The sequence below is a fragment of the Mytilus trossulus genome, chromosome 11 (genome assembly GCF_036588685.1).
Source record: "Mytilus trossulus isolate FHL-02 chromosome 11, PNRI_Mtr1.1.1.hap1, whole genome shotgun sequence".
NCBI lineage: Eukaryota > Metazoa > Mollusca > Bivalvia > Mytilida > Mytilidae > Mytilus > Mytilus trossulus.
Window position 1 is genome coordinate 41,210,338 of NC_086383.1, and position 72,089 is coordinate 41,282,426.

Here is a 72,089-nt window from a genome sequence, read left to right on the forward strand (position 1 = left end):
TACCCGGCTTATATAGTGTGCACCACATTTTTATTTTATTTCTTCATAGACAGATTAAACTGCAGTTATCTAAGACTATTAAAGTTGACTACACGTTAGATCTTTCTTGTTAGAAAGTTAACCTGCATATATATTCAGAATTGGTAAACATTCTATTCTACAAGCAAAAGTAAGGGCATAACCAGAGAGTAAAGATTTCACATAAATAACACTATAAGAACGCATGCAGAAGAGAACGAATCTCATTTCTTTTATGTTTGTAAACTTAACATAAATCTTTAAAATATATATTAACAAAAACTTTAATTTGATACGTTATAAACATATATTGGAAGAAAAAACGCCATGGGAGTTGACATTAGAATAAACTTGAGAATTTAATAATTCTGCCGATATATTCTATACACTTCTTAGAACTCAAAATCGTTCCCTTCAGAAACACAAAGTATTTTTTAACTTAAAACAGCACAAAATACACATTCGAAATTAAAATTTCTTTCATTGAAAGTCATAGCCCACAGTTTTCATAAATAAGGAGTGTAATAATATACATATTTATAGATTGTCTTTGTACAGAAAGACAAAGAGAGATATACCCTGTTTATGTTTGTTTGTTTATCTAAGCCACAGGATATTAACATCTGTTTGTCAACAAATATCGTTACAATCCCTAATTTATTGATCAATGATAACAATGACGCAATATAAACAAAATTCAAACCGTCCAATGAAAGTAATTTAAAATATGAATTAAATATGATAAATCAAAATATCATAAATTGACAAAGTCCACTCTAAATACAGATTTCAAAATTTTTGTAAAACAAAAATAAGGAGAATGGTTGCACGTGCCCATGTTTCGTGCATGAAAAACATTATATAACCTCCTTGTTCTAACTTAACATGCGGTATTGGAGCTTTGTTAACTATTTCTACGCCACATTCAATCAATCTTTAATTGATTCACTTCTATAATTTACATAATCTAAGAAGAATGTGGATACATTTAGCGGATCGAGATGACCTCAGGACCAAAGACGTATAACGATCGTCTAATTTAAGTCCTTGAAAGGACATAACATACGAGATAGATATATCAATTTATTACCACAATTTAGCTAGAGATGGGTTACGCTCGAATAAGACGTGTTCAAAGTACTCTGGCAATAGGAAAAGAATATCAACATTGGAAGTGATACAACTCAAGGATAAACCATTTGATTGACTGATTCGAGCAACGCAAACTTATTCTTGTACAGGTTCAAAAGATGATACTGCAACATATTTTTTTAGCATAAGATGTGCAGTCAAACAGACCTAGGAAAGTCCAATTGCACGAGTTCGCTATCTATCTATATTATACATTTATGTTCATATCGGATTATATGACAGTCGGAAATCTTCGAAAGTCAAATCGGTGAACACAAATTTGACAATCGGTGAACACAAATTTGACAGCTGATTCAAATATTAAAGAAAATTTCATTCAGATAGGTTTTGTTACAAATGCAAAACGCATCATGAATGAAGATTTAAATTAAGATGCATACTTATATAACCTCTTTTGACGTTTAGCGTCATTCCAAGTTACACATATATTCCGGTAGCATATACGACATATACTGCTCAACAGTTCTAAGAGGCGAAAGAAAAAGTCTGCATTTTGTATTCCAGTAAAATAATATAATTTGGACCAATTTAACATCCCAAATCCTAAACCTTAGATTCAACTATAATAGTGCATTTCGTATTTATTTTAAATCGCTTTAAAAAGATGTATAATACAGCACATCATTTTGTGTAACCTTAGACTATTTATTACCTAACATACTGAGAATTTAGTCCCATATTAACTTGTAATATCTAATATCGGTAGTCCTAGCCGTGACTTAGCATAAACGATGTATTTGTGGAATCCGTTCTGCCGTAATAAGAAACTACTCAACTTTTACCCACACCTTGGAAATACACAAATTGGCCCTGTAACAGGATCTAACAAACTTCTAATATATACATGGGGGTCATGATATGGGGTCCCTCATTTTAGTTTTTAATTCTTTATCTATATTTAGACAATAGTTTTTCATTTCTTGATATTTCAGTAACCGCCGTTTATTTTTTGGTCTCTTTGGTCTGTTCTTTATTTTGTTTTTCATTGATTCTGTATAATTTGAGACCTTGGGTATTCTCTATTCGGTGAATCCCGGACCCTCTTACAGTAACAATATTTATAAAGTTTGTAGAGTAAAGAAATTGTTATCACGGTCCACAAAGTTCAATTCTTGGAAAGGACTACATGTAACTCTATTATTAACATATCTTTATGTGACAACGTAAAAAAACCAACATCAGATAAAAAATAGTTATATGAATCACGTAGAAATATTCTCAGGGCACGATGCGTGTAATAGTATGAGAGAAATCGCATTAAATTGCTATTAAAAAAAAATATATAGATGGAAAATATAAACGAAACCTTTCAGTCACGCATTTAAATTTTGAACAGGTTATAGGCAAACTCGTGTACCGCAAAATAGTCGAAGGAATTCACAGATACACGTGCAGACTTGTTTTGTAATGTTTCTAATTGGATTCAACAATATGTGAATTTATAAAGCCACAGAAAGATTTGGGAATTTAAAATAAATAAATATCAGACAACTTCATAAGGAGGTTGTTGTCCAATGATTTAATTCAAATCATCTCCACCCTAAATTTATTTACCAGTATAATTAGATATGGATTTAGGGAGAGGGGAACAGGGACAAGGGGGTTACCATATGGAGCTACCTATATATCTAATGCATAGACTTTTGCAAGTCCCAGATATTGAATAAAGTGTTTTCAAAGTCCTGAATCCGCATCTGATGATATATTTATGATGTACTTGCACCGTGTATTTTAATACCATGAAAGACTTATTCTTTGATTTCATATCAGCATGCATGGTTTTCCCCATCATCGCTTATTCCATAGTAATTAGATTTTTTTTTATCTGAAAGAGAAGATATGTTCCTCGAGGTGGATTTTGTGTGACCTGGTCGTTTTTCAAATAATTTTATTTTCAAAACTTTTTATGAAAACAATTTCAACAAGCAATCTACTAGTGAAAGACAGAGAACAACGAAGGAAGACAGCCCAGTAACACAATTTATGAAAAAGGCCTTTATAACTTTTTAGCAGCATTCAAACTTCAACTTCAAAGTCAAGTTCTTAAAACCATTTGTGAATATAACAGATAGGAATGAATAGTTCACCTATCAAAACGATATCTTGTTTTATTAATCATTTTTATGATTTTTACTATTTCTACCTAAAGGTCCTTTCTGTAATACTTTTACATATAAAAGACAAAAACTGGATAATAACTGGGGGGGGGGGGGGGATCGTTATCTTAGGGCAATAATTATTGAAAGTTCAGTAGGCCTTGTACTGCTGATCCTTTTTTCAAGTTTCCATTTTTTGCATCTCTATAAACCAGTTTTACATGTTGTAGGCAATGTCATCACTAATGAACTCTTTTAACAGATACCAACACTGACAATGTTCTTGACTTTGAACAGACATAGTATCATGGTTCAATAGGGCCAAACTATCAACTGTTTGATTGACTCATGGCTGCTTCACTTCCAGTGGCAAATATTACATATATTATCTGTTAATGAATTAAAATATAATGTGCTTTGTAATATATACCTGTACAAATGTTTTTTTTTTAAAAGCATGTACAAGCTCAAAAGGTAGCAGTTAGCAGAAAAATCATACCCATGTCTATACTTTGTGCCTTTTGTTGTTTGTTTTTGTGCTGAATATCAATCTGATGAACTAAGCTTCAACTGATTTTGAGTTTGTTTATGTTTTTACAGTTTCTGTCTAGAGCAGATTTGAACGCTCACAAAAAATGTAAGACTCCATCACAATAAGTATGTGCATGTTGAACGCCATGAGGTTGCATCCTAGTGTCTTACTGTTGTATGGATTTATAAGTGTCCGTCCACGTTCATTGTGTTTTTGACAGATATATTTCTATTTGTATCCATCTGATGAGTTAAGCCCTTTTCAACTGATTTTTATAGTTTGTTCATATGTTGTACTGTAACACTACTGTTCCAGGTATGGCACCATTAAACTGGTTAAGCCCCACCACATTCAATATGTGCCTGTCCAAAAACACGAGCCTGTAATTCAGTGGTTGTCCTTTGTTGCTGTGTAACATTTATGTTGTACATTCATTATTTTGTACATAAAATTAGGATGCATGTTAGTCTTGTTAGAACTGTTTTACTTTTGTCATTTCGAAGCCTTCTATATCCAACTATGCAATATGGCCTTTTTAAATTGTTGTAGGTTGTACAGTGACCTTTAGTTGTAAATTTCTTTTTCATTATATCATTGGCAATCATACCACATCTTTTTGTTTCCATATGGAACCAACTCTCAATTCAATACAATCCAATTGATATTGGTATTACCTTCTAATTTACTAAATACAGAATCAAGAGCAAGAGTGCATTTTCATAAACTAAAGTTGTATTTGTTTGATAACTGTCTTGGTTTTGATTTGTTCACTTCAGTGCAAGTGATCATTGCATTGTTTATATGTTATCTGTAACCTGATAAAACCAAAGTCTTCAGCATTCAGAAGTAAGGGCTGTTAAAATCCAGAGTCATGGTCTTTTTTAGGGGATACCTTATGAGCTATCATGTTTGAAAATCTTTCCAAGTCTGCCAGACAATGTCCCTCACATCAAAGCATAAACTCACAAGAAAATTCTTTTTGTATGTACCCATTGTTAGACAAATAGTCAAAACTAGATGGGTTGAATTGCCTACATATGACATCAAATCTTTCATATTAATTTCCACTAGCCTATTGTTGAAGAATAAATATTGCCCTTTGGATGTCTTTTTTATCTATACTGTGGGGTTGCTGGTCATTGATGACATTTATACCTCACATGTCTTTATAATTTAAAGTACTGTAAATTCAGAATTTATTGCGAAGTTTTTATTATTGCGAAAAATGTGACAGGGTTATCGTACAGTAAGTTATTTTATCCTGAATATGCCTGCAACATATACAATTTGTTGTACATTACTTTTGTGTTTTAATTTCTTATTGTTGTTTTTTGTTCTGTACATGCATGGATTATTTCCAATCAAAAACATTACTTTTGTGTTTTAATTTCTTATTATTGTTTTTTGTTCTGTACATGCATGGATTATTTCACACTGGATGTACATCAAACAACTATCAATACATCACCAATGATGACCTCCATGTTATCAAACAACAGAAAAAGTGTGGTCATTGTTATGTTTTTTCATTGTAGCATCAAAGACTGTTATAAGAGCAGGTCTGAGAAAACACCGTTTTTTGTTTGCTGTCCCCGTTCTGGTTATTATAGTATCTTTTTTCTTTATTTTTGTTGTGTGCCTTCCTGGCTCATTTGGTAATATTTACAGGGTGGAAATAAAAGAAAAGAGTTAAAAATAAATTATTAGATGCATTATTTTAACTTTTCAGCAGCGGAAATGAGTGATGAATCCAGTTGCAAAAGGTAACAATTATAGTTTTTCGGAAAATCTTTTGACTTTCCTATACTAGTATGGATGTGTCTGGCTAAACTAATGACCTACGCAGCTGGGATTTTCCTAAATATATGATATAAGTTGAGATTTGTACTGTACATTACACATATGAAAAAAAAATACCTCAAAAAGTATATTGATATTTGACTTTTTGATTTTCAACTATATAATTTTAGAATTTTGGTTTGCTTTCAATCTTGTGGTAAATATGTAATCCATATCCAGGAACTTTGTAATTTCATTGTTTTTTTATTATTTTTTTTGCTGTGAACATCTAAATTAGTGTTTAAAGTATGTATACTTTAAACTACTTTTAATTGCACAAAAATAACAACAATGTGAAGTGTTTTTATGATTTTATTGCTTCACTAAAGCTAAGGACATGAAAACACATGATCTATCTACATGTAGTAAAAAGATCCTTAAAAATTTGATAAAAATTTAACAACAAAATCCATTTGATCCAATGTTCCTTCTAAAAGAACTTCATTTTAAACTACAGTTTGTTCTGCACTTCTTCAATGCTGGTAATCAATTTACTACTCTTTTAATTTTATCTGCCATAATTATGTGAGTTATCTCCCCTTCACTGACCAATTATCTCCCCATTACTGGCTAGAAAATATCTGAATCATCTGGAGCATCCAAGTCCCTGTATTCAATTACTCTTCTGGGGTCAGATCTGAAAATAAAATGGATTTATGTGTCAGTAAAAAAAATATAGTTTGTGGAGAATGATTAAGGCTGTTTTATAATTAAATAGGGGGGATGGGAAGGTGTGACAGATAGGAAGAACTATAATTAAAATTTGATTGGTGATTGTGTTTTTTTCTCCCTAACTGTTTCAAAGTTATATAGAATTTCTAAGAAAAAAAATGTGAGTGGCTGCAGCAATGAACTGACAGTGGGACAGAAAAACAGACAGATATGAGGAAGGTCTGAAGGGAAAATTGATGACTATGTTCCCATTTTTTTCAGAGCATTTCATGCTTGTTGGCACATTGAGAATTAACATTAAAGACAGTCAGTGTTGAATCTCAATGTGTCTTGGTAGAGTGACACATCTTCCAGCAGAATGTCATCTTTCCAATAAGCAAGTTTAGTGATTAAAATCTAGCACTGTATATTCCTACAACATTAACATATTGTCTTTTTTAATGTGGATTGTGCATACAAGTGTTTCAAGTAGCCAGCTATCAATCATCATGTACCAGTACTTTAATTCCAAAAATAAGTATCTGATCCCTAAAACAGTCAATAAAAAGTTCATTGTATTTCATTTATTCAGACATTCATCCAATTCCATGAAACTTTCATCTCTATGTTCAGTGCAATAAATCAAGGTAGCAGCAGTTTACTGATGTTCAAAACCTTTGATTATGTAAAAAAAGATATAAGTGCACATATGTGCCTGCAGATGGATTTTAGAGACAAAACTTTCAAGCACTATCCACACAAATAGATGTATTTACACTTGTATGCAATTTGCCTGCCATTATTTAAAGTCACTCAAAGTCTCACAAAACTCGCATCACAAATAAAACCATTTGACATCATAACAAAAAGTGCTTGTGGCATGACATCAAAAGATTATTCTGAGCTAGATCTTGTGTATTTTGTAGCTAATTCGGCTAAAACCCCCAAGTGTAAATTCATCTATTGTTACGATTACTCAACTGATTATGTCGATGTCTGTTAGATCTACAAAGAATTAACATCAATTAATTCCTAGAAATTTATTTTTTCATCATATTAAACAAACATTTCCATTTACCTGTTTAAAAGTGTCTAAATTGACACATTTTACTCCCAAAATATTGCAATTCTTGCAAGCAAAATGTTTCACTTAAGACACTAGTCACAGATTCTGAAGATGAATGGTTACTATGATGAAAGTACTATATATATATCATTAAGACTTATCTAGTTGCAGATAAATAACATTTTTAAAGCCATGGCTGTCTACTTAAATATTTAAGGAGCTACATGACATAAAGAGACTTTAAAAGAATAAGACAATCAATCTTAAGTCATCTTTGAATTACAACTTTTTGCTTCTTTTTTTTCTTCTATTTAGATGATCCATGTGGAAAACTCAATATTTCGTCCTTCTCTAGCAGTCTTCAAATCAATTTATTTTTGTGTTGTTCTAATTTCCTCATGTGTTAATAAAAGAGAACATCCAGATTCCACATCTTCACATCGATCTAAATGCCCCTTTATTTACTGCTTGTAAGCGATCTTAAAAGAGATAGCCTCTTATAAGTTGGTATACAGTATATAAGTAAGCAATTATTTTATGATTATTCAAAATAAAAGAATTACCTGTATCCCCTATTGTAGCCTCCTCCTCCTCCACCAGATCCCCTGTAGGGACCTCGATATGGTTCACGATTACGATACGATGGTGACTGGTAAGATGGTGGTCCACCACTTCCTATTAAATAAAAAGAGAGAGTTAAATCAGTTGTGTTTTGAATTTTAATTGAAATCAATATGAAAACAAATATAAGTGTCACCTGGTGTCCATCGATCTCCGATGTCAGACAGTGTCAATATATTTTGGAACTATATATATAAAAGATGTGGTATGAGTTCCAATGAGACAACTCTCCATCCAAGTCACAATTTGTAATTTGAAAACTCTTATAGGTCAAAGTAAGGTCTTCAACAAGGAGCCTTGGTTTTTCGGATCGAAGAAAAAGCTATAAAGGGCCCCAAAAATGACTAGTGTAAAACCATTCAAACAGGAAAACCATGTAAAAAAAACCTGAGAAAGGAGAAACCACCTCAACAAATAATTACCACTGAAAATCAGGTTCTAGACTGTCCACTTCTGCTTACCTCTCTAATTCAATACCAAAATCCCAAGGTTGTTTCATTTAGACAGGTTTTACTGAAACTTGTTTAACAATTTAGAGGATATATATGTACAAAAACCTGAAACCAAATTGCAGAAACCCTTGTAATGTAGTTCTTAAGAAAGATGTGAAGAAAAATATTCATAAGACAGACAGATGGATGGATGGAATGACGAACAGACAGAGGTAAAACAGTATACCCCAACTTTTTTTAAAGCGGGGGCATAATAACAAATGTTGTAAAGAGAAAATAAAGAGATGTTAAATACCTCCTCCACCTCTGTATCTCCATCCATCGTTGCCGCCACCAGAGTATCCCATTGGTGGCATGCCTCCTCCCTGGTACCCGCTAGGACTGGTGAACTGGTCCCCACCTGTACTGTTTCTGTTATTAGAACTCTGTTTGTTACCAGGATGTTCAGGCAATGCTGGTCTCTTTGGATCCATCAGGTACTTGTTGAAAAATGACACCTGAAAAAGACAACATATTCACAAGATAAAACAAACAATTTTTTTTAATACTCTAGATTCATGTTTGATACCAATTTTCTTGGATTTCGTGGGTACAGGTGAACCACTAATTCAAATTTTCTATTGGGTTTAAATGCAGAGATTGACAAAACCACATAATCAAAAACCCACCACAATGCAAGTTTTTTCACAATCCTCGAAAATAGATACCCATGAAAATAAATGTATCCACAGCAGGGGTGTGGAAATATTTGTTGTGGGCAATTGTCCCTAGGCAAATAAAACTGTAAATTTTACTTGTCCAGAAAAAAAGTTACTTGCCCTGATGGTCCCAATAAATATTGAAGTATTTCATTGTTAGCTAATATATGATTCTAAGCACTTTTTAATTTTGCATCATAAACAAATGAAATCCATTTGTTTATATTGTGTAAAAATTTTGGAAAGTAGGAAATGAGTTAACATCAATGGGACAGAAACCTAACAGCAAACCAACCAATGAGATAACATGCAGAGGACGATTTTGCATCAGTTTTTGTATAAAAATTGTAGCCAGAAGGTTCAAATACTAAATTAAGAGGACAGTGAGTGAAGCAATGGAAACTAAATAATAGATGAACTATTAATATTTGACACACTTGTTTTTTTTTCTTCTTGATAATTGTCATGAAGGGCAATTCAATTGTCCCTTCTATTTACCACTTTGACATCAAATTATGTTGACCTTTCTTCTAAAGATAGACAAAAAAATAATTTATTTTCCAAATTTCCATCCAAGATAGCCAGGGGCAATTCGATATCCACGATGACTGAAATTCTTGCTTCCGTATCTTTATTAAAATACATTGTGCCCTTCTTCATTTGCGTTTAAGGTTTTCTACTCGACTCTTAGCTCTTTTTGTCTAGTGCTTGACCGGTGTTTAATTAAATATTTATCAATCTGAATCTCGATACAAAATCTAAAGATATGATACTTCCGTTGAATAATAGATAAAACCTTATCAACGGTCCCGGGTCAATGGACAAAGCCAATGCAATGTTACGTGGGTTCACATACTTATTTTTTACCTATTTTCGTAATCTATCTACTTCCGGTATTATATAACATTTATCGTCATGAACATTGATGTTTTTCCTCGCTGACCATTGGTTTCTTTTACATCAAGAATTTGGATTAATTTTTTATTTTTGTTGGATTTGAACATTGTCTTGTATATTTTTTTTACTTGTCCACGGGCAATCGAGACAAAAATAATTACTTGTCTGGTTGTTCAAATGTACGAGTCGGGCGAGTCGGGCATAGCATTTCCACACCCCTGCACAGTATTCAAAAGATGGCATTAATAAAATTATTTTCATACACACAGACATAAAATTATAAGTAAGGATGTATGGCTCTATTTGGGCCTTAAGAACTTGGCAAATTAAATTTGTCTTTTTTATTAGACTTATTTATCAAATACAACTTGAACTCACTGATTGCAATACCATTTCATAACAAAACCTTTCAGTTTTCAATTTCTTTTCTAACACATACTCCCATTCAGAGTTATCTATCCTTGGGCCTCTACCTAACGACCCAGTCACATTTCAAATTCTACTAACCAATTTATAATTTGCAGACTTACTCTTATTCTGAACAGAAATCAAATATCTTTCAAAAGACAATAAGAAACAAATCTTTGAATAATGTTACCATAGCAACAGCTTACCTCCATTTTGACCTCCTCAACCTTTTCCCCGTGTTTATTTTGGATATGTTTCCGTACAAATTCTGGTCCTTTGAACTTTTTACCACTCATCGGACACAACCATTTGTCCTTGGCCAACTCCTGTGTATTTGCTGTCACAAACTTTTCTACTTCTGCCTCGGGGTCCTTTTTGCCAAGTTTAACAACCTCATCATCTGGTAGGCTGTCATGTTCTGATAGAGCCTTTATTTTGGTCTCAAAATTCTTAATCCATTCATTTACTGAAAATAAAAATTACAATTTAATTACTGTAAACTAACTTATTTTCCCGAGTGGAAAAATAACGCGAATTTAAATATCACTCGGATCTTATCTTATTTAACCACCTCAAGTTAATTTGAAAATTGCGAAATTAAATAGCCGCGAAGTGGACTAGATAGGACCAAACGCGATATTAAGTATCCGCGAAAATAAGTTGGTTTCAATTATAGGATGTCAACTTTTTTTGGATGGAGGGGAAACTTACATTTTCAGGATATTTGAATTTGTGGTTTGACCAAAATCTTCATACAAGACTTAAGAAAATTTGTAATTTGTAGAACATTTCAATTAGTGGTTCACCTGTACCCAAGAAACCCATGAAATTGGTATCCAACAAATACTGTAAACCAACTTATTTTCGCAGATATTTTATTTCGCGTTTTACTTATTCTTGTTCCCTAAGGGGCTATTCAATTCCGCGATATTCTTATTTCTTAATGTAGTTTAATAAGAAGAGATCCAAATTTTAAATATTCCAACAATTTATGTTGGCGTTATTTTTCTTCTCTCGCGAAATTAGCGAAAATAAATCGCTCGCAAAAATAAGATGGTTTACAGTACACAGTATACAAAATATCTCCTTCTATTTACATCATTGTTACATTCAGGGACCAGTGGAACATACAAGGTAAATGTTTTATGCTACCACTGTGTGTCAAAGAAAAAAAAGGATACAGGATATTTACATGATACATGTTAAGAATATGCACAGTAAAAACACAAAAAGTATACAAGGAGCATCAGGTAATATAGGAGAGGTGTACTGACACAAGAAGTCTCTAAACACATTAACTCCAAATGGAGCTTTCGTTAGTAGAAGCCATATTAACTATGTGTATCAGTGAGAAAAATGTGACAGCATAAAAATATAGTATATATACCAATACACATAATTAACAGTGCCTGGTGATGTTTCATAGCCTGATTTATATAAAACATCACCAGGCACTGTTAATTATGTGAATTGGTATATATACTATATTTTTATGCTTATACAATGAGCTTCACTTTTATTTATTGCTTTTCTTCATTTCAAAGTACATTGCTTATTTAGACTTTAATTGTGGCCCAGTATAAATACAGATTATATAGTACTGTGGGAATTCTATTTGAACTTATACGCTTTAGTGCTGTCTATATGTAACATCATGGTATCTATGTGCAAACATCATTGTATTTCAGCATTAAATCATTCATTTCTTTAGACGTCTGTTTCCACTTCATTAAAACAATGCAATCTACAAATATATGATCATCAGATTGGGCGGAATTCTTTGTAAACTGATGATCACACCACAACTGTGAAGTGAAGAATAAAGCTATAGAGTAATACCTAGAAAAGAAATCTGGCAAACAAATCAAACATTTTCTTGTCAGTAGACCAGAATACTCACTGTCATTCTGTGTGATTTTAGTGGTGGGTGGTACACATCGTGCGTGCATTATGCCACATCTGTGTGGCATCTCATCCTCGTTGGGATACTCATTACAACTGTAAAAGTCAATAGAGTGGACGATCCTCAGGTACAGTACCATGCTGTCCAAAGCCTGTAAGTATAAACAGATACATTGTTTTAGTTTTTCATAAATAGTCGACTTGTTTTATTATTTATATACTTGGCCACCAATACAAGCGGAGAATTTTACATAAAGTTCAAAATCTAAACATTTTTTAACAGATGGTGCGATTATTTTTCACAGTATTTAATTCTGATAGAAAAGATGAAAATAGCTCTGATACAAATGATGAAAATAGTTCTGATAGAAAAGATGGATATAGTTCTGATATAAAAGAGGGTCAAATGGGGGTATGTTCATGACGAATAATGGTTAAAATTCTTGCCAAATAACGTTAACCGTAATTTTTGGAGTATGACGATAAAATGTACACTTTCTTTTAGACGATAAAAACATCAACTGATTTTGACGAATCACGTTAATTTTTTTCCAAAAATGATGCTAATGATAATTATTTGAGACCTCTGACGAATCATGATTAGGATATTTTGACGAATCACTGTACTTTTTTTTTTAACAATTTGACGCTAATGGTAGCCAAAAAAAATGACTGTTTGACTCCTGACGTTAAAGGGCATTACTACCCTCATTAAAGATGATAAGAACTCTACTAGCTGAAAAACTAGTGATGCTTTGAAAGATACCTGGTTGTTAGAAATAATGGACAAGCAGACATGCCATCATAACATTTTACCTTGCACATGGCTTCATCTCTTTCCATTTTAATCTCATCTGTTTTAGTGTCGCCCTCTCCTTCATTCTTGGACTGACCTATTGAAAAACCATAGAGAAAATTAAAAACAAGCTACATGTATTAACATGGCATTCCTTTTTTTATTTATATAAAACAGCAACAATTGAAACATAAGCAAAAGAATCGTATGGTTATGATTTGTTTTTAAAAGAATTTTATATTATACTGTGGATACATTTATTTTTTAGGGTATCAATTTTTCGTGGATTGCTGAAAACCAGCATTTTTGTGGTTTTGTCAATCTCTGCATACAAAGCACATAGAAAATGTGTAATTTGTTGAACATTAGAATTCATTGATAACATGTACCCATGAAAACACTTTTTATTTGACCCCACCATGCATTCTTTAAAATTTGGTATTTCTTTTAAATATTCAAGCAATCTTTCTTAAATTACCACCAACCATCAAATTTTAATAAAAGTGCCTTCCTTCCTGATTCTCTCCCTCCTGCTACAATTAATTCTGGAAAAGCCCTTCGTTTGTCCAGTTAAGAAGCTGTATTTAATTGCCAAAAGGAAACACTTCTGTTAAAAGTGTGTAAAAGCAGAATGAAATTGGTAATTGATAAATTTACTATTGGCAACAATATAAAGGACCTTGAAATTCTACTCCGGTATTTTAACAATAGATATAGGAAGATGTGGTATGAGTGCCAATGAGACAACTCTCCATCACAGTCACAATTATTAAAAGTAAACCATTACAGGTCAAGCTAATACCTAAAAGTTCCTCTTCTTCAAAGTCCCCTTCATCAATGAGGAAGTCGGTAACATTCTTCAGTATCGGGTTCCTTATTTGAACCATGTCACATGGTACCTCCTTGGTATCGTCTTTCTTCTCTTCTGGGTCTTCCTCCCACATCCTCCATTTGGTGTCCAGGTTCTGCATGATTTTAGCTGCTAACTTGATATCCGATTGGACAATCTGTTTGTGAGCAGTGATGCCGTTTACTGGACGTACTCTTTGTTTAAGTTCTCTGTTCAATGTGGCTCCTAATTCACAATCTCTCAACTGGAATTACAAAAATATAATTATATTATAACCCTTAATTTCTATGGCTTTTTGTGTTTTGGTGATAACTATTTTCAAGATGCATATCAATCTATTTCGTAACATAACAGGCCAAAGTCCAGAAATAATTTGTGAGCACTAATTTCTTAAATATTTTTCAATAAGGATAACAAGAACTTTGATCAATTTTTTTTTGGTGCAAATTGTTTAGATAAGCTTGAAATGGCTTTTGTTTTTTGCAAAATTAAGCCTGAGTAATTTATCTTTCCCCTGAGTAGTAAAATAAATTTCCCCCATATAGGTTATCAAAATTCTATGTTTACAATGTACACTTTCTACAATAAGCATACCCTAATGTTATTCAAATTCCAGCAGATCTCTTTAATATTAACATCTCGTTCAAATGTCACCCATCCTCGTCTGAAGAATCGCCTCTCTGGCTGAGGGTCTTGTAGGGCCACCCTAACAAATCCTGGATATCTCTTACACATCTATAAAGATAAAGCATTCCAAACTGATAATTATATCTACTTGTGGTTAAAAGTTTAGTAAATAGCATAGATGCCAACCCCCTTTAGTCCCAATCAGTAACAAACTATCAAACTTTCCGTATTTTTGAAAAGTTTTCATTAATCATTCATAAACTTGCATTTACAGTACATTCCGGTTATTTGCATAGCCTATTTGTCAGACGAAATTATGCAATAAAGCGGAGTATGCTTATATCCGAAATGCCAAAATACGGAGTCAAATAACATCGATAGTGCAGATCAGTAAAGGAAATCCTAAAGAAAGATGAACGTCCATAATCCACTTACAACATATTGAATTATTATTTATTCTAATAAAAGTTATTTGTCTAGAATCATGCATTTTATTTCATTGTTTATTCTTTCAATAAAGTTTATAAACACATTTAGTTTTAGTTTATTTATGTACCGACTTTTCCTTTACCTGAGATACGAAAATAAAATTGTTCTAAAAATAGATTTGTTTCTATGACCCGGATGTACAAATTATATTGTTACACTTTGGTTAAAACAAACTGTTGAACAATGCTACACAGTTTATAATCATTTGATACAATAAATGTGTAATGAACTGCCTTTAATATGCAGTATTTACCGATTGCACAGTGATGTTACACTGTTACTTTAACCTCGTTAGTTCCGGATATGCAAAGCAGTTAACAGGTAATGGGGCCCTGCACGGGTTATTTGCTGGACACGAGTGTTAAAAGTGAGACAATATAATAATTTTAAGTTAATGTTCTTTTCAAAAAATATTTAAAATGAAAGATTGATGTTGAAATTCTTCAACCATATATAAATGCCCTGTAATATTTAACATATCGAATGTAGATCACCCCTTGCCAAATTACGAGATTGCACATTGGGATAATGATCGATCATTAGCAGGCGTTATTGTTTTAAATATACACCCAAAATGTAATCTATGAACAATGTTTGAAATGCAATCAATAATTAACACCTTTTGAGTTAGAAGATCATAGAATGGTTGTGTTTTTACAACAATCAGCTGATTGACATTTTTATGACCTCGAGGCTTAAAATAGAATATGGGAAACTTTACCTGTGTACACAACGAGGCCTTTTTTATATTCATATAAACACGAAAAAAATGTTTTAAAACTTTATTTAAATAACACAGAAGTAAATGTGAAATAATATAAAAAAATATGATGCATTCAAGAAAAATATACTTACCAAATTGCGGTTTCCGGTCAAAAATCTCGTCAGTTTTAACTGAGCATATCTAGCTGGCGATTATTTTCTATGCAATTAACCGAAATGCCACTTGTGGGGCTATGCATATAACCGTACAATTTAACATAAGATGAATGGGAAATGGTTTTGTGCAGGAGAAAAGTATGCAATTAACCGAATTATGCTATTAAGCGGTATGCAATTAAGTGGAATCTACTGTACCAATAAAACTTACTGACGAGTGTTTGCTAGGTGATGTGCACTAAAATTTGTCGTTTAACATGTTGTCTGTAGTATGTATTCCATTAATTAATTGTTCAGATGTTCTCGACTTGTACATTTTCGTTTTGTCAAGGAGAAGAAGAGAAAGAGGGAAAGCTACTTCATAAAATGCAAGGTTGCCACTTCGGAAGTGAGTTAGTTACTCAACAATATGTTGATAACTCCAGAGAAACCGGAAGCATTACATTGGCGTTTTCTAAATACCAGACCAGGACGGAAAGTAATGATAAAAATCCGTGATTTATAAAACTGAACGGCGATGATTGGTAATCCGTAACTATTCCACTTTGATCGTAATAGCGTAGTTTTTATAGCAAAATAGGATAAACTACGCAAAAATCGTAATGGTTGGCATCTATGAAATAGTTATCAAAGGTACCAGGATTATAATTTAGTACGCCAGACGCATGTTCCGTCTACATAAGACTCATCAGTGACGCTCATATCAAAATATTTATAAAGCCAAAAAAAAATGTACAAAGTTGAAGAGCATCGAGGATCCAAAATTCCAAAAAGTTGTGCCAAATATGGCTAAGGTAATCTATGCCTGAGTTAAAAAATTCCTTAGTTTTTCGAAAAATTTGAAGTTTTGTTAACAGGAAATTTATAATAATGATCACATTATTGATATTCATGTCAACACCGAAGAGTTGACTACTAGTAAAGTAATATTCTTTTATTAGGTAAATAGTTAAGTTTGCAGTATGACAAAAACTAAACAGACATCAACTTTTCAATTCAAGATGCATATCTGTCTTTCGATTCTGCCTGCCATTATTTCTTAAAGTAGTTGTTTTTCTGTTTTGAATTGTTTCTCATTTTTTCATAGCTTTCTATACAGTATGGGTTTGTTTTATTGCTGTAGGCCTTCGATTGCCTCATCATTGTCAACATTATCATCGCTTTTGATCTCCAGTTGAGTGGTCTCGTTGCCAATCATTTCTAAAACTTATTTCATTTTCCGTGCGTAAAGGACTTATTAATAATTTTGTTCTTTTTAGTTATAGATTGTGCTATATTCCATAGAAATATTAAAAGTTCTATATATATACTTACTGCCTCAACTTCCTGTTTAGTAATAGATGGCGCTAGATTCCGTAGAAATATTGAACAAGTTTTATGTAGAGCTTTAGGTTTAGGATTTGTATCCTCGTCTTTCTGTGTTGTATCAACCTCTTTCTCATCTGAAGATTTACCCTCTTCTTTTGGCTTGGCTATGGAAATTGGAGATAGATGGATGTATTTCACAAATTTCTTTTAAAGTATCTTTTTTCATCCAAATGATGACTGTTGGAAAGCACTTTTTTTTTATTGATAGAAAATTCAGAATTTTTGCAATGTTTCAATAATTGTGGTTTCACAAAAAAAAAAACACAATTTAAATTATGATAGCATTATTTATAATCAACGTTTCCTCAAATCACATTATGTTCATGGTTCCACAATTGCATTAGATGTATACCTAAATTCCCTATTTCACATTTATTTAGTTTTCTACAAATGAATTATTTAATTTATCAAAACAGCTATGATATTTGAAGAGAACAAATTTGTGCTTCTTCCTTTTCATAACTTATTCTGCAAGGGCTATTCCATTAAAATGTATGTGGAGGGTAGGAAGGGAAGTTTTTATTGAATGTTTATCATTCATCTTTTTTAAGTATGTGTCTATAGTCACCATTATGCAAAATATCTAAAAGATGGTTCTTGGTTGTAGGGATATTTTGAAAGTCCCTTCTTACCCTCCCACATATATTTTAATGGAATAGCCCAAAGGATTGATTGCACAATATAGAAACTGCTAAGTGTTGAAAAACTTTGTACCTGTGACATCATCTGTAGAAGTTACTCCAGGAATATTATTAGAATCTTCTGATATTTCTGTCCCTGGGGGTGGTGGTTCATCTTCCATTCCAGGTGGGGCTGGCTCAGAATCTGTATCGGAACATGACTCACTTTCTGAATCAGAACCACTTTCATAGCTATACTCTGTTTTGTCACGATTGCGTTTCTTTTTCTTCGCTTTTTTACCATCCTGTAATAGTAGAAGACATCAAAACTCAATTTAAATGACAAACACATCAGTTCGCCTTTTTTTACAAATGTTTAAATCTCCAAATTTAGACCGGAGATATTATGGACATAATTGTGCAAATCGTGATACAAGCATGAAATTTGGTATAAAGGTTAACTAAATGATACTTATAAAAAATCCGCTGCTGGCCAGAAAAAATAATCATTTTTTCAAGATGGCCACCACACATTTTGAATATGGCGTCATAACAAATTAGCCAATATTTGTTAATCCTTTGAAAGGTGTGTTATATGTAAAATCCATAGTTAGATTTGATAAAAAGAAAATGACAGTTCATAAATAACGACTAGACAATACATTAATGAAACTTAAGGTGACTTCCGGTTTCAAAATGTCGGCTAACGAGTCAAAAATTTCGATTTGTTTTACTTTCAAGCAATTTTACAAGAGATTGTAATCCTTGAAAGATGTGTTATGTATAATTCAATGTAAAATATGATAAAACGTTAAAAACAGCTCCTTAGTACGACAAAACAACACATAACTGAAGAAAAATAGTGGTTTCCGGATCCAAATTAGATACAAATACGTAAAAAATATTTAAATAATTTTCATCAACTTAACAAGTAATAACACAAGCATGAAGTACAAACATGAAATATGGTATACAGATGGACTAAACGATAATAAAAAGAAATCAGGTGCTGGCAATCAAAAATTTCCATTTTTTCAAGAGGGCCCCCGATCATTTGCAAATGGCGTCATATCCAGTTGTAAATCTTTGAAAGTTGTGTTATAGGTATAATCCAATGTAAGGTTTTATTAAGCGTAAATTACAGTTCCTAAAGTACGGAAAAACAACACATAAATGACAAAAAAGAGTGATTTCCGGTTTCAAAATGGCGGCAAAATTTTTAAAATGTAGTTTTTTATAATTTTCATCAACTTAACAAGTGATATCACATTCTTTGTTACGATTAAATGCCTAGTTTTGTTAGAAAGACAAAATTATCGGACAGTAGCCAATAACAAAACTCGTACAAGGAAGGACAGAACGGTAGCATTTACAGTCACCAACACAACTGGATTTTTCGCCTCCTCATTTCAAAAGTTCCCGACAGGAGGATGCGACTTTAACGGTAGCCGAAGAAGTCCTCGATTTTTTTCTTTCATCCATCCCAAGTGTTCATGGATTGGTATATAAATCAGGCTGAGCCCAAACTTATCCTCCTTGATAAGCTGCTCTTTGGATGTGCTAAAAAAACAACTCTTGTAGGCGGAACTACACCACAATGCCGCTGCTTCCTGGGTAAAAATTTACATCGTGCCTCGTTAACAGCAAGTAGTGATGTTGTTCTGTCATACATGATGCAAACAAATGCTTCTTTTATGTCCTTGTATGTAGCTTTATACTTCAGCAAAGAAATAAGTACGTCCCTTACATGTTGAAATACTTCCTATGTCATCCAAACTGACCTATTCCCTTAGTGTCAAATGCACTGAATGTATGAATGAAGGAAGAGTAGCTACGCGAGGACCAAACGCATTTGATAAATCACATACAGGAAGCCATCAAAAGTCTTCATTCCTGCTAAAACCTATTCACAGTTTATTCCACCATATTTTTGGAGTGCTGCAATTCCTAATACTAATACATCTTTGTCTGTGCTACCTTACATTACCGTCCTACAGCAATTTTCATAACCAGGCCAAACATGGACAAACATTCGTATATCTGCTTCTCCATGCTTACAAGGGGTAGCTGTACAGTATCCTTATTAGTCTCTACAGAAGCATTTCTGTCGGCATGACACTTGAAAAATTTCGTTTCGTTGTCATCTTCATAGAGAAAACTACTCCAGAACCAAACTTTTGTCTTCTCACATCTAGCCTTTCAATGATTCATTTAGTAAATCTAACACAATATCTACTCTTGAATACTTATCGATGCAAGATTTTATTTAAGGACGTATAACACAATTGCAAAATCATCCAATATTGATTCCCTACAAGGTGGCCTTGAATTAACCATTGCTGCTCTATCAACGATAAATGCGTCAGAATTTGGATCTGCAAATTACAAAATGTTTCATGTTTATCCATTTGCACCGATTTAATACCAATGTTTAAAATGACACCCGAAGACAAAAACGTTTTGTATTTGCCTCAAACGATCTTCAATTTATTTGCCTTTGATCTTTTTAAAGAAACCCTTGTGTGTTCATTAAGTCGTTCATCTATTATAGAATGCCTCAAACCACCGCACTAGATCTTGCAAATTTATCTGATAGTCTATATATATAGCTACTGACTTCTGGTCTAGCTACCATCAATACGTCTAAATGAGGCCTTCGGTTAAACCCATGACAACACATCGCCTTTACAATTGCATTATTCTGTTTTTGTCTGATCAATTGTGTTATAAGAAAAATATTTTTTGGTCTTACACTGTACGTAGAGTAAAATTATCATTTTCAAAATCAATTGCCACCTGTGGGTGACTTAAGAGTAGGGAAGCCGTATCTCGGAGAAGGTTGGTCTCGATCGAGAATATGTTACACGATCAAGACATAAATGAATACAGTATCATGCTTTATATGGACTGTTTGTACAAAATCTGACTCATGAAATAAGCATACTACCAAATTCACAAGAAGTTCTTATTTTATAATTGAACGCCATGAATTGAACTGTGGTAGAGATCACAAATTTTCTTACGCCAGTCTATCAAATCATTGAACGTCACAGAGTCATGACATGATTATAATTTCTGTGTTTAGCTTTCTTAAGCCGATAAATACCTTTCAAGCTTAAACACATAGAGTTATCTGATGCGCGTGTCTAGTCCTAGTTACATTTGAACATACACACAAGAATGTGCCGTTCTAGGTGTTGCGATAATGGTTTTTAGTGAGGTGTCACACATGACACATGTGTCCATCTACCTTCACGTAATATATCACCCAGAATTTTAAAACAAGTCATTTCAATGTGAAATCCACCCTTACATGACGATAAACTTATATTCTCTGTACAAATCAGGCAATTCCCACTGAATATCCATTACCAAAAGTGGCTGATCTGCCGTTACTATTGATGTTTTTCTTGTTTTAACCACATTTTCCGTCTTATCCATCAAATTCCTGATCATTGCAACTGAATTGGCTTGTTTTTAAACAGTGGCATTATAGATTTTACTCTTACTTGCTTTTTAGAGTAATTAGATGAACTACGATTTATACCAGTTTGCCCTGGTAGTGCATACAAATCACTCATAATGTCTATAAATAGTTTGCAAATGCGCAAAATTGTAAAATCATGTGTGTCATAACCTTGAAAAATATTATCAAACCAAACCATAATATCATTGAAAATCCCAAATCACTTATTTTATAGTAAACATGGTAAATAGTTAAAATATTTTTTAATGAATTTTGTTACATTTTCGCACATGTGCAAACACAGTATGTGTCAAATACTCATGTCTAGTGAATTATTCACATTTAAAGAAGGTAGCTACCAAACCTGACAGCTGTTTTTCACTAAAAGAAGGTAAACGAAAAGTTTTCCAGAAAAAATCAGTATTTTCAAACTGAAAAAAACAGCCATTTTAGAAAACGGCGGTGGCCATCTTGAAAAAAAGATTTTTTTTAATGGCCAGCAGTTGTTTCTTTAACAGTACATAATAATGATGCTTTGTGGTAATTTTCATGCTTGTATCATCATTTGCACAATTCCCTCGATTTTGCCTGCTTATATCTTCCACTAGGTCAACTACACGGGAGGTCAAAATCTCCCTTTTTGACAAAAAAAACCCAGCCTTTTCTCTTTATTTGAGAATTTGACTTATGATGTTTGAGAAGACATACTATAGTCCTGCAAGTGTGTTTGAAATACAATTCTAGAGGAGATGCATGCTTATCACAAATCAATGATGACAATGTAATGCTAATGTATCTAATGTCATGGTTTTGGTCAAGATATGGTCATTATTTATGTATACTTGCCTGACTACCATTTTTTGCCTGCTGTTGCTTAGAGAATTCTTGAGCTTTCTTCATCAGTTCTTTCTGTTCAGCTGTTATTGGTAACTTCAAAGGTTCCTACAGAAGACAAAACACATTTATAACTACTGTAAATTCAGAAATTATTGTGTGAATTTATCATTGCAATTGTGTTAATTAAGACTAAAATGCAATTTAAAATTTTGCAATATTGAAAAAAATCTTGTTTATTTCATATAAAAAAAAATCATAACGCAAGTTTAAATTTTTGTGATTATAACTCTGATAAACCTCACACATTTTTCGCAATAACAAAAACATTGCAATAAAATTCTGATATTGCATTACCCATTTTTTTTTTTATCACAGTAATAAAATTGAGAATGGAAATGGGGAATGTGTCAAAGAGACAACAACAAGCATTCATAACACTTGCAATTTAAATTAAATCAGGAATGAGTCCACAGGACACAGATGATGGCCCCACTTGCATATAATATTATAAAGGGACATAACTCAAGAACAGTACAGTGTTCTCCCCAGGGCCTTTTACTATCATGGTTATGTGATGCTATAATCTTAAATATGATGATAAATGAAGTTTTTTTTTTTAAAGATTATGATATGGATGTGATGTGTAATTTTTAGAAACAATATGGTATTTCAATTTCCCCTGTTTTACCAGGATGCCAATGAAATATCTGAGGGAACACTGCAGTATAAGTGACACTACCAAACTTCATACTTGAACTGAGCTTTATAGTAATAAGCATTGTGTACAAGTTTCATAACATTTGGTTGAAGCCAACTTAACAGAAACCAAAAAGTCAGCATTTTTTACATTTGTAAAAGGACATAACTCGAATGGTAAAATTGACACCCCCAAAATTCAACTTGATGTGTGTTTTGTGGTATTAAGCATTGTGTATAAGTTTCATAATATTAGTTGAGGCAAATAACAGATTTGAACACATACTATATAAACTAAGGCTTGTTGTGTACTTGTACATGTAGTGTGATATGAGAATTTGCTACACATGTAAGTCCTTATTTTCTTTTATATACCGCGAGTAAATTATCACGTTGTGACCCCCTATGAGACCATAGGGGGTTAGTAATTTTCATAGGGGGTTCATGACGCATTAATGGTGACGTCATCTATTTATGTTGTTGTGTTTCATTGTTTATTTTTTAACAAAACACAGCAGAAAAAGTCCAGCATGCGATAAATTGGTTGTACAGTTAACTACTGAAACCCTACAGATCCTGAGGCCGAATAAAATCCATAGGAGTTTCGGCCTCTGGCCTCCCCCCTACGGATTTTACTAGCCCTCTATGGATCCGTAGGGGGTCAGTAGCAAACCATATAACTTATAGTGGCTTTGAGATGAGGAACAGCAGTACAATTGATGATATTTTTGCTTCAAGTTTTGGGTCCTGATTTTCATGTCATCAAATGATAATTCATTTAAAATTTCTGAATTCATAAGTGTATACTTGTTAATAGACAATGCTATAAATGCACCAATATAATTATAAATCTTACATCAGGTTTTTTCTCTGCTTCTTCTCTCTTTCTTTTCTTTTTCTCGTCAGGACTGAAATTAAGGAAATTCTGATACATTTAAGATTCATTAATTTTTTCATCATCATTACAAAAGATCTTCAAATAAACAAATACATCAATTATATTTCAGACTGTTCACTCAGTCATACTGTTTTATTTGTCACAAACTTATTGTTCAGAGTTTATATGACAATAAATATTTGAACTGTTAAAACTGCAATCTTTACCAGTGAAATAAACAAAACATTAAAAAAAGTTTCCACTTATTTCCCATTATAACACACTGCTCTCATGTCACACATATATAGATTCAATCACTGCAACAAGCGTAGTATGACATTACTCCACTTAAGACAGTAACATTTTAACATTTAAAGAGTGAGGCATGCCAAGCTTTTTAAATAATTAAAATCTAATGTTGAGAGTGGAGCAATATTGTAATACACGATTTATAATGGTGAAATCTGTTTCTCTAAATTTTCATTATTCCTTTTTAAAGATTTGCATAAAGTTGTGTTTTTTATATGTCACGTCATAAGACATGCTCGCTTTTTTTCGTGTCAAAATATGAAATTCATGAAAAATCAAGTAAATTTAACGTCACAATTAATTTTCGATCAATCATTTGCTAAGAACAAATATTTCACTATATACAATGTAGCTAGTGATGACAAATATTTTTTTACACTGCTCAAGAAATGTGAAAATAGCACAAAAAGTAGAGAATTCAATGTTACCTTACTAACCTTTGATCTAAGGATACAGATTCTGAGTTATTTCTGCTCCTGCTTCCCTGTTCTTCTGGTTCTGGCTGGTCTAATACAGAAAGATCAAAATCTGAACCTCCTTCTAATTTGATGACAACTTGAAAAGAAAAGAATATTTATTGTTTTAAAACAAGTTTTCTATGTCAAACCAATTATTTTTAAACTGAATAGTCTGATAAATACTGATGGATACTAAGTTTTTTGCTGTCCTCCTAAATATTGCATGCTTTGCAGAAAATAAGAAAAATACTATTTCCAAAGATGCTGAGAAATTCAGAAAGATGTTGCATCATTTTACTGAAAAACATTATTTATGATTGAACATAAAGCCATCAATGATGCGGATATTGGGCACTGTTATTCAAAATAATAGAAGTTGAATAATTAAATTTAAGATGTATTTTTGTGCTCCTTTTAAGGTTAAATTTTTGTGCTCCTCTTAATTATCCCTGCTTCATTAGTTCATGTAGTTTGATGTCTCCTGTCAATTTTTATAATAACATCATGAAACCTATAAATAGAAACTGAACATTTCAAAAATTACCTGCATCTAACAGTTTTACGAGCTCTTCATTTCTTTCAATGTCACATGCCACAGTGGCCACACGTCCAGATTCCAAGAATTCCATAAATACCTCACACCTCTTACGTAATGCTTTTCTAACTTCCTCCTTCCTCTTGGCACACTCCTCAGGGTGGTACTTTGTCTTGAACCTGTAAAATATAACTTATATGTTTTATCTCTGATCTCTTGGGGAAATAAGCCTACTGTGAACTATCATGATGGCCTAGCTTGCTGTAAGGGACACCATCTTATTAAGAATACTAATCACATGTCCAGTTTCAGTTGTTTTTTTTTAAACAGACACAAAAATTATTCACATTTTTGTTTTGTATCTACACATATTTTCAAGGAAAACAATTTTATTAAATATTGAGCTGATAATTAGTTACCAGCAGTTACAGGTTCACATCTTGAAATTAAGAATTCCTCATATCAAATTTGACCTTTGACATCTAAAGATCATAATAAGAATTTTTAGGAGAAAACTTTTGTCATATTATGGCTACCTCCTACATGCAAGCTTGAAGCTTCTTTACAACAACTAATACATAATCCTTTGAACTTTCCTTTCATGCTTTTTTTTCCAATCTTACAAACAGATACCTCCGTAATAAAATGTGATAAAAATTTATAATTTTTTTTTTAAATGAACTTCTTTTGTCATTTTGTAAATGGTTTCTATAACAAAATCTTTAAGAAGCCTTAAACTTAGTGTTAATATTTTTTTTCTTTTTATTAAACCTCATATAATTTTTTTTTCATTTTAAAAATTGCAATAAACAAGTTATGTGATGAATGATAGGGTTCACAATGGTGTCAAGGCTTTCCATGTTATCTAAGTTTTCAGGGAATCCACATGATTCTTGATGAGTTATGTCCCTTTCCCATGATGAGGAAATGTTACGATTAAACTTACGCTTTTCATTTACCTGTTTTTACCTCACACCTTGCCCAGCAAATGACAGGCAACAAAATTTTACTCCAAATGTGTAATCCAAGTTGTAACCAATTTGATGCTTGGTTACAAATTCAGTTGCTTAGTAACATGTACCGTTGACAAATATATATTCCTCCATAATTAAACGCGAACATTATAAACATTCCTAACTTAAAAACCTAACAACTTGTTTTTATAGAAACACTGCATTGTGCGCAGTGACCCCTAACAAAATATATATGTCGCGTCCTTTTGAGATTTCTGCCGATCTGCCTCCATCTTTTCCTTTAGGGAAAAAAATTACATAGAGTAATAAAATGCAGAGAAAACCAGAATCACTTTCTTATAAAAGTTCAATTTTTTCCTGTAGGTTTAAGTTTTTTACAGTTTTATCAATGTTTCTAATAATGTTATAATTTTCAAGAAGCTAAAAGTTAGACAGAAGATAAACAAATTACTTTTCATAATAGTGGTTGAAATATATAAGTTAATTAAACTTTTAACAGAATTTTTACAGATCTTTAATTTTCCTAAATTGTGATAGCAAAGATTCAAATCATTAATACAACTGTTACATGTGTTAAATTGTTAAGATTAGAACACTTTTAAACACAAATCAGGATTTTTGACAAATTTGAAAATATTCCTGGTGCTTGGATATGAGTAGAATATAGTTATCTTCCCGTGTTATTCTTCACTTAAGAGGTGACTTTGATCAAGATATTTCTGGTTATCTCTTACACTCTACTGCATGCTTAATATATTACAACAACTACTGTGGATTCATGTTTTGAGGGATACCAATTTTGATGGATTGTGTTAGTACAGAAGAACAACAAATTTCTCCATGTGTTCTGTAGCTTGTTGAATAGCAGATGTTTGTTAAATTATGAAATCTCAAAAATCCATTCCCCCGCCCCTCCCCTTCATAATTGCTCATGAAAATTGGTACCCATAAAAATAAATGAATCTACAGTATACATCATTAATTGTATAGAAGCAAATAATTTCTATTTAAGCAATTTTTTTGTGGGTATTTTTTTTAAAGCATTGAAATTGCAACCCATGTATAAAAATTAAATGTTTCTACCTACCTTCCAAAATTCATTTTAATGAGTTACTCCTAATCAAACATACAAATTATACACTCACTATAATTTTTCTAACAAATGTTTTTAATCTAGATTAAAATTTATTGAAATTTATTAAATAAAATTTGCATAAAAATAGTCTTACCACTCTTCCTCTTTGTGGGCAAGGAAAAACTCATTTATCTGCTGTTTCTTGAAGTCTGCTTTATACTCATTAAACTTTTTAATAGCATCTTGGTCACTGATATTGTCAGGCAATGACTGTAGGAAAGCTTTAAATGTCATCATAGCTGGTTGTGTCAGCATTTCTTCTCTGAAAATGTATCAATAAATCTGATTGGTTACTGGATGAAGGCATTATTTTTCCAAAAATGTATTGGTAAATTTGATTGGTTCACAGAATATAGGCATTCCTTTTCCATGTTGTATTGGAAATATGATTGGTTATGGAATGAAACCATTTCTTTTCCAAAAATACCAATAAATATCATTGGCAATAATAAAAATATTTGGTCCTTCATGCATAAAAAATACAAGTTCTATAAAAACTAAGTAAAAATCTTTTTTTGTCTTTTTACGGGTATATCCAAATTTCACCTGGTGTCAAAACACAAAAGTTTTTTAGGGGAATTAATTCATTAAAAAAGCTTAAAGTTGCATATGTCAATCCCTGCAAGGATTTTTAATTTTTCTTCACACAAACCCAGTGATGCTCCAACATTATACAGTTAACCTTTTGTTTGGTCCCTGAAGACCATTATGGTCTGATATTTGTGGTCCTGTGCACTTCTTCCAAACTAGCTTCCTGTTTAATAGGTATGAGCCAAAGCTCTGTGTTGAAGATCATTCTTAAAATGGTTTACTTTTTCAAATTGTGACTTGGATGAAAAGTTGTCTCATTGGCACTCATACTATATCTTCTTAAAATTAAATACTGATAAATGGTATCGTTATTACCTATTTTGACCCGGATGTCCATCTGGGTCTGGTAAAGGTGGTCCATTACCACTGGCCCCCCCACTAGGAGGACCATTATAGCTGTATCCAGGGTAAGCATTTCCTTCATCCCTAAGTGATAAATCAATATGTAGTGCAAGCATATTATATCATTAATATTACTTAGGAGTATCCATAATTGTCAACCAATTTCCATAGTGTACAAAACGTACATTTGGAGGAGGGGGTTAAAGAATCAGCATTTAGACCCTATGTTTTTTTTTTTATTTCTGATTTTTTTCTTTCCCTATTTTTTTTTAATGACAGCTATGAATCCATTTATCAGCTATGTGTTTAAAATTATTGTGAAGTTGTACATTAAAATTAGCATATTTCATAATATGTGTGATACAGATTATGATGCCTCGCCAAACAAATCTCTTTCGATTTGTTGTGGAAAGATAGGAAAGTAATATAAAAAAGATCTATAAAAGTTCTTAAACTTGAATAATAAATTTAAATAACTAGTTGCTTGTGGTATTAAGGTTTTATTAATAGACATTATCTTGCATAAAATGTAAGCCACAATTTATTGATATATAGATGATGTTCAGGCTAGCTGCTTGATTGCTTGCTTTCAGTGTAATTTCTTGGTGTATATAATACATGTAATATGAGTATAAATGCATATATCCAATACAACCAACAAAACAACAATATTCAATAAAAAAAGTAATGCCATTGGTTGGATTTCAAATTAAAACATTGGTATAAACCAAGCATAATGGTTAACCATTAAGAGTATCGTAATGATAGAGACATATTTTCTGGGGATTATTAATATGTACACTCAATTTACTAACTCACTGGCAAACTATAAATAAACTCTAGAAAGGATTCTTTAATAATAGTAAATTGTACTACAAATCAAAGTATCCCCATAATGTACAAACCATGTATCTCTCCTCATTCTTTTAGCATGTGGGGGACTCATGTCTCTTCGGGGTGGACTGTATGCCCTGTCTCGTCTATGTGTGTCATATTCTCTGTATGGATCTCTTCTATCTCTACTGCCACCCCAGCTGGATCGATTCGATCTTTAATAAAAAATAAATAATGAATATGCTTAAATTATTAAATTTTTTAACACAATCCTCGAGTTTGAGAGGTTTTTCATGTTCCTAAACATAGTTTTTCTTCAAGTAATTGCTTGATACAAATGAAATAACTAAAATTTCCACATTATTTATGTATGTGCCTGTCCCACCAAGTCAGGAGCCTGTAATTCAGTGGTTGTCGTTTGTTTATGTGTTACATAATTGTTTTTCATTCATTTTTTTACATAAATAAGGCCTTTAGATTTCTCGTTTGAATTGTTTTAGTTTACATTGTCTTATCAGGGCCTTTTATAGCTGACTATGCATTATGGGCTTTGCTCATTGTTGAAAGCCGTACAGTGACCTATAGTTGTTAATGTTTGTGTCATTTTGGTCTTTGTGGATAGCTGTCTCATTGGCAATCATACCACATCTTCTTTTTTATATTTGTTTTTCATATTGAAAGCAACATTTGCTAATGTGACAATCACAAGAACCAAAATTTGTCCCTTAAAAGATGTTACCAGATTTTTTTTTTCTTTCATTTTCCCCCCTATCAAAATAAAACCTAGAACCATTAATTTACAGGGGCATAGATGCAAACCCCCTTTCAACACAATCAGTAACAATCTATCAATTTTTCCGTAATTTTGATAAGTTTCAGTAATCATTCAAAACGTGCATTTAACAAAAAAAAATTACTGATAAGTGGTTGCAAAGTGATGTGCAATAACATGTTTCGTTAAACATGTTATCTGTAGTATGTATTCCATTCATTATTTGTTCAGATGTTCTCGACTCATACATTTTTGTTTTGTCAAGGAGAGGTAGAGAAAGGGGGAAAGCTACTTCATAAAATGCCTCTTTGGAAGTAAGTCAGTTACCAAGTGATAGGTAGATAACTCCAAAGAAACTGGAAACATTACATTGGTGGTTTCTAAATAAAGGACCAGGTTGGAAAAGTAAAGATAAAAATTGGCATTTTACAAAATTGAACGGCGATGACTAGAAATCCATAACTATTCGACATAGACCATAATAGCGTAGCTTTGATCGCACAATCAGTATTGGTTGGCATCTATGCAGGGGAAGCAACTCTTTTTTTTTTTTTTATCAAATCATCAATTTTACCTATCATGTTCCCAAGCCCTTGGATCCCTCCTCCTGTCATCTCTTCTTTCATAGTCGTTTCTTTCGCGCCTGAACTTATCTCTTCCCTTACGTCTATCGTACTCATCATCACTATCGCCCATCTTATAACGAATTTATCTGAAAGTAAAAGTATAGATAATTGTATTAATGTTTTTTATGGTAACTTCTATATTAAAGTGGAATTAATCGACAAATTGGCTGTCAGAGTAAGATTAAGGTTTTCTTACAATATGTAGTAGTGTGGCCTAATATACTATTGATTTTTCTTACAATATGTAGTAGTGTGGCCTAATATACTATTGATGTTTTTTACTTATTGGTTGTTAAATGTACCTTTATTTTGAAATTAAAATAAAGAAAAATCTTTCATGACACAATAAAGCAGTTCATGCAACAAAATTGCCTATTGGTGAATGAACTACTTCACACAGGGAAGTAAATTCAAACTTTCAGTTGATGTGAATTGTTTGAACAATACAAGCTATTTAAGTAGAGCTGATCTTGCAGCATAAACCGAACCCAAAAATTATGCATGATTCAATAAAATTAAAAATCTGAAGAAACTCGAAATGTCATAAAGAAATCATTTTCTAGCTCTATCTGGACAACTTGTCTTGATAAATTTATTTATTATCATATCAATCATTAGAATTGGCTTTAACTGTAGATTCTCAATTCATGTAAAAGGACCCATGCAAAAGGGCAAGGTCATTTGCCGAACCATGCGAATTGCAATAATTGTCAAATTAATCACATTGCGTTGGACTGCCTTTCATTGTAATTGATAAAATAATGGATTTTAATCTTAAATGTTTATTTTCCGACAGCACATTGTCTTTTGATCACAAAGAAAAAACCTTTATTTTAGGTGTCACACCTCACGCTTACCTCGCCGCTTTGTTATGAATGCAATAATTGTGGGAAAAGTATGGAGTGGAAACGAATTCGGGACGGAGCTTTTGAAAAAATGAAATAAACCTTCTTAAGACCTGTCAGTTTATCAAAAAAAATCCAAAAGACTTAATTTCTGAATAAATAATTTTGAATTGTAACATATGCATTACAATATCAATTTATAATTTATTTATTCCAACTGACAATCTGTACCGGAATCACATAGAACTCCGTCCTCGTCTTAATTTTTGTAAAAATATATTTTTATAATTCTGTTTCATTTAGATGTTTTAAAACATCATAAATTAGAAGAGTAATTTAAAGAAAAAAACTTACATTGACAAAAAGATTGACGTGTTTTTTTTGGTGTAAAACATTATCCACTTTTCTCGGTAAACATACTGGAAACACATGAAAAATCGAATGACAGAGAAATCCAGAGCATCAGACGACGATAAGTCGCCTGAGATGAAACAAGAGATGCCACCAGAAAAGCCTGACGAAGTCAAAGTGTTTGGTTGGAGGTTCAACAAAGCTGTGTTTGTCACTCACATCAATATCTTTTTGTATTCAACATGTTTCTGGATTCAGACAGGCACATTGCCGGTATTTATTTTATATTCACACAGGTTGAATGGCCGAGAATTGTGCCGCAGATGTTTCTTTTGTTTTGAAAAGAACACTGCATGTCAAAATATAGGACATAGACTTGAAGATAATTTATGATGCTTCTATACATGATTGATATTTCTCATTTCCATAATTTAAGAAAATTTTGATTAGGTAAACAATTTTTGTAATTGTTTGTAAAGTGGGAATAACAATCAACAACATTAAACGTCATCTTAAAAAAATACGGGAAAACCTTAAATAATGTTATTGAATATCAGAATCCGATTTGGTATTATCTTCATGATATTTAGCTATATTTCTGGTTAGTGGCTGTTTGTTATATTTAAAAAAAAAATGGATATGTTTATACTTGGTTTTCTAAATACTTGTTAACAATGGTTTTTCATTTTAGAAGCTACTAGAACACACCCGCGAAATCGCGGGCATACATTTGGCATATAAAGCTTGTAAACTGTTGTAGGATGATTTTTTGTAAAAGATATTTTGACAGGAGAATTTCATATAAGGTATCAAAAAGCCCTCCGTTATGTGTTTCCTTTCTGTTAAATTCGATTATTTTTTTGTGTTTCTGGCCTTATGCCACAATTATTCTTCCTCTTTGGTACAATGCATTTTTTGGTAAAAGTCAAATTAAATTAAAAATTTGCACCGCTTCAAACATGAAACAAATGAAACTGCTCAAGTTATATACCATTATTATTAGATAATAAAATGTGCTTGTAGAACAATTATACATCAGTGCTTTTCCTTTTTGAAAGCCCTATTAACATGCCAATGGTAGGATTTGAATCTCGTATAAATGAATAACGCTCATTTGAGGGATGGTCTGAGGGGGCCTGATTCTGAAATCCCGGGCTTAAAAACATGAAATCCCGAGGTGCGTATTTTAACGAAATTCATATCCCGACATCCCGAAATAAAAAAAAAATATTCCCGCATCCCGTAAAAATCAGTTCCGAAATCCCGAGCTTAAAAGCACCAGATCCCAACGTTCCAAATAAGTCTTGCCTCCCGCTAATCTCTACCCTACTTTCATTTTGGCCAAATCACTACTTTCACTTTCAACAATAAATTTGTATGCCCCATCTATCATGTCTATGGGAATTATGTTTTCTAGTCTGTTCCTCCGTTCGTTTGTTAGTCCATCCTTCTGTCCGGCTTCAGGTTAAAGTTTTTACTCTCAACAATAAATTTTCATGCCCCATTTATGGGAATTATTTTTTCTAGTTTGTTCTTCCGTCCGTCTGTCCCGCCTCAGGTTAAAGTTTTTGTCGAGGTAGTTTTTGATGAATTTGAAGTTCAACCAACTCGAAACTTAGTAAATATGTTCCTTATGATAATGTTTCTAATGTTAATGCCAATTTAGAGATTTTACCCCATTTCACGGTCAAAACAAAGCAAATGATAGTGCCGATCGGATGTGGCATCTGTATACTATGGACACATTCTTGTTTTTCATAGGGCCTGTGTCGTTAAATCTTAAACAAAACATGATAATATAGGCTATGCCTGTGTCGTTATTTATGTGATGATAAGTGAATGACAAAATGATTGTGTTTATTTTCACACGGCCTGGGTCGTTGCTTACAGTTGGGATTACGAAAGTGGCTTGCATGAATCTTAAATAAACATGATAATATAGGCTATGTCTTTGTCGTTATTTACTTGACGATAAGTGAATGACAAAAATGATTGTGTTTATTTTCACACGGCCTGGGTCGTTGCTTACACTCGGGACAACATATAACGATTCAGGCAATGTGAAAATGGCTTGCATGAATCTTTAATAAAACATGATAATATAGGCTATGCCTGTGTCGTTATTTATGTGACAAATAAAACATTATAATTTAGGCTATGCCTGTGTCGTTATTTACGTGACGATAAGTGAATGACAAAAATGATTGTGTTTATTTTCACACAGCCTGGGTCGTTGCTTACACTTGGGACAACATATAACGATTCAGTCAATGTGAAAATGGCTTGCATGAATCTTAAATAAAACATGATAATATAATCTTACATAAAACATGATAATAAAGGCTATGCGTTTATCACGTGACGATAAGTGAATTACAAAAATGTTTTTTTTTATTTTCACATGGCCTGGGTTGATGTTTACACTTGGGACAACATTCTTATATAACGATTCAGGCAATGATAATATAGGGTTTGTAATGTAAATTTACAAAAATAAACGGCAGAGGAAGTTATCTATAAATAAAAGCCGGGGTGATGACGGACACATATCCGGACTTCTTTTTTTCCGTTTTTCTCCCAAAATAACCGAAACTGAATAATCATAAGAATGGATGACAAATGCGACTATGCATGGTACCTATAGGACATACAGTCACAATGATCAATCTATTGAGGAAGGAGGAGAAGCGACACCAAAAATGAGGTCTTCTCGTTTAATAGTATAGAAACTAATAGAATACCAGTGTTAAGAACAATATGATAAAAGTCGATATGATTATTTATCAAAATAATAGTTTTTTTCAAAAGTAAAAAAGTGAATTGTATTTATTAAAAGCCATCATTTATTATACATTTTTATTTATACAATGTTATATGAATACATGAAATACTAATCTAGACCATGTAGACGAGGAAAAACTTAAAAAATCATTATCATTTGGAAAATTACAAGGTCTGAACAAAAATTTGTCCCTTTAATTTCATGTTTTCAAATTTGTTTTCTATGAATTTTCAAGTGTTCATTTAAGAATACTTGCTATATAAATGTTAGATGTATCAAGTTTAATATTTAACCATGGAAAAAATGTTTAGAACAATTTGCTTAAGCAATTAACAATCAGTTAAAAAATAAATCTATTCAGTACCAAGTATACATGTATTGAAATATTGAATCAAGATGATATAAGTTTTACTAAGGACTCATACATTTGTTGTGTAACATGTAATATGTGTGCCACATTCTCAATTAGTTGACTCTCGTTTGCAATTTCTTTAGACTGATTTTAAATTCTTTTGTGTATTCAGTATTTAACAAAGAAGCTTGGAGTAGACCCTGTAATGTTTGGTTACCTGCAGACCACTTTTGCAGTTGTACAGCTTGCAGGTGGACCATTATTTGGACAGTTTGGTGATAAGATGGGTGGACAAGCAGCCATGATGTTGGCATTCTTTTCAGCAAGTTTGTCATATCTTTTGCTTGGGATGTCAGGGACTTTCCTGATGCTATTTATATCCAGATTACCCTCTGTTTTTATGCATGCTATGCAAGGTACTAGCAATAACATTTATATAATGAAAGTGTCTAATCTATAGCATATACATTTCAAATATCCTCATTTATTGCAACTTATAAACCAACAGCTAATCTGTTTGCCAGTTTCTGAACATTGACAACTCACTTCACTTTAACTCCATGAAAAATAGTAACATAAAACCATTATCAAGCATCAGAAAAAAGGAAATATTATATATGTTGTCTTGAATGCCATAGCAGGTTAAAAAAATAATCCTTAAAAGAAAAAAAACAAACAATTATTTCATTTTGTATATAATAGAAAGTAGTCTCATGTATAGCTTTGTAAATTGTTAAAGAAAATAAGTTTCACAATAACAATACGATTTGATATTTGATAATAGCTGGACAAATGATTGTGACAGACACAAGCAGTGAAAAAGAGAGAGCTGGTGCACTTGGAATGCTGGGGTTATCTTATGGCGTTGGCATGGTTATAGGACCGTTTATTGGAGGTCTTGTTATAAAGTTTTTCAGGTACATGTAATCAGAAAGAAAGAAAACCAACTCTGTATATATCAATATGCAGTAATCAGTCAATATAAAAAAAGAAGATGTGGTATGATTGCCAATGAGACAACTCTCAACAAGAGACCAAAATGACACAGAAATTAACAACTATAAGTCACCATGCGACCTTCAACCATGAGCAAAGCCCATACCGCATAGTCAGCTATAAAAGGCACTGAAATGACAATGTAAAACAAGTTTGTCCTATGATGGTCTGGAAGGGGGGGGGGGGGTTTCTGTTATTCTGTAAACATTTAATTTTCACCCCTTTTTTCTCTAATCTTCAAAAAATCAACCCCTTTTTTTCTCTAATCTTCATTTTTTTTGCCAGTTATTCTCTAATCTCCATTTTTTAAGGGCATTATTCTTTAATCATTTAATCCCATCCAAAACCTCTCTTTTGTTTTGCTTGCCCTCATTGCATTCACAATTTCACATGTATATTTTTGCCATACACATGAACAAATATTGGCTGATATTTTCAAATTAAATTTTGAGGAACTTATAGGCTAGAAGTTCTAGGGGCAAGCATTTTTTAAGTTGTGTTATGTCAATGTTTTATTAAGGATGCACTTAGGTCAGGTTTAGGAATTTTTGTCAGATGTTCCAACTCCTTGTTTTTCGTCCTACAATACAGTGTAAAATATTTTCCTTGATAACACTCATTTTCATTTAATATATAATAAAACATTTGACAGACTCTTATAATCTGTTTAAATCCATTTGTATTTTTCAGTGAACAGTCTGCTGCATATACATCATTTCTTGGCTCTCTGTTAAGTGTGTATTTAACATGGCAGTTCATTCCACAGAAGACCAAGAGAATAGTCGTCACATCAGAAGGTATGATTAACTGGAAAGTAAAATTGAGAATGGAAATGAGGAATATGTCAAAGAGACAACCCAACCAAAAGCATACTATTTTATGCACAAATGGTCCATTAAAATTGAAAATAGAAATGGGGATTGTTTTAAAGAAACAATAACCTAACCAAAGAGCAGAAAACAGCACAAGGCCACCAGTGGGTCTTCAGCACAGTGAGAATACTTTCACCCGAAGAAACTTTATCTTGATGAAAGGATCATAGATTCATTCTTACGAGGAAGCTCCGAGCATGCTTTTTCAGTAGGCCCTTCTCTGCAGTTCTATCTTATAGAAGTGATAAAGATTTGATTGACATCTTAATGGATCATGATAATTATTTTCACATAAACTGCAGAGAAGAGCTTACTGAAAAAGCTCCAAGCATCCTCTGAGCATGCTCGGAGCTTCCTCGTTGGAATAAATCTATGATCCCTAACTTTCATCAGGTTCATGCAAGACTAAAAGTTTGAGATCATTAGAACCATAAGTACCAAAACAGAACAATCAACACTATGGTCAACTTTTCTTGAGGAAGTTTCAGCTTTGAAAAATACACTCTAATACAAATAAAAATTTCAACAAGTAAAATATCATATTTATAGTAAAATGCATATATAGCCAAGATTGAATATTGTAACTGACATTCCTGTAGTTAATAATCATAACATTATTGTGGATTTTTATTTGCAGTTAAAGAACAATCATTATTGAGTATAAAAAAGATCTTACAATTAGCCACAGCTCCTGGTGCTCTGTTTCTACTTACAGTTAGAGCTCTAGCAGGTAATGGTGTTTTTATGGGTGACAGAAAAAATAAAATGGAAAAAATAATAGTACAAGTAATAAAATTAAGATATAGGTGATGTTGATACATAATATGTGAGAATTTAGTGTTTGTTTTTCTTCAAAACAGGTGATCATATAAATGTGTAAAACATAAACTGAAAATTATACCTGGCTTGTCTGGGTACCTTACAATATATAAAAAAAGAATAATTGCGTATTCTTCAATGATACAGAAAACTTTATAAAATACAAAGACATCCAGAGGTCAACATGGGGTCTTCAACAAAAGACAGTTGTTTCACACTATTTCAAGCTCTAAATAGTCCATATTGAAGAGAGAATGTGAAAATTTAAAAAAGATTATTTACAGACAACCTGTCAATTTAAAGACTTACTTCGATGTAAGGCGTCAAAGAAAAAAAATATAATAGCCTTTCAAGACGTCATAATTAATTGAAATAGATTGGCACATGAATATGTAGCAGGATTAGTAAAATCATTTTTATACGACCGCAAATTTTGAAAAATTTTTCGTCGTATATTGCTATCACGTTGGCGTCGTCGTCGTCGTCGTCGTCCGAATACTTTTAGTTTTCGCACTCTAACTTTAGTAAAAGTGAATAGAAATCTATGAAATTTTAACACAAGGTTTATGACCATAAAAGGAAGGCTGGTATTGATTTTGGGAGTTTTGGTCCCAACATTTTAGGAATTAGGGGCCAAAAAGGGCCCAAATAAGCATTTTCTTGGTTTTCGCACTATAACTTTAGTTTAAGTTAATAGAAATCTATGAAATTTTGACACAAGGTTTATGACCACAAAAGAAAGGTTGGGATTGATTTTGGGAGTTTTGGTTTCAACAGTTTAGGAATTAGGGGCCAAAAAAGGGCCCAAATAAGCATTATTCTTGGTTTTCGCACAATAACTTTAGTTTAAGTGAATAGAAATCTATGAAATTTAAACACAAGGTTTATGACTATAAAAGGAAGGTTGGTATTGATTTTTGGAGTTTTGGTCCCAACAGTTAAGGAAAAAGGGGCCCAAAGGGTCCAAAATTAAACTTTGTTTGATTTCATCAAAATTGAAAAATTGGGGTTCTTTAATATGCCGAATCTAACTGTGTATGTAGATTCTTAATTTTTGGTCCCGTTTTCAAATTGGTCTATATTAAGGTCCAAAGGGTCCAAAATTAATCTTAGTTTGATTTTAACAAAAATTGAAACCTTGGGGTTCTTTGATATGCTGAATCTAAAAATGTACTTAGATTTTTGATTATTGGCCCAGTTTTCAAGTTGGCCCAAATCGAGGTCCAAAATTAAACATTGTTTGATTTCATCAAAAATTGAATAATTGGGGTTCTTTGATATGCCAAATCTAACTGCGTATGTAGATTCTTAATTTTTGGTCCAGTTTTAAAATTGGTCTAAATAAAAGTGCAAAGGGTCCAAAACTAAACTAAGTTTGATTTTAACAAAAATTAAATTCTTGGGCCTCTTTGATATGCTGAATCTAAACATGTACTTAGATTTTTGATTATGGGCCCAGTTTTCAAGTTGGTCCAAATCAGGATCTAAAATTATTATATTAAGTATTGTGCAATGGCAAGAAATATCTAATTTCACAATATTGTGAAATAGCAAATTTTTTTTTAATTAAGAGTTATCTTTCTTTGTCCAGTATAGTAAGCAAGAAATATCTGCAATAATTTTTTTTAATTGGAGTTATCTTTCTTTGTCCAGAATCAACTTAAATCTTTGTTATATACAATATACAATGTATATTCACTTTTTACTACCAACTGATAAATTTAAATAATCTTTACCATTCAGTGATAACAAGCAGTTTTTTTACATCTTAATATTTTATGATGTATTTAAATGAGTAGTAATTGTTGCAAACTCCATTAGAATATTTTAATTGAAATTAGTTTTGGAATAAGGGAAAGGGGGATGTGAATAAAAAATTGGGTTCAATTTTTCTCATTTGAAATTTCATAAATAAAAAGAAAATTTCTTCAAACATTTTTTTGAGAGGATTAATATTCAACAGCATAGTGAATTGCTCTAAGAGAAAACAAAAATTTTAAGTTCATTTGAATACATTCATTCTGTGTCAGAAACCTATGCTGTGTCAACTATTTAATCACAATCCAAATTTAGAGCGGAATCCAGCTTGAATGTTGTGTCCATACTTGCCCCAACCGTTCAGGGTTCAACCTCTGCGGTCGTATAAAGCTACGCCCTGCGGAGCATCTGGTTTGCTTTTAACTTCTGTTCAAACCTCATCTTATGAAGCAAAATGAACATTAGACTGTTAGTTTTCCGGTAATGGTTTTACACTAGTAATTTTTTTTTATTTATAGATTCTATGTGGTATTAACGTTTTATTGGTTAAAAGTTTGAATTGTTCAATGAGATATTTTTTGCAGGCATTCCAATTGGTGTTTTCCAAAGTATGTTTTCAGTTGTTGCTATGGAAACATTTAAATTATTACCTGAACAAAATGGCTACATGATGTCATATGTTGGAATTTTAACAATGGTAAGTTGCTTTTGAGAGGCCAGTTTAACCCCCTGCATCAGTCTGAAATATTGAGTTGCTGCTTAGTGTTTTAATACATTGCTTCTGTTTGAATAAAAAAGTAAAACATTATACTCCCAAGTGACATAGAATTACAAACTACTTTTTCGTGTTTTAAAAACCCCAAACTCAATATATTTTTTCTTGGGATAAAGAAAAGTTTATTTTAAGGTATAAAACAACAAAGCACTGTTTCTTTGCTTTTTGTGTACTTTTGCCCTGCTGTTGTGCATGAATTTGTTTTGTTTTATATCATTTATTTTTCTATTACGTGTACTTTGGATTAATCAATATTATTGCAATACTAAATTTCATGGATAACCTAAAATTTAAATATTCAACAAAATACAAATTTGCTATAACTTATAAGTCTGGAGGCATATTGATAAAAAAAACCAAGGACAGTGAGTTTCAAAAACAAAAAATAAAATGTTACTTGATTCTAAGGAATTTGATCCACTCAAAAAATAAATGAATCAATAGCAAATCAATATTAAAAAATGACAAAATGACAAAAGAAATTGTTTTTTATTACTAGTGTATGACAATTTTGAATTGTGTAATTCTTAATATTATAAATAACTTTTATTTTATACAGATTGTACAGGGTTTAGGAGTTAAAGTTTTAACAAAGAAATTTTCAGAAAATGACATTTTAAAGTGGTCCAGTTTTCTGCTAGTGTGGTCGTATCTGGCATTAGTAAGTAGAACAAATCTTTTTAACAAAATTCCTTTTACATGTTAATATTGGATGTCTAAAGTAAGAATGTGTAGTAAAATGAAGCATATGTGAGTGTGGTCAGAGATGTGAAACAATTATTGAAATCATAATAGGAAAATCATTTTTTGTAACTTTAATATTTATAAGTTAACATGGATGTAGAGGAAAGAATTAACAATATTGGTATCCATAAAAATAATAGTCAATCCACAGTAAATGATATTTGTTTATTTCAATTGTATTTAGGATTGAATATCATAATGACTTAAAAATGTTTTTTTGAGATTGATTTTGTTGCTAGAATGCTGTCCCATTGAAGTATATATACTCCCATGAATTCCAATTACAGATAATTCTCTGAAGCATGTAGAGCAAGACTTTAGTTAGCTTGCTTGCTTTGTTTTTATATTGTACAATCGTAAGAATAACCCCCAATTCAATTCAAATATTATATTAACAGGTTAAACTATGCCTATATATATTGTTTAAATACCATATGTCAATCTTATTTATAAAGCTTGTATAAACAATTATACAAACAAAGCAAGCAAGCCAACCATAGTTTTGCACTACATGCTTTAGGAAATTAGCTGTAAAACTAAGTATGAGTTTTCAATAGATTTGTCTGTCGACTTCGATAAAACTATGAAATTGAATATTAATGAAAATATAATAGTTCCTCAATCCATGAAACCCATTTCCACCTAAATTAATGCATTCACAGTAATTAGATCTCACATGGATTTAATAGATATTTTATTTACTTGTGAGATGTCATTGAGGATCGTCTTCTAAAGATAAATATGTTCATGTAAGAAAAATGAAACACTAAAATTAAGACAGCAACTGACAAAGCTATGTATACAATTTTAAGAATAAATGTTATTGCCAAAATGTATAATTTGTATGGAACAATTCAAAAGTTGTTGTGGTTTAATATAAGTATTTAAATGTTTTGTTTTGTAACAGGTGTTATAAAGATTTTATTGTACATGTTTTGTTTTTCAGGCCTTTGTAAAAGACATTTTTCAGATGTGTTTAGTAATGACACCATTAGTGGTTGGTTTAGCTTCATCTAACATCGTAATATCTAGTGCTTTAACTAGAACAGTCTCAGCATTAGATACAGGTAATTTAAACCATAGCAGTTCCGAAAGTAAATTACATAGAACAAAATCTCACAAAACTGGCAATGATTATTTACAATAATTTTATAGAGTATTCTTTGCATTCATAAAAACTGTTCTAAAATAGGATTATATGGTATGTTGTATTATGTATACAATTGAATTTTGGTGTTCCACTCTCAAGACTGACAAGAGCCCCCCCTCCTTTTTTTTGAGGGAAAAATTTGGTTGATTATATAGAGAATCACTGATGCATGACTGGAGCAGGCCCCCTTAGGTTAGTCAGCAGACTCCCCCTTTATAAAAAGTTCTGGATACCTCACAGTCGTATATATCTTCTACTGTATCACTAGTTTGTCTACACTGAGGTTATAAGGGAGCTACCATTTGATTTAAAAGGGGGCATGGCTCGGATGAAATTTGAAAAAGGCAGGACAGGAGTTTTGAGTAATAAAAAAAGACAGGATGAGCAACATAAACAAAATGGCAGAATTACAATTTATGTAAATTGTAAAAGTCATAATAAACTTATAAAAAATATGCAGGACTGAATACAGTGAAAAACAAAAAGATAGGACAGAGATAACAACTAAAAAAAAATGCAGGACAAATTTTTTACCCCAAGATTTAGTAAGGTTATAATGTTGTTTTGAACTAAATGCTTTCAATCAAATAAAATCTTCATTTGTTCATTTGTTTATAGCCACATAAATAACAATTCAAGATACTTTTAAAGATTTTTAAAAGATTCTCATTGCACTTTTACAGAGAATTTACACATTATTTTGACCATTACTGACAATAAGATTAATGATTCTTTTTTTACATCCAAACATCATATCATGTCAAAATAGATTTATATATATATGATATAGAAATTTGAAGATGTAGTATTATTGACAAGATACCGAATGATTTTGAAAGTTAATATCAACACTGGTCAAAGTACAGCCTTAAACAATGAGCAATACCCGTATCCAATAACCAGCTTTAGAAGGCCACAAAATGATAAATAGAAAACAGTACATACAAGAACGACCTAATTATTGACTGTCTTCAAATTATTTAATCATAAAGTGATTAAATAGTAAACAACATGGAATTAAATGCAAAGAACCATTACTATCCCAAATGAGGAGATTTTGGCACCTGAAAATGGTACATAGCTATACAGGGAGATAACTATGTAAAAACCAGCTGAATGTTTTAATCAGGTTCTATTGTAAAGGAAATATAAAGCTTTTCAATGATCAGAATAAGCGTTTTTCAATCTGCTACATATCTATTAAATGATTTTTTTCAAATCTTGATGAAGTCAGTGGTTCAGGTACTAAAAATTGATGCGAAAACAAATATGTTACACAGCAACAAACAACAACCACTGAATTACAGGCTTTTGACTTTGGACAGGCACATATATAATGTGATGGGTTAAACATCCCAACTGTCCCCTAACCTTTGACAGTGGTGTAACACTTATAAAATAAAGTCAGTTGAAAAAGGCTGGATACAAATCTTATTGTCTACCATTTGGGACTTTGTTGAGGCGAGACAAAAAACAGAATGACATATCTTAATTTGTGATTTCTATTCTTTTTTTAGGTGTAATGTTGGGACTAAACATGGCTGTGAACTCATTTATCAGAAGTTTATCACCAACAGTCGGAGGATATTTGTTACAATATTTTGGTTTTCCCGTATTTGGATATTTAGGTTTTACTATGTTATCTTTTGTTACAGTTTTATTATTTATAAAGTTTAGAGAATAATTATGTTAAGTTTTATACATTTTGTACATAGGTATTTATTTTTATATATTTGTTTCAGATTATTGTTTAGGATTATTCCATTTAAATGGATGTGGGTGGGTAGGAAAGGACTTCAATTATACTTCATTACCATCATACTTTTTTTTTAATAATTAAACATACATCAAATGGATAAACAATCATAAAAGACCAATAGTCTATTTCAAAAAAAAAATTCAATTTGTATCCTTACACATCAATAGAATTGCCATTTGTTAATGATGTTCATTATTTTATGCTAAAATGCCACTTTTTCATCTTTTCATCTATGCATTATATATTTACTATGAAATGAGACAATTCCTCCTCTGTAAGTATTAATTTATTCTATCAAATTTTTGTCCCAAACTTATCATTATAGCACTAAGCAGGAATAAATTTAGTGTTATATTCTTTAATTTTCTGTATATTTGTTTATAGATATTAAAGCTTAGTGTAATGTACATAGGGATCTTTATTTATGTGCTTTTCTATATATTTAATCAGGAAATGTCTTTATGAATATGAGGATTTAAAAAATAAAAAAAAGTGAAGAATGTTTATGTTAAGAATTGTATATAATAGATGTAATTTAGAACACACCTGCAATATCTTTGGTCCATGCATTAAAGTTCATGTGTCTTTTTTAAGCCTGACTTTTTAGAATTGGTATGTTTATCTGATAAAGTCATACCATTCATAATGTGTTCTGTTTTATCTGCTTTCAAAATTTTTCTCCTTGAACCTACCCTAGGTTTCTACTACAATGTCAGGAAACTACATGTGACATATACTATTGGATATCAGTTTCAGATTTCTCCTGGAACTTGTTAATTATTGGTAAAAATAATCATGTTGAAAATGAAAGGGCATGAAATGATGTAATTTTAAATCAAAAGTACAGAGTTCTCGAAAGTTGTTGTCCCAGGGATATGACCACCACATTTTTAGGAAGCGCCTACACAATTTTACAATTGCAATAGAAATAATAGCAAGAACCTGCAAATTTTCTTCAAATACTACCATGGAAAAAAATATTTCGAAAAAATTGACCTATATGAGATATATAAAGTTGCTTTTACTCCTCCTTAGTAAGAAATAATCCTCTTAATTTAGAAATATATATTAGTTACACAAAAAAGACATAGAATGAATATTTCTGAAACTCATGGAATGTTTGTATCAGGGTTGTCAGGTTGTAGGCACTTATATTATTTTTTTTGTTTACATTTTTCTCTATTCAGAAAGTTTTGTCCCTTGTTTTGATTTTAGCAGCTCATTATTGTGGATTCTTTATATTTTTACCTTGTTTGTATTTTTGTCTTTTGTCTTTTCTTTATTCATTTGCATTATATGTGTTTTTTCTGTTTTCTTTATTTTCCCCCACATTATCTTCTATATTTTGTTAACTCCAACCAGACACAGGTATAATTGATGCAATCTGTTTAAACTAAGTTTTTGGAACATTAGAAATTGATTTGATACAATATCTATATATTGGTGCTGGACTTAAAAGAAAGCTATTCCACTGTAGACATTTTTATACAAACATATGGACTTAGTGAACTTTGAACTATAAGGCAGAATTATTGTATTGTATATATTTCTGACCATGGCAAGTAACTTGTTAAAAGTGATAAACAATACAATTATCAATTACTTGTATTGACAAATTACTTGTATGTTATTAATTGATTTTATATCTATACTATTAAACGAGAAGACTTCATTTTGTGTATCGCTTCTCTTCCTTCCACAATAAATCAAGCATCATGCCTCTGTGTCCTATAGGTAACATGCATAGTCGCATTTGTCATCCTATCTTATGATTGTTCAGATTGAGTTATTTTTGGTAGAAAAACGAAAAAAAGGCGTCCAGATATTGTTTACGTCATCAGTCCGACTTTTAGTCATAGATAAGACTTACTTTTCTTCTTTGTCAGTTTCATTTACGGAATAAAGCAAATGATTATACCCTGTTCTTCTAACTAGAAATAACAAAAAATGTAGGACCAAGTTAATTCCTAGATATTTTTGTTATACCATACTGTTATATGGAAAAGGTGTAAAATAAGTAAGTGTTGGTATAACTGAAAATGAGTCAACAATATATCAAGGATACTCAAGGTTCAGATTTGATCCCTACTGATACATGTTTCAAAATACGTTGGACTGTATATGGATACTGATATCACACCTATAAAACAAGATAAGTGATTGAATCAGACCTTTGGTATCTTCCTACAGTACCTCCTATTACACACAATTTTGATTTAAATCATGACAAATATATATAGTATCCTTCTGCCTTTTGAAATTTTAATTATTAAGTTCTGTACATTTAAGAACGTTAAGTCTTTGATTGATAGTTGTCTCATATTCAACGAATGCAATAAGTTCTTATTCTATACCTATTTAGATTAGCAATATATATCATAAAAAAATTAACATGGAATAAGTAGATTTTATGTTTTTTAATTATGATGGAAGAAAAGGGCATACTAATTTGCTTTATTCCGTATACATAGTTTTAATTCAATCCCTACTGGTGTTTAATAGGTGGATAGCTGTATTAGGATACTAAAGGTCTTAATTCCATTCCTACTTATTATAGATAGGTGGAACTGTATAAGGATACTAAAGGACCTGATTAGATCCTACTTATATTTAAAAGGTGGGACTGTATAAGGGTACTTAAGTTCCTGATTAGATCCTACTTATATTTAAAAGGTGGGACTGTATAAGGATACTAAAGTTCCTGATTAGATCCCTACTTATGTTTAATAGGTGGAGCTGTATTAGGATACTTAAGTTCCCGAGTCCATTCCTACTAATTATCAATAGGTAGGACTGTATAAGGATACTAAAGGTCCTGATAAGATCCTTCTCTTATTTAATAGGTGGGACTGTATAAGGATACTAAAGGTCATGATTAGATCCTACTTACATTTAAAAGGTGGGACTGTATAAGGATACTTGAGGTCCTAATTAGATCATACTTATATTTAAAAGGTGGGACTGTATAAGGATACTAAAGTCCTACCTATTAATTAAACAAGATCAGTGTTTGAATCAAATCTATGTTATCCTCCTTCAGTTCCTATTATTTAACAAAAATAGGAATTGAATCAGGACCTTTAGTACCCTCCTACAATCACACCTACTAATCATCCGTAGGTATTGAATCAGAACCTATTGTTTTCTCCTACAGTCCCATCTATTAATCATCCGTAGGTATTGAACCAGGACATAAAGTATCCTCCTACAGTCCCATCTATTAATCATCCGTAGGTATTGAACCAGGACCTATAGTATCCTACTACAGTCCCACCTATTAATCATCCGTAGGTATTGCATCAGAAGCTTTGGTACCCTACTACAGTCCCACCTATTAATCATCCGTAGGTATCGAATCAGAATATGTGGTATCCTCCTAAAATAGAGAAGAGTTGCATAAAGTATATCAATTCTAATAAATGAACATGATTTTTTCCTTCTTCTTTATCAATTTCATTTACGGAATAAAGCACATGATTATTTCCTGTTCTTGAACAATAAGAAACAACAAAATAAAGGACATAGTTAATTCCTAGATATTTTTTATAACTTACGGTTACTCGAAATAAGTGTAAAATAAGCAAGCGTTGGTATAATTGAAAATGAGTCAACAATCCATCAAGGATACTGAATGTTCAGCAATCCCTACTTACGTTTAACCGATGGGACTGTTTCATTGTATAAGGATACTAAAGTCCCACCTGTAAAACAAGATAGGTGATTTTATTAAACCTATGGTATACTCCTACAATTCCACCTAACCTATTTGACATAAGTAGGGATCAAATCAGGACCTGTGTTATCCTTCTACAGTCCCACCTATTAAACAAAAATAGGGATTGAATCAGGACCTATAGTATCCTCCTACAGTCTTACCTATTAATCATCCGTAGCTATCGAATCAGAAGCTATGCTTTCCTCTAAAATAGGAAGTGACTGTACATAAAGTATATCTTTTGAATGATAGTGATTTGAATTTTTCTTCTTTGTCAATTTCATTTACGGAATAAAGCAAATGATTATAGCCTTAAATAATAAGAAATAATAAAATATAGGACATATTTAATTTTTTTTTTTTTTTATACCATACTTTTATATCCTAGTGAACTTGAAATTAAGGATACTACTGATACTAGAAGGACTGCTTCATACCTTGATCTTTTCCTCAATATTGACGTAGATGGACGACTTCACACGAACATCTATGATAAACGGGACGATTTCAACTTCCCAATTATCAATTTCCCATTTCTTAGCAGTAAAATACCCTCTGCCCCTTCGTATGGTGTTTACATATCACAATTGATACGTTATTCACGTGCTTGTTCACACTATACGGACTCCATATACAGGAGTGTGCTCCTTACGCAGAAACTGCTCCAACAAAGTTATGAGGAGGACAGATTAAAATTGACACTCCGTAAATTTTATGGACACCATCACGAATTGGTGGATCCATATGATGTCTCTTTAACCAAACTAGCTAAGGACATTTTTACCACATGGTAGATTGTGGTTTGTCATTATGTCGTCTTATCTTTTAATTACCAAACGTGACTTATTCCCGATTGTGACTGTTTTGTTGAATATGAATTCGTATTACTATAAGACGTGTTTCTGTCATGTTTATCCCAAATTCATGTATTTAGTTTACATGTTTAATGTTATATTTGTAATTCTCATCGGATTTTGTCAAATGTGTTGACGTCTTTTTATTATATTTAGGTGTTACGGATAGAAAAATTAATCACCGCCTTTATAATTATATTTAATTTTGTACGATTAATTACGTTTGAAGTTGGATTCATAACAAACTGGACATATATATATATATATTACAGTTAATTGCTATTAATAAGTATTGCAATATGCATTTTGTTTTAATGAATTATCAGTATTTAGTTCTAATATAATCTTAAAGCAATCCTAATTCTATCTCACTTTTGAATTAAAGTTTTTCATGTGTGACGTCATGCTGTTTCTAAATTTCATAAATTCAAATGTGGCATAACGTTTGCTTTTTCGCCATCGTATGTGACGTTATTTTTTTTAATTGCGTTGACGCCTGGACTGATTCGGGAGTGTCTATACTGTATTGAACTTGGCATCATGTATTCGGGTTTAGTTTTCTGTAATAAGTTAATACTTCAGTTTCATTATGAATATATCTTTCACATTCATTTGTTAAAATTTACTGTTTGCAATATCATGAATCGTTCTATATAATAGTGTTCTTATCCCGGGCATAAAAACAATGCCGTATTTGGCAAAACCTTTTCAACTTTTGATCTTCAGTGCTGTACAACTTTGTACTTTTTTCACCTTCGATCTTTTATATCTGGGCGTTACGTATTCGGGTTTAGTTTTCTGTAATTAGTTAATACTTCAGTTTCGTTATGTATATCTCTTTCATATTCATTTGATAAAATTTACTGTTTGCAATAGCATGAATTGTTCTATATAATAAGAATGTTCTTATCCCGGGCATACAAACAATGCCGTATTTGGCAAAACCTTTTCAACTTTTGATCTTCAGTGCTGTACAACTTTGTACTTTTTTCACTTTCGATCTTTTATATCTGGGCGTCACTGGAGAGTCTTGTGTGGACAAGACGCGTTTTTGGCGTATTGAATTTTAAACCTGATGCTTTTAGTTATCTACTAATCATGCTTTGCATGTAGGAGTATATCATAGTTCATGATTTGATCCCTTCTTATGTTAAATAGTTTGAACTGCAGTAGGATAACATAGGTCCTGATTCGACCCCTGCTGATGTTTAAAAAAAAGTAGACAGAACAGTACGTAGGAGAATACTAAAGTCCCTGATACGACCCCTCCTGATGTTTAATAGACCACTTTCGAGTTCATCCGTCACCGGCAAAAACTGGTCAATTATGCACGCCTTTATGACGTCATTTACCAGATAGAGGGGGTCGCCTGTATCCCTGCACTATTTACGTTCAACAAGCGTCTTAGTGATCGTCTTTGTGCAGGATAAACTAGAAATAATGGTTGATCTGTAGGTACTTACTGACAATTCCCTAATGACAGCAGTGTTGATTGTCAATTTTGAGAATTCAATTTGCCGAATAATTCGTACAATATAGAATTATAGTTTTCCAACCACTCGCTCAACATTGAAGGGAAGTGACGACGCCCCTAAACGCACAAATGATGGTGATAAAGGCGCGTATAATTGACGAGTTTTTTCCGGTGACGGATGAACTCGAAAGTGGTCTATTGGTGGGACTACAGGAGGATACTATAGGTCATGATTTGATTCCTGCATATGTTAAATAGTTGCGACTGTATGACAACAAAGGTCCTGATTTCATCCCGACTAATGCTAAAGTGTGACTGTAAGAGGATACCATTGGTCCAATCTAATTAAAATTTTGATCTCTGATTACGTTATACTACATATGAGCTCATAAACCCCTCTAAACCATTATAGAGGGGGGAAAGGGGGGTCCACATAACAGCAAAACAGTGAATTGATATGGTGAAAAACAGATAACAAGGAATTGAAAAGGGATAATAACAGATAACAGTAAATGAACCATGGAAATAAATCTGTCCAGGACCAATCCAGTAGATGACTCGTAGATCTTAGTATATAACTTGTGGTATGGACCTCGGAAATTGTAATTTGTGTAAACAAAACGTTTCGGCCGTTGAGGCAGTTCTGCCTTGGTTGATTTTTTTCCCGTAACTTGTACAATAAGTTGTAGTAGGCATGTTGAATTTTTCTGAACGAAATTTCTAATTTCTGAGTTTGATAAAGGGATAATTTTTAATCTCTAGGCATTTGAGGGATCAATTTTTAATGATTTAGGTTTTTTTATTTAACTTTTGAAAATAGTGCAGCCAGTGATACTTTATTATCAATTTGATTTCTAGTATTAAAAAACATTGATGCGCAACATTTGTTTTTTTATTTAATGACCTCATGATAAAACTTACTTATAAAATACAAAAATACCCAGATCAGTGGAGACAGGACATGCATACCTGAAACATGCATGCCAGTTATGGTTATTCTGATAATAGAAATTGACTCAAGTGACAATTCTGATAGTATTATAGAAATTGGACCTAGTGAAAATTTGAATGACACCAGGTGAAACACCAATCATGTATCTTATGTGAACTTATAGAATATGGCAAATTTGGGTGCAGCATTGCAGAAGCTGTAGGATTTTAAAAAGGGGTTTCCGAGCTTCAGTTTTCGCCATGTGAAGCAGTTAAAAAGCTTTTAAAAATATGGTGGTCAGGGTTCTCTTTCATGTATAATTCACAAAGCCATTATTCAAACCCACACCATTTAGTAATATAACACAATTCAAAGGAGAAAACTAACTGTCTTATTTATCCACAAAATAGTGAACGAGAAACATTAGTTACACAGTAACAAACTACAACCACTGAATCCAAGCTCCTGACTTGGAAATAGGCACATACAGAATGTTACTGCGTCAACTTAAGCATGCTAGTTGGTGTCCAATCCTCCCCTAATCAGGGACAGTGGTGTTATAGTACAACATAACGATTATTATGTGGCCATTGAAAAAAATCTATAGGGTGTACCAATGCTTTTTTTTATAACAAAATACATACTGTAAGTTATTGTACAAGTAATAAGTGAATTATAATTTGTACGAAATGCTACATGTTCACAGACAATGGAATTTATTATAAAGGATAATAATATATACTGGAATGGTCCTGGGTCCAATTGATTTTATATGTTTATGTGATGTATGCTACTGAAATTCTTCTGCAAATACAGAGCCACCCAATATCACCAGTAGAAATACCCCAATAGATATACATTGTAAGAAGATGTGGTAAGCGTGCGAAAGAGACTATTGTCCATTCAAATCACAATTTTCAATTATCTTCAATTTCTACGGATGATTGGCTGTCAAAATGCTAACATTCAAATTTTCAATAACAGTTAACAGTAAAGAGATTCCCACAATAACAGATAACAAAATAGAAAATAGTCCTATAACAGCTAACAAAGAATTAGACAATAACAGCTAACAGTAAATATATTTTCAGAATAACAGATACCAAAGAATTAAAATGCCTCATAACAGCATAACAGTTAAACCCCTTGCCCTCCTCATTATAGGCCAATGTACGATCTTCAACATGGAGCCTTTGGTATATATGTCTGTCCTTCAAGGTCAAAATTCAAGGTCATCTTACTTCTTTTTTTAAATGACATACGTCTATCTATCCTTTAAAGTCAAAGATCAAGGTCATTTTTGTTTAAATTGTGAATGTTTGTCCTTCAAGGTCAAAGTTCAAGGTCATATATATTTTTTAATATCATACATCTATATATCGTGAAGAGTCAAAATTCAAGGTCATTTTTTTTAATTGTGTGTGTGTCTCTCCTTCAAGGTATTTTTTCTATTTATTCCCCCTAAAAAATTCCTAGCCCCTTTTTTATAATACCCCAAAAAGAAAAACCCTTTTAGAATGCAATTTTAATGTGTTTTCTATATAAGTATTTCATTTCATATAAATTTGTTTGGAAATCAATAATTAAACATATACAGTATTTTTTATTCTGGTTTTTAAGATGTTTATATATATAAAACACACATATATATTAATCCAGTTTTAGTCCCACCTCTATGGAAAATTTAGCGTTTTAACATATAGGGTGGGACTAAAACAGGATTAATATATATAAAAAACACTTTATATTACGCCGTCGCATTCTTAGTTTGTAAGACACATATATTAATCCTGTTTTAGTCCGACCCCTATGGAAAATTTAGTGTTTTAACATATAGGGTGGGACTAAAACAGGATTAATATATAACACTCTTTTCTCAAAATAATAAATATATTTTTATTTGTTTTCTTTTATTTGTGTAATTATACTTATAATAATGGTAAATAACACATTTCGATCGTCTTTATTTCAATTATGAAATGATATTATAATTTTATAATTTCAATTAAAAACACAAAATCGATTAGATTCGATGAAATTTAAAATGTTCAATCCCATGTGGGACTAAAGTAGGATTATGCCCAATTACTCTAAGAATAATACTTCACATAAAATCACTCCCTTTCATTTAGGGAGCTACCATTTGATTTGTAGGGGGGGGGGGGGGGGGTCTAGGATGAAAAATTTTGTCCTGCATTTTTTTATTTAGTTGTAATCTCTGCCCAGTCTTTTTATTTTTCACTCTATCCGGTCCTGCTTTTTTTTTTTTTTTTAGTTTTTTTACATAAATTGTCATCCTGACTTTTATTTTTGCAAGTGTCTCATCCTGCCTTTTTTTTTACTCAAAACTCCTGTCCTGCCTATTTTTTTCAAATTTCATCCTAGCCCCCCCCACCCCCACCCCCCATAAAAATCAAATTGTAGCTCCCTTAGGTTCAACTGTGACCGGAAAGATTGAAAACAAATTTCGATTTTCAATGGCGGGATCAACTTTTTCTTTGTTTTAATTTCCGAAATGAGTAATTTTGATTTAATATATTTATCCAGAAATTTTACTTTGTAGTTTTCAACGGAGAATTATTTCTAAATTAATTTTTGAATCAAAACTTTTTGTATCTTATATTTACTGTCTCGTTTATTGAAAACACATGAGGTAGTAATAAAAGGATTGCATTTTAAGATAGATGTATAACGTTTTAGAAACTTATATATGTATACCTATAATTTTAATTTCCTTATATCTTGAATATTCTATATATATATACAATGAATTCAAAAACTAGATGCAATAATTTCTAAACCCTTCGTCTTAGTCGGGTAAAATAATGGTATAAAGAACTCCGTCCATGCTTTTGTATTTCCGTCTTTCAATAGTACCGAACTAGTTCGTTATGGTAAACTTCTGAAATTGACGCAAAAAAGAAACAAGCACATGTAGTCTGGTATAGTCAAATACTCTAGACTGTTAGTTAAATAGTGCCATATTTCCTTTCTTTTTATTTTATTTCAAGTTCAATAAATTTGCTTATGTGGGACCAGAGACATATAATACAATTGTATAATATGTCTCTGGTGGGACAGAGGACAAAAACAGACTCTCAATACAAAAGAGGCGTGAAAGGTTATTTTAAACATTTTTCTATTCGGACGGATGGTGTTTCTGAAGGCCGTTTATATTGTGCGGCAACAACACAAGGATCTGAAACTGATACATGCTTAATCTCTAGTAATACCGGATAATAAAGTAGGTGAATATAGTTGTTATTCTTGGCAATCTAAATGTGGGTTTCAAACGTCCAATTTGCATTTTTTTTTCAAATAAAGTAGTGCGCCAGCAAGAAAAGTTTGCACTATGACTAAACTGGAATCCGCTTGTATTACGCTTCACTTAAACTAAGCTATAGCGACAAAACTAAGTCGGTGACCCACAATTTTTTTCGTCATATTTTGTTCCTTAAACCATGATATACCTTCACACAAAATTTGAAGGAAAAATCACTGGTATAAATCTGTCAACCTGTCAATCAACAACAAGGACGGCATACATCCTGGACGTCTACTGAGCCTAGCGATAACTAAGAACATATTGCTGGACACCTACACTGAATGCTTTAATATAGATCAAGAATCTGAATTCATACAAATCCGAGTTGAGCAAGAGGAATTAAACTCCTTATTCTAATCAACATCTTCAAACTACCAAGAAAACAAAGGGGTCAAAATTAAAGTGAACAGGCCGTACTTTAACCTATAATGGTTTACTTTTAAATTATTATTTGGATGGAGAGTTGTCTCATTGGCACTCACACCACATCTTCCTATATCTATCTATAGACAAGACGAGTAGTAAAATTCTAGGTAAGTTAATCTTATCAGGTTTTGCTACTTACCTCTTGCATAGGATTACCACAAATCACCCAACCAATGTTTTATATTCCAGAACTGGACATTTGAAGAAATTGAAAAGAACACAGAGACTCAGATTGAAACACCAATAATATTGTAAGTACTATAGTATAAGATACATTATCCACAACCAAAATGTTTTATTATACTGTATTCATGCTGACACTTACTCTTTGGACAATACAAGCTTTCACTGTACATCAAGTAATACTTACCCAACAACATCAATACAAACCAACATATCAGGACTGCATTTACAACAACAATGCTGTAGAAGGGGTGAATATATACTTATCTGAACACCATCTTGACCAAGTAACATCATCTGTACAAACTTACTACTGGATAAAAAGCTGTAAAAAACATATTCAATTGACACACCAAAATTTTAAAACTATCAGAGAGAGGAGTACACAAAGACTCATCTTACTCTTACTGAGTGGCATAGAGACGAACCCAGGCCCAAGACAGCCAAGATTTCCGTGCACAATTTGCCAAAAAGCATGCAAATTGGAATCTATAGCCTGCGATGACTGCGACAAATGGACACACAAAAACTGTATTGGAATGTCCACAACAGAATTCAGTAATTTAGGTAAAAGTAAAGACACTTGGACCTGCCCATCATGTTCCAAACCAAACAACTCTTCAACTAAAATATATTTTATACCAAATGGAGATAGCAGCAAACATTCAACGCTAAACATATCAACCAATCCACTAATGGCAGACAGTATATCCGAAGCATCCATCCAATCAACATCAGGATCCAGCATAAATCCCCCATCATTTAACTGCTCAACTTTCAGTTCAGATGTACCGATTATGACATCATCACATAAACCAGTAAAGACAAAGACAGTACCAAAGAAACAATTGAGAATCCTAAACACCAATTTTCAAAGTCTAAGGAAAAAAGGTAAACTCCTTGAAAATTAATTGAATCAACAGAACCAGATATAATCATAAGCACAGAAACATGGTTAGACTCAAACATCAAGTCAAGCGAGATAATCCTGGACTACCTCAATTATGATATGGAACGCAGAGATCGCCCAAAAGATCACCATGGGGGAGTAATGATAGCTGCTAAAAAACATTACAGCTAGGGAACATCACAAAAAGTAAAGACATAAAATTAATTACTGGTACAATACATCTAGAAGGGAAAAAGAAAATGCTTATAGGTGCTTTCTACCGACCACCGGATAAAACTGACGACACATATCTGAACCAAACACAGAATGAAATAAATACCATCAGAACAAAACATCAGAAAGACATCTTCTTAATTGGAGGCGACTTCAACTTACCAGACATTAATTGGTCAGAACAATCCATAATAAACAGACAATATCCAATCAGGACAAACCAAACTTTCTTGGAGATTGTAGCTGATAACGGATTGGAGCAAATTGTAGACTTCACCACACGTAAAGATAACACATTGGACCTTATACTAACCTCTCATCCAGCTTTTAAACTACGATGCAAACCATTACCATCAATAGGAAATAGTGACCATGATATCGTCCTACTAGATTTGACATGCAAACCATTTAAACCAAAGCCAGTGAGAAGGAAAATATACTTATGGAAGAAAGCAGAAATACACAAAATAAAAGAGGACTTGGCCAATTTCAACTCATCTTTCGTTCACACTGTAGACAGAAATGTTGAAACCATGTGGCAAGCATTCAAAAAAGCAATCGAAAACACAATAGATAAGAGAGTTCCAACAAAAATGAGCCAAGGAAAACACACACATCCATGGATAAACACCAACATCAGAAGGAAGATAAATAAAAAAAATAAAGCCCATCAGAAGGCCAAGAAAACGAAAAAGAAAAGAGACATGGATAGATATAAAAGACTCAAACAAGAAACACAATGGGAAGTCAGACAAGCCAACAAAAAAAATATGGAAGAAGTAAGCACCAATCATAAAGACAACTCGAAGAAATTCTGGTCTTATATAAAGAGCAAAGGTCAAGAATGGACAGGTGTAGCACCATTGAAGAATAAAATGGGATTTCTGCAAAGCGACAATAAAAGTAAAGCTGAGATACCCAATGATCAATTCCAGTCAGTATTCACAAAGGAAAATCTAAATAACTTTCCCAACAAAGGAAAGAGCACATATTCCACCATGGATGACATCAAAATCAGCACTAAGGGAGTACACAAACTACTAAAAAACCTTAAACCACACAAAGCTACTGGTCCAGACTCAATTCCATCTATCATCCTAAAAACAGCAGTAGACCAACTCGCTCCTTTTCTAACAGATCTGTACCAAACATCCCTTAACACAGGAGAAGTCCCACAAGATTGGAGAGATGATAACGTGGTACCTCTATTCAAGAAAGATGAAAGACATCTAGCTTCCAACTATAGACCAGTATCATTAACCTCCATCACATGCAAGGTCTTGGAACACATAGTCCACAGCAGTATTATGGACCATTTCGACAAATACAATATACTTACCAACGCACAGCATGGATTTCGCAAAAAACGATCTTGCGAATCGCAACTCATAATAACAATCAACGACATTGCTAAAAAACTGGAAAAAGGACAAAAAGTCGACATCATCCTTCTTGACTTTGCAAAGGCATTTGACAAAGTTCCGCACCACCGCCTTTTACATAAACTGGAATTTTATGGAGTAAACCCTAAAGCTAGAAAATGGATTCAATCATTCCTTGAAAACAGAATGCAGAGCGTTATATTAGAAGGAGCTGTCTCTTCTCAAGTCCCGGTACTTTCAGGCGTCCCCCAAGGCACAGTTCTTGGACCGCTATTGTTTCTGACCTACATAAATGACATGCCAGAAACATCAACATCATCTGAAACAAAACTATTTGCAGACGATAGCCTACTTTTTAGAACAGTAAACAACCAGGCAGACAGCGAACTTTTACAAAAAGACCTTACATCATTGAAAGAATGGGAGAAACAATGGCAAATGAGTTTTAACGCCAAGAAATGCATCGTTATAAGAATAACTCAGAAGAACAAAGAAGTGAGAGACACATCATATAAACCCCATGGACATACACTAGACAACGTTGATGCAAGCAAATACTTAGGCGTAACAATCAGCAACAACCTATCTTGGGATAGACACATTGACAATATTGTAGGCAAAGGAAATAAAACACTGGGATTTATCAGAAGAAACCTAAAAGACTGCACAAAACCAGTAAAAGCAGCAGCATATACAGCCATAGTAAGACCTTCAGTGGAATATACATGCACAGTTTGGGATCCATCGAGCCAAAAGACGATAAAATCATTAGAACAAGTTCAAAAAAGAGCAGCAAGATTCGTTAATAATAACTACTCAGACCGAACACCTGGCTGTGTAACCCACATGGTTTAACAACTACAGTGGGAAAGTCTGGAAGAACGTAGAAAAACCAACAGACTATGTATGCTATTTAAAATCCAGCATGGGCTTATTGGTAAAGATAGACAACAATATCTAATACCCAATGACAGCCGGACCAGAGGTAAAGTCCGCTTTTACCAAGAAAGAACAAAATCTGAAACCTATGGACAGTCATTCTTCCCAAAGACCATCAGGGACTGGAATCAACTGTCAGCTAATACAACATCAGCTGATTCGATAGAGGGTTTCAGAGCTGCTCTGAAAGCAGGCTCTGGAAGGAAGTGAACAGCATAGAGTGTACATAATTTTAATTGTAAATTGGCGAATGTTTTAAATGTATATAACTTTGAGAGGACTTGCTGCCTTGCCCGGCAATGCGCTAAGTTTTCGCGGGACCAAAAAACATTCAGTATGAATATGGTTCCTTACTTGGAAGGAGAAGAAGAAGAGAAATGACTAGGCTGTTTGGTCTTGAAGCTAGGTTAGGAGAACTTGGATTAGAATAGAGATAACTGTATTGTATTTGAAGCTCTGCGGACGTCCATCGTTAGTTTTACTGTCGCAAATATCCGTTTACCCTTCTCCGCTCCGCGTCGCCAGTTCAATTCAATTTGCGACAGTAAAACTACCGATGGACGTCCGCAAAGCTTCAAATACAATACAATTATCTCTTAAATAGTCTCGATCATCCAGACGCTCCATATCATGCATATGCATATAAAGGCAACAGTAGTATACCGCCGTTCACCGCTGTTCAAAACTCATAAATCCATGGACAAAAAACAAAATCGGGGTATCGAACTAAAACCGAGGGAAACGCATTAAATATAAGAGGAGAACAACGACATGACACCGAAACGTAACACACACAGAAACGGACCAAGCATCAGACAAAACACCACGAGAATAACAAATATAACTTGAAAACCAAATACATGAATTTGGGATAGACAAGTACCGTGCCACGTCTTATCTCAATATCTCAAAAATAAGAGAAAACACAAAAGACTCAACGTTAAAATGCAACACACACATAAACGAACAATAATATAACAATGACCATCTTCCTGACTTGGTACAGGACACTTTTAAAGGGGGAATAAAAGTGGAGGGTAGAACCTGGTTTTGTGGCATGTTAAACCTCGCACTTTAATGGCAAAGTTAAATATAACATTGAGATGACAACATAATAATAAGGTTTTTGAACGGTCACTGCATTTGAATGGGAGCATACATGTATATCTGCATCCAAAACTATGTACCACTATATTTTATTTGATGCAGGATTTTTCTGTATAAAATGGACATTGACAAATTTTCCCAGCCAAGTTATAGTCACTGATCATGAGAGGTCACAACTAGCTCTGAAGAATGCATTGTGAAATTGTGATTTAGACACTTAGTCTGTCTCAGATGCATTTGATTGAATATGGGTCCGTCCACCCTGATTCTGGTTCGCCCTAGTTTCTGTTCGCCCTAATACTTGTTTGCCCAGAGTCCGTTCGCCCTGATTTTATTTTTCAGTAATGCGGGGTTCACACATTGCCGATTATTGCTCCCGTTTGAGATCAGACAGCAATACGACACGAAAAGTGGAAAAGTCGGATTAGTATCCTCAATTATCTGGAATGTCCTATCATTGTCTGAACGCATTCGTTTTAGTTCGTAACAGATTCCTACGAGTCGGGAAGGTCCGAATAGTTCGGCAAAGCATCCCGACAGTTAGGCGCGTCCCGTAACATTCGGTGCAACTCAGCCGATTTTGTCTAGTCGGATTACAATCGTGGCTATGTCGTGACAGATTCTGCTGTATCGGATCGAATTCCGAACAATGTCTTGTGTATTGTGGACGGTGTCCTGTGGAACGGGAATGATCTGGAGTAATTTTTCATAGCGGTTTTTCTGCCGATTGAGTCCAGATTGCATCCAGATCTTGTCGATTGCGAACCGTTTTTTGCCGAAACCGTTCCGAAACAGTCCCGTTATTAATACGAAATTCGTCAATGATACCCACGTCAGAGTCCCGACAATTACAGAATACAATACGACTGAGACAAGACAAAGCCGTTTGCAATGCGATAGAGCAGACCGTGATAGGATTACGTTCCGACAGTACCTGATCATTCCGAATATGCCAACAGTTTTCGAACGGATAACTTCCGTCAGCGTCGGTTCACTGTCTGGTCAATGTCTGATATCTGTCGGATAACATTCGGTAGAGTCGGGACGCAGTCGTGACAGAATCGGTCGAATGTTACCTGGCGAAAAATACAAATCGGATTAGAAGCGGATTCAGAACGGGATTATCGGGACAAATTCGCTTAGAAACGGTTGAATATCGACGCTTCCTGAACACTGATTGTTGTCGTGATCAAATTATTCTTTTTACAAATTTTAATTTAAATTTGAATTTCCATCCACGATTCACAGGATCTTGACCAGACTTTTGATTAATTTTAATTGGGAATGGTCCTGTCAAGGACGGTAGTAAAAATCGTGAATGTGTGACCCCGGCTTGAAGTGTTGCGTTGTGTGTATATAATTGAATGTGTTGAAGTAGGTCTATAATTTCGCCGAATATTAACAATGTTTCATGTTAACTTGTCTAAAGCTAGCTGCTATACTAGGTTATCAGTTTCAATATTATTTCAATTAACTGTTACAAAATGATAGAAATTATTATAAATTAAGGAATATATCTCCCTCATGCAAAGCTCTGATTTAGACCTTTCAAGGATTTGGCTACACTTTTTGGAACTTTCGGATTATAGCTCCTCATCTTTTATATAAGCTTTGGATTTTAAATATTTTGGCCACGAGTATCACTGAAGAGACATGTATTGTCGAAATGCGCATCTGGTGCAAGAAAATTGGTACTGTAAATTTTATTTCAATACATTTCAGGACTACAAGATATTGTGACTTCAAGGTATTTGGGACTAAGTTTGTATCTGCATGTTATTACGTTACTAGGAAATATAAGTTTCTGTGAATTTCAGCACTACATTGTATTTTTAAATGTAAAACAACTGAAGACTAATTTATTTGTATGTAATTGAAGACAATTTATATAACAATCAGTGATATCAAAGGTTTCAAATGACACCTAATCAGCAATCAAAATTCAATGGGCAACAGTAATTAAAAGTATTTATAAAATAAGGTGTAACAAGGCCATACTAAATAATAGGTTTGTTTGCCCAAACTCTACCTACCCATAACTAGAGGCTCTAAAGAGCCTGTGTCGCTCACCTTGGTCTATGTGAATATTTAACAAAGGAAGCAGATTGAAAATTGACTACAAAGGTCATTAACTCCTACAGGGGTCAATTGACCATTTCGTTCATGTTGACTTATTTGTAGATCTTACTTTGCTGAACATTATTGCTGTTTACAGTTTACCTATATCTATAATAATATTCAATATAAAACAGCAAAATTTCCTTAAAATTACCAATTCAGGGGCCGCAACCCAAAAACAGGTTGTCCAATTCATCTGAAAATTTCAGGGCAGATAGATCTTGACCTGATTAACAATTTTACTTCATGTCAGATTTTCTCTAAATTATTTGGTTTTTGAGTTATAAGCCAAAAACTGCATTTTCCCCCTATGTTCTATTTTTAGCCGTGGCGGCCATCTTGGTTTGATGGCCAGGTCACTGGACACATTTTTTAAACAAGAAACCCCAAAGATGATTGTGGCCAAGTTTGGATCAATTTGGCACAGCAGTTTCAGAGAAGAACGATTTTAGTAAAAGATATATAAAATTTACGAAAAATGGTTAAAAATTGACTTTAAAGGGCAATAACTCCTAAAGAGGTCAACTGACCATTTTGGTCATGTTGACTTATTTGTAAATCTGACCTTGCTGAACATTATTGCTGTTTACAGTTTACCTATATCTATAATAATATTCAATATAATAACCAAAAACAGCAAAATTTCCTTAAAATTACCAATTCAGGGGCCGCAACCCAAAAACAGGTTGTCCAATTCATCTGAAAATTTCAGGGCAGATAGATCTTCACCTGATTAACAATTTTACCCAATGTCAGATTTGCTCTAAATGCTTTGGTTTTTGAGTTATAAGCCAAAAACTGCATTTTACCCCTATGTTCTATTTATAGCCATGGCGGTCATCTTGGTTAGTTGGCGGGGTCACCGGACACAATTTTTAAACTAGATACCCCAATGATGATTGTGGCCAAGTTTCAAATAATTTGGCCCAGCAGTTTCAGAGGAGAAGATTTTTCTAAAAGATTACTAAGATTTACGAAAAATGGTTAAAAATTGACTATAAAGGGCAATAACTCCTAAAGTGGTCAACTGATCATTTTGGTCATGTTGACTTATTTGTAGATCTTACTTTGCTGAACATTATTGCTTTTTACAGCTTATCTCTATCTGAAATAATATTCAAGATAATAACCAAAAACAACAAAATTTCCTTAAAATTACCAATTCAGGGGCAGCAACCTAACAACGGAATGTCAGATTCATCTGAAAATTTCAGGGCAGATAGATCTTAACCTGATTAACAATATTACCCCATGTCAGATTTGCCCTAAATGCTTTGGTTTTTGAGTTATAAGCCAAAAACTGCATTTTACCCCTATGTTCTATTTATAGCCATGGCGGCCATCTTGGTTAGTTGGCGGGGTCACCGGACACAATTTTTAAACTAGATACCCCAATGATGATTGTGGCCAAGTTTGGTTAAATTTGGCCCAGTAGTTTCAGAGGAGAAGATTTTTGTAAAAGTTAACGCCGGACGACGACGGACGACGACGGACGACGACGACGGACGCCGGACGCCAAGTGATGAGAAAAGCTCACTTGGCCCTTCGGGCCAGGTGAGCTAAAAAAGCTGCCTACTCAAATTCTTTTATTGTCCTGATTTGGAGAAGTTTTTTTTTAATCAAATATATAGGCATGAAGAATAATAAACATTTGATACTTCATTTTCTTTTTTTGAAAAGTAAAAGAAAATGCCTACCTACCTACCCACTGTCTCAACCTTTGGGTAGGGTTTGGGCAAACCAAAATATTTTTAAGTGTGGCCCGGGCCAATGCAGCCAAAAATTTTATTTAATTAATATAAAATTGGCAAATATTCTGTATTTAACTTTTAATAGATATACATACATTTTAATATATATCATGTATATAATTATATTTCCTTCATTGATGTAACATAAATACATATCATAAATGAATATAGGGCGAACGAACGTTAGCCGCAGGGCGAACAGGTAATCAGGGCGAACGATCCCATTACCCAATAAGCTGCATATTTGATCACGCAATACAAATAATAAAAAACCCAATGCAATTACCCATTGCAGGGTTCAATAACCCAATTTATTGAAAGGAAAACCCAATTATATGCCAAAACCATGAGTTCTCAACCCTTTTATTGGCTACCGTTTGCGTTTTCTGTTTACAGTCGTCGCGTTAATCTATTTTTATAATATCTATAATTGGAAATTTCCTTTCGTTCTAAAAATAGATTCCTGAATCAAGTAGCTGAAATGGGTCCCTCCCTGTTTTGGGAGTTTTCCATTGCTTGTTATACGACCGCAAATTTTGAAAAAAATTTCGTCGTATATTGCTATCACGTTGGCGTCGTCGTCTGCGTCGTCGTCGTCCGAATACTTTTAGTTTTCGCACTTTAACTTTAGTAAAAGTGAATAGAAATCTATGGAATTTTAACACAAGGTTTATGACCATAAAAGGAAGGTTGGTATTGATTTTGGGAGTTTTGGTCCCAACATTTTAGGAATTAGGGGCCAAAAAGGGCCCAAATAAGCATTGTCTTGGTTTTCGCACTATAACTTTAGTTTAAGTTTATAGAAATCTATGAAATTTTGACACAAGGTTTATGACCACAAAAGAAAGGTTGGGATTGATTTTGGTAGTTTAGGTCCCAACAGTTTAGGAATTAGGGGCCAAAAAGGGACCCAAATAAGCATTTTTCTTGGTTTTCGCACCATAACGTTAGTATATGTAAATAGAAATCTATGAAATTTAAACACAAGGTTTGTGATTATAAAAAGAAGGTTGGCATTGATTTTGGGAGTTTGGGTCCCAACAGTTTAGGAAAAAGGGGCCCAAAGGGTCCAAAATTAAACTTTGTTTGATTTCATCAAAATTGAATAATTGGGGTTCTTTGATATGCCGAATCTAACTGTGTATGTAGATTCTTAACTTTTGGTCCCGTTTTCAAATTGGTCTACATTAAGGTCCAAAGTGTCCAAAATTAAACTTAGTTTGATTTTGACAAAAAATGAATCGGTTGGGTTCTTTGATATGTTGAATCTAAAAATGTACTTAGATTCTTGATTATTGGCCCAGTTTTCAAGTTGGTCCAAATCGGGGTCCAAAATTAAACTTTGTTTGATTTCATCAAAAATTGAATAAATGGGTAACTCGAATAATTCAAGCCCTTTCCGTGTCCGATTTTCTCCCACACGAGGGCTTGAACTCTTTATGATCATTGGCCGCGTCGCCTGCTCTCTGTGAGAGAGAGCCAATCGGCGGCGATCAGGATAATGAGTCTGCGCAACTGTCTTGTAATTGTCTTACCAAGCACGTGTGTTCAATTAACACAAATCCGATAATAATTAATTAACACCAATTAACATCAGTTAACATCATTTAACATCAATTAACATCTGGAACTCCTCCTTCCTTAGCTGCCAATTTAAATCGAAATTCCCATATTGCAAAGCGGTGTGAATTTTCCGGTTGACGGTTTTGAACGAGGAAGACGTTCAGGCGTTAATGTAGCCTTCGTAGATCAGCGGAATATAACGACTGAATTATTCGGGTTAATAAATGGGATTCTTTGATATGCCAATTCTAACTGTGTATGTAGATTCTTCATTTTTGGTCCTGTTTTCAAATTGGTCTACATTAAAGTCCAAAGGGTCCAAAATTAAACTTAGTTTGATTTTAACAAAAATTGAATTCTTGGGCCTCTTTGATATGCTGAATCTAAACATGTACTTAGATTTTTGATTATGGGCCCAGTTTTCAAGTTGGTCCAAATCAGGATCTAAAATTATTATATTAAGTATTGTGCAATAGCAAGTCTTTTCAATTGCACAGTATTGTGCAATGGCAAGAAATATCTAATTGCACAATATTGTGAAATAGCAATTTTTTTTTAATTAGAGTTATCCTTCTTTGTCCAGAATAGTAAGCAAGAAATATCTTATTGCACAATATTGTGCAATAGCAAGATTTTTTTTTAATTGGAGTTATCTTTCTTTGTCCAGAATCAACTTAAATCTTTGTTATATACAATATACAATGTATATTCACTTTTTACTACCAACTGATAAATTTAAATAATCTTTACCATTCAGTGATAACAAGCAGTTTTTTTACATCTTAATATTTTATGATGTATTTAAATGAGTAGTTATTGTTACAAACTCCATTAGAATATTTTAATTGAGATTAGTTTTGGAATAAGGGAAAGGGGGATGTGATTAAAAAATTGGGTTAAATTTTTCTCATTTGAAATTTCATAAATAAAAAGAAAATTTCTTCAAACATTTTTTTGAGAGGATTAATATTCAACAGCATAGTGAATTGCTCTAAGAGAAAACAAAAATTTTAAGTTCATTAGAACACATTCATTCTGTGTCAGAAACCTATGCTGTGTCAACTATTTAATCACAATCCAAATTTAGAGCTGAATCCAGCTTGAATGTTGTGTCCATACTTGCCCCAACCGTCAGGGTTCAAACTCTGCGGTCGTATAAAGCTACGCCCTGCGGAGCATCTGGTTTTTGAAAATATTTTGATCTTCTCCATGTTTATCCAATTAGCGTGTGTCATGTAGTCATATTGTTTTCGCATTGCACAGGATTTATCATAATAAATACATTGAATTAAAACGAAAGTGAATTTCTGGTAAAAATATTGAATAGAGTCAAATCAATAATGACATGATAAAATAAAGCATCAGAAACCAAAACCAAAATAGACAATTAAACCCAGATTTATGTAAATTGAATAAAACAATAACCTCCAAGTAAAATAGTTTATATACTATTTTTTTTTATATTTTACGGTTAACCAATTTATTATATAAAGGCATAAGACGAGTGCCTGTGAATATATAATGAAGGTAAAATGAGGTAAAATATTTAAAGAAATAAATTTTAATATTTGATATAAAACTAAGTAAATCTTCTATGTTATTGTAGAAAATAACTAATTCTTGTATAAATCTTTTTGAAAGTCTATAATGTTGTGTAACTTTTAATATATAAGTATTAGATGTGAAATTCTTCTTATTTGACACTTAGCGACATAAATAAGGTTTGACATCTTAAACTCTTAGAAGTATTTCCTTTAGCAAATACATGTGTATATCTAATTCTTTTCTATTGTTCACTTAGAATTCTATCTAACCATGGAAGTAATATTGGAATCTAAATATTACTTCCATGATCTAACCAAATAATCGGATTGCTCTAATGGTCGTAAAAACAAAGTATTAAGTAATTGAAAATAGTAACCCCAAATTATGCAAAAATGAGAATAAGGTTAAAGAGATCTAGCCAATAGAAACTGTCCTTATAAAAATAAGTACAATGTATTCTAATAGTCATTTTGATTGGTGAATAAAACAAGTCCAACCAGCACGTGTTCTTAGGGTTTAAAATAGGAAACCCTAAGGAATCAAACATTAATTTACTCGTATGTTTGGACTCGAAATAAACATATATTAACATCTTTGTTTTATTCACCAGGTTCGTAAACTTATAATTTTTGTTTAATGAAAAGTTAAATAATAGAAGTCTTTCTTGATTAAAGTTCCATAACTATTATGATACATCATTTTATTAATTGATAAATTATTTTGATAAATGTTATTTCAATTTCATTTTAGGAATCAAACATTAATTTACTCGTATGGTTGGACTCCAAATAAACATATATAGACATCTTTGTTTTATTCACCAGGAGCCTCGAAAGAACTCAAACGATAGTCCCCCAATTATCGTAGCTAAAATAGAGAATACAGAAATGTAAAACAGCAGACCAACAGCATAATAAAACCCTTTAGTGGGAAAGGGGAGGCGACTGCATTAGTCCGCGCTTTCCCCCTATTTACCGCACAACAGAAACACATATATGTTTTTGTGAGGAAATACAAAACTGGCAGAAGGTTTAAAACAGGACACAAATTAAACCTTCTATTGCTCCTCAGTGAATCAACAAAAATAAAACAGTGATGATATTGATGAAAACCCCCAATACATTAAGGAGCATGGTGGTGAAAAACCCAATTTGATATTAACATGAGGGGTGAATTGGAATTGATAATGCCGTGAATTAAAAAACTTTATCACCCAATTATATAAGAACATGGTGGGTAAAAACCCCAATTTGTGAATTCTTATCTGGAGCTCTGCCCATTTGATTATTCATACATGTTCTTATATAATTGATGTTTCTTTATCATGTTTATAGAGTAATCAATAATAATTAAAAAAATCCACAAAAACATTTATTGAGAGTTTCTAGTGATGACTTTAGTACAAATCTGTTATCTTAGCCATATAGGGTTCATCAGAAGCATCTTCCTTGGATTTTGTGGACAAAATCGTCAATGATTAACAGAGGGTGGTAAAGGTACTGAACACAGAAACACGTGAAAAAATAATCGCAAAAACGTTGCACGAAACATAAAAATTGGGAAAAACGAAGCAAGAGAAATAAAATCGTGAAAATTAAGGAAAAAAGTACCGTAAGTTATTACTCAGTCGTTCTTGGAGATCATGCAGCCTTTATTGATGGACATGGAGAACTTGCAGTGCACTTTAAGCGTCCTGCCGCTACATGCGTCTTATTTTAAAATATTTATAGTAGTTTGATGGACTACATTGATCCTATACATATTGCAAAAGTAGAATGGTAACACCATACATTAATTACTATAAGATTACACAAGGTATTCAGTATAACACACTGACTTTTTAATCAAATGCACGAGAAATTAAGAGACACGAAACACGGAAAATAAATAAGGAGAAACACGCAGCACGCAAATTGGGCCGAACATGAGAAAACAAGAAATAAAACATCAAAACAAGAGAATACAGGAAATTCAAAGGCCGAAAACATTGCATGAAAATGACCTTTTACCAACCTCTTAACAGTCAAGTTCAGTGTTTTTATAGACATAAAAAATTAACAATATCCATCAGCCTTAATTAGCAATGTGTTACTGTAAATGTTATTTCAAAATGACTGAGTGAAGTTTTTCCCACCTTCTGGTCAACTCCGTGATAGTGAATCACGGGATTTTGACATAATCAATAATATATTATGCCTAAATACGAGCAAATAATACCTTTATAAGATAAGAATTGTCGTATACAAACTAAATATATATATGGGAAATGGCAAAGTTAACAAAATCTAGTCTGATTAATTATTTCACAATCTTAATTTAAAATAAAACTGAACCATCAGGATCTGCCACTGTTTAGTCCAGTCAATCTAGCATAAATTTGACCATAATCTGAAAGTAATTGCATCAAATTAATATTATACCCCAAATATACACAGAAAAAAGTCCCATTAAATCTTATTTGAGGAAGACTGAACAAATCACCATTAAAAATGCATATGGAGATTTGCATTGAAAAGGGAGATAACTCTTCCCTAAAAAATACCGAAATATCAATGAAAATTGATACAAAATTATAACTTTACCACTTCTCTTTCTTCATCAGAATATATTGATTCTTGATTTTTTTAGTGGTCTTTACGGTATAACAAACAACTCTAAAGGTGTTTTCATATCTTTAATCAAGCTATAATCTAGATTTCGTAATTCATTAGTTGACCATTTATTGATCTCAAATTTGATAAAAACAATTAAGCATGTATTATTCTTTTTGTGGTTTGAAGTTTCTTTAGATAAGTAAGTTGCTGAAAAAACATAATATACAAATATAAACAATACCAAATTTTCACATTATTTTTTCAAAACAGTTACAAAGCTTCGCAGTTTCTTTAATGAAAAATGCACACAAAAACAAACTATCCATAACACTTCGAGAAATTTCATTAGCAGAAGTTATATATTTTAGTCAAATACAAACTTATAACCCCATCAAAATCACCATTAAAAATGCATATGGAAATTTGCATTGAAAAGGGAGATAACTCTTGCCAAAAAAATGCCGAAATATCAATGAAAATTGATACAAAATTATAACTTTACCACTTCTCTTTCTTCATCAGAATATATTGATTCTTGATTTTTTTAGTGGTCTTTACGGTATAACAAACAACTCTAAAGGTGTTTTCATATCTTTAATCAAGCTATAATCTAGATTTCGTAATTCATTAGTTGACCATTTATTGATCTCAAATTTGATAAAAACAATTAAGCATGTATTATTCTTTTTGTGGTTTGAAGTTTCTTTAGATAAGTAAGTTGCTGAAAAAACATAATATACAAATATAAACAATACCAAATTTTCACATTATTTTTTCAAAACAGTTACAAAGCTTCGCAGTTTCTTTAATGAAAAATGCACACAAAAACAAACTATCCATAACACTTCGAGAAATTTCATTAGCAGAAGTTATATATTTTAGTCAAATACAAACTTATAACCCCATCAAAATCACCATTAAAAATGCATATGGAAATTTGCATTGAAAAGGGAGATAACTCTTGCCAAAAAAATGCCGAAATATCAATGAAAATTGATACAAAATTATAACTTTACCACTTCTCTTTCTTCATCAGAATATATTGATTCTTGATTTTTTTAGTGGTCTTTACGGTATAACAAACAACTCTAAAGGTGTTTTCATATCTTTAATCAAGCTATAATCTAGATTTCGTAATTCATTAGTTGACCATTTATTGATCTCAAATTTGATAAAAACAATTAAGCATGTATTATTCTTTTTGTGGTTTGAAGTTTCTTTAGATAAGTAAGTTGCTGAAAAAACATAATATACAAATATAAACAATACCAAATTTTTACATTATTTTTTCAAAACAGTTACAAAGCTTCAAAGGAGTAAGTTCGATAAGGGCAATATTTGGCCCCAATTATAAAGTTCATAGTTACAAGATAATAAATGTTTAAAGTTGCCTTAAAGACATGTTAGAAAGTTAAACAGAACTGATTTGGTCAAAGTTTAATTCTAACACGTTGATTTTTACATCCAAAAAAGGTCAAGATAAGGGATTTTGGTGAAATGTGACAAAATCAGCTAGATTTCAACCAAAAAAAGGACCAGGAAACATAGAGCGCAAGCGTCGACAAACTTAAGATTCAAATAAGATATGTGAAATGTCTTCACAAACATTAGTTTAAAAGATCTTTGTTGTTGACGTATGCGCTCTATGTTTCCTGTCCAATGATTTATGGAAATTCAACCATTTTCATTGATATTTTCTTGAAAAAACAATATGAGTACATCTTGTGACGTCATAATGAAACGCAGAAACGTAAAATTTTCAACAAAATGGTTTATATCCTAGCTAGTCAATGTATTGGCTATAATTTAGTGTAATATTGGTCGATAAATCCGAATTTTAAATTTACGCTAAAAAACGGGGCTGTTTTAGGACCTTATAGAACATACCCCTTTGCAGTTTCTTTAATGAAAAATGCACACAAAAAACAAACAATCCATAACACTTCGGTAAATTTCATGAGCAGAAGTTATATATTTTAGTCAAATACAAACTTATAACCCCATCAAAGTTTTACATAAATTTCATGAAAATCAACAAAAAAAATCACCAGAAATTACTCATTTTTGCAGAGTTATCTCCCCTTCCTATGTTAATTTCCATGGGAAATTAAAAATGCTGATTTTGAGTTTACCTCAAGTTAGATTTTATGGATCTTTTTCTGTGTATATTATGGGCATAATGCTATAGATTAGAATTCAAACATTTTCTGTTGCAATAAGTTTGAGGTTAAATCTTAGTTTGACTGGACTATTATCTACTCTAGACAGTTAATCTGAAAATCGTATACAGAACCTTGATTAAAGCATTTTTATTCTGATAATAGAGGGTTTGATGCCCTTTACCGTTAGGTGCCAAACAGTTTTTTTTGGGTACTGTTAATGTCTAATTGGTTTAAATTCTACCGTGCTTGGTCACAATATTATTCGTCAGAGGTCTCAAGTTATTATTGTTATCGCTATTTTTGGAAAATTCTAACGTAACTCATCAAAATGAGAGGATTTTTTTTATCCTCTATTAATATGCATGCTCCAGATTTCTGTTAGTATAAAAAAGAAGATGTGTTATGATTGCCAATGAGACAACTGTCCACAAGAGACCAAAATGACACAGACATTAACAACTATAGGTCACTGTACAGCCTTCAACATCATTTGTTAATAATTTTTATACGACCCCAAAAAAAATTTGGGATCATATAATGGTATGATGTTGTCGTCGTCTGAAGACACATTGGTTTTCGGCTATTAACTTTAGTTGGTTTTCGGATATTAACTTTAGTTTAAGGTAGATCATAAGTAAATATTTTTTGAGACACAATTTTCTTATACTTAGCCAAAATGAAGATTTTAATATTCTCTTTTCTAAAATATGATAAAAAGTAGGGGTCACCGTGCTATTTTTCAAGCTATGATCAAGTCTTTGAAAATTACTTAAATTTGGTTAGATTGTTCATGGAAAAAACACATTTGTGTGCATAAAAAAAAATCTATGAGGAAGAATTTTGAAATATATTGTGAAAAGATAGGTTTTGTAATATGTTTTAAGAAAATAAAAAGAAAAAATGATGTCACCAAACTTGTTTTCTTGCTACAAGTAAAAAGAAAAAAATTCGCTATCACCCTTTTTTCTCTAATCTTCAAAAAATTAACCCCTATTTTCTCTAATCTTCATTTTTTTGCCCTTTATTCTCTATCATCTTCATTTTTTAAGGGCATTATTCTTTAATCATTTAACCCCATCCAAACCCTCTTAAGTGAATAGATCTTTATGAAATTTTTTCAGAAGGTTCAATACATGTACCACAAAAAGAAAGGTTGGGATTGATTTTACTGTGTAGGAATTAGGGGCTAAAAGGGGACCCAAAACAAGCATTTTTCTAGTTTCAATATAATAACTTGTGTACAAGTATTTCAATTGCTCTGAAATAATACCCCAATGTTGA

The 72,089-nt window shown here is 32.4% G+C and overlaps 2 protein-coding genes across 6 annotated transcripts; one reads left to right on the forward strand and one right to left on the reverse strand.

The window, feature by feature from the left end:
• Positions 1-5,931: 5,931 nt before the first annotated feature.
• Positions 5,932-31,517, reverse strand: LOC134691116 (serrate RNA effector molecule homolog). 5 transcript variants are annotated; one of them, XM_063551380.1, is made up of 20 exons: positions 31,490-31,517; positions 30,362-30,499; positions 29,087-29,230; positions 28,155-28,265; positions 27,343-27,510; positions 25,149-25,318; positions 24,584-24,701; positions 23,817-23,868; positions 22,274-22,369; positions 18,056-18,266; positions 17,288-17,445; positions 14,573-14,713; positions 13,931-14,222; positions 13,149-13,225; positions 12,331-12,484; positions 10,637-10,896; positions 8,723-8,924; positions 7,918-8,029; positions 7,270-7,293; positions 5,932-6,274 (listed from the first exon to the last, which is right to left on the reverse strand). In XM_063551380.1, the coding sequence occupies exons 2-20, from the start codon at positions 30,481-30,483 to the stop codon at positions 6,208-6,210; spliced, it is 2,679 nt and encodes an 892-aa protein (XP_063407450.1). In that variant the 5' UTR covers positions 30,484-30,499; positions 31,490-31,517; the 3' UTR covers positions 5,932-6,207. The 5 variants fall into 5 exon arrangements, with proteins under 5 accessions (XP_063407450.1, XP_063407447.1, XP_063407449.1 ...); XM_063551377.1 differs by lacking the exon at positions 31,490-31,517 and adding an exon at positions 31,271-31,439; XM_063551379.1 differs by lacking the exon at positions 31,490-31,517 and adding an exon at positions 31,361-31,383.
• A 69-nt stretch (positions 31,518-31,586) lies between these two features.
• LOC134691117 (solute carrier family 22 member 18-like) lies at positions 31,587-45,098 on the forward strand. The gene is made up of 9 exons (XM_063551382.1): positions 31,587-31,882; positions 34,916-35,159; positions 35,528-35,660; positions 36,430-36,536; positions 37,249-37,341; positions 39,773-39,885; positions 40,523-40,624; positions 41,654-41,774; positions 43,375-45,098. Exons 1-9 carry the CDS (start codon positions 31,688-31,690, stop codon positions 43,539-43,541), a joined length of 1,275 nt encoding a protein of 424 aa, XP_063407452.1. The 5' UTR covers positions 31,587-31,687; the 3' UTR covers positions 43,542-45,098.
• Positions 45,099-72,089: the final 26,991 nt, after the last annotated feature.

Excerpts from the sequence above, each read along its gene's own strand:
- LOC134691116 (XM_063551380.1), bottom strand. The coding sequence starts at position 30,483 with ATGGGCGATAGTGATGATGAGTACGATAGACGTAAGGGAAGAGATAAG. Across the intron at positions 29,231-30,361 it reads AGGGCTTGGGAACATGATAG|ATCGAATCGATCCAGCTGGG; the intron begins GTAAAATTGATG and ends TTTTTATTAAAG. Across the intron at positions 23,869-24,583 it reads TCTGTATCCTTAGATCAAAG|TCCTGACGAGAAAAAGAAAA; the intron begins GTTAGTAAGGTA and ends CCTTAATTTCAG.
- LOC134691117 (XM_063551382.1), top strand. The coding sequence starts at position 31,688 with ATGAAAAATCGAATGACAGAGAAATCCAGAGCATCAGACGACGATAAG. Across the intron at positions 35,160-35,527 it reads TTTTATGCATGCTATGCAAG|CTGGACAAATGATTGTGACA; the intron begins GTACTAGCAATA and ends ATTTGATAATAG. Across the intron at positions 35,661-36,429 it reads CTTGTTATAAAGTTTTTCAG|TGAACAGTCTGCTGCATATA; the intron begins GTACATGTAATC and ends TGTATTTTTCAG.